Below are 71,763 nucleotides of genomic sequence, written 5' to 3' on the forward strand. Positions count from 1 at the left end.
GAGGAGTAGTAGCGACCATCATAAATCAAATCACTCCTTCTTCTCGGGGCTCTCTATTACCCCCCCCCTCCTCCTCCCATACTGGTGCTACTAGATCAGGCTGTCTTTTGGCTTGAGACGAAATGCACCTACATTAAATTTCTGTTTTTGTTTTCTATCCTCTTTTGTAAAACTTAAATATGTTCTGCAAAAACAAAAACAGTCCCCTCCCTTCCCCCCACCCCCACCTTCTTTTTTCTTTTTGTCATTCCACCCCTACTTCCCTACTGATTCCCTAAATTAAAAATACCAACCAAAATGATAAAAACAATCAAGCTAAAATCCATAAATAAATATTTAAAGAAAACAATTGGAAATAAAAAAAATTTTCAAATCGATCAAAATTCCACTAGACCCTGAATATACCGACTGCCCCCCTGCAGAGAGTAGAAGTTCCTTAATGGAGCTACCTGTTGGTTGTGGGTAGCGACCCGTAATGCCATTAGGTCGGGATCCTCCTAACACACCACTTTGGCCCTTACTGCGCTAGACGGGCGGTCGGATGGGCCAGATCTGATCAATCAGCTGGTCACACTAGCGCACCACTTATGCACATATAACCTACACAAAACCTAAATACTATACAACATTCTCCCATCAACACAGATCCATAAGTGGTGAAAGCGGTGGCTAAGGGTCGGTTGTATATAATGAATAAAAACTAGACATGGCTGTTTTCCTCTAATATTTCCCATTTTCTACTTGGATGAGAAAAATTAAGAAACACAAATGCTCAAAGTCTACATTATATGCAAGTATACCATTCCTATAACCCAGTTGTAGCCAGGGCGAATGGGTTTCCCCCCCCTGTGCACATCCCACATAGGGCTCCGAGGTGGGTGGGGAGCAGGAATCCTAATGAGTTACAAAACACCAAGTAAAAAAAGACTGCTAGATACTTTGGATAGTGACTCGACTGAGTAACAAGATAAATATCCAAATTTTACAATAATGGAATCCACTGAAGAAACACCATTAACCAAACTTTCCCCCTTTAAGATAGAGAAAATATTATCTAAAAATATAAAACCCAAAATGGTTAAAAAATTAAATTGGCACTCTGCTCATAGAAATCCTCACAAAACCACAAGCGGATGAACTCCTAAAATGGAAACATTTTGATAATATAAAAATAAAAACTTTTCGATAATATAAAAATAAAAACATACCCCCACAAAACTCTAAACACATGCAAAGGAGTGGTAAAAAGCCGTGAACTTTCACTTTGTCTTATTGACGAACTACGTTCATATCTGAAAGAACAGAACGTAACAGATATTAGACGAATTCAAATTAAAAAAAAAAAAATGGAGAAATGATAAACACACACACGCACATACTAACCTTTTACCAACAAAAAATCCCACCAGAAATAAAAATAGCCTATGAGAAACTGAAAGTCGAAACTTACATCCCCAACCCACTGCGTTGCTTCAAATGTCAAAAATTTGGCCACCATCAGAATCAATGCACACGCCACCCAGTGTGTGGAAGGTGCGGAGAAAATGACAACCATACCAACTGTCAAAAAATTCCCAAATGTGCCAACTGTAAAGAAAATTACAGTACCTACTCTAGACTGAAATTTGGAAAAAAGAAAAAGAAATTAAGAAAATTAAATACACGTTAAACGTCACCTACCCAGAAGCAAGAAAACAAAAGTTGAAACAATCAAATATTCAGAAATAACAAAAAAGAATACTCCTAATACTAATAAGCACAACAACAATTATCACACAACAAACTTAGACATTAAAATCCAAGACCTCACCGACCAAATCAAAATATTAATAAACACAAAGAAATGAAAAAAAAAAATATAAACAAAACCTCACTGGAACCGAAAACCCAAACACCGCACCCAATAGAAACAACCCCTTTAGCTGAAAAAGAAAACAAAAAAAAAGCAAACACCAAAAAACATAACTGAGGAAAAAAGAAACAAAATAGCAGAAAAAAAAAATTCAACGGACAGGTCACATTCACTCTCCTGGTCAAAAGACACTCTCCTGGGTGTTCAGAAAGAGGTAGACATGCCGAAGGATCCCCCGGAAAGAAGGGGCCGGCGGAACAGCGAAACAACCTCTTCAGCACATGAACCTAAACTCCCCAACACACCACAACCACGACCGCGCTCACAATCCAAAAATAGAGATAAACAAAAAAACACTATGTCTCTAGGACTCGAAAACCAATAAGTCATGGAGACTGAGGAATCAAGATATTCCTCTTACCCTATGAACCTATAAATGACGATAAATAAGAAAAAAAATAAAATAAAAATAAATAAAAACAATACTCAAAACCTTACAAATCATAACAAAACAACATTTCTACAATGGAACTGCAGAGGACTAAAACCTAATCATGAAGAAATACTAGAAATCATCAACAAACAAAACCCAGCAGCAATATATGTCTACAAGAAATACTACTCAAAGAAAATCACAACTAAAAATTCAAAGAATATAACATGTACGACAATATATGTCTACAAGAAATACTACTCAAAGAAAATCACAACTAAAAATTCAAAGAATATAACATGTATGACAAAACCCATATATCCACAACAAATAGAGCAATCGGAGGAGTGTCCATACTAATCAAAAATACTATACATCACACAATCGTCCAATTAAACACTGAACTACAAGCAATAGCACTAACGGCTAACCTACACCACAAAATCACAATTTGCTCCATATACATTCCACCAAATCAGCCAATAAAAAAAAAAAGAAATAGACATGCTAATTAACTAACTCCCACCCCCATTTATAATAATGGAAGATTTTAATGCGCACAGCAACAATTGGGGAAGTAATCAAAACAACAACAAAGGCAATATAATAAATGAAATTTTAAATACGACAAACCTATGTATACTAAACAATGGTAAAAATACCTACATGCACCCAGCCAATGAATCCATGTCTGCAATAGACTTAACAATATGCACTCCATCCATTTATATGGACTTCCATTGGAATGTACTAGAAGACCAACACGGAAGTGATCACTATCCCATCATACTTAAAAGTAATCAAAAAATACCAGAAGAAAAAGTCCCAAAATAGAAATTACATAAAGCCAACTGGGAAACATTTACCAATCAATGCAGAACAGAATTAGACATGAACATTCTAAATAAAGAAGAACCACTAAAACATTTTATACAAACCTTAAACAATATTGCCACCAAAACAATACCCAAAACTTCAAAAAAATCAAACCTTTGGTTTAATGAAACCGGCAAAAAAGCAGCCAAAGAAAGACAGAAAAAAAAAAAACTCTTAAAAAATTCAAACAAAACCCTACAACAATTAATTTACAAAAATATAGAGAGATGCATGCCAAAGCAGGATACACCATAAAACAAAGCAAAAAAACATCCAGGAAAAACTATTTCACAACCAAACACCAACTAAAAAAAACATGGAATATAATAAAGAAAATAGCTGGAAAAGAAACACAAAATACCATAAACTATTTAATTAAAAGTGATGGAACAAAATGCATAAACAAAAGAAATAACTAATTTACTAGCTGAAGAATTCTACAAAAATTCATCAAACAAACAGTATTCAACATCATTCCAAATTCATAAAGAAACAGCAGAAAGAGAAAAAATTAATTTTACAACTAATAACAAAGAAACATACAACATACCATTCAACATAAAAGAACTAAAAAGAGCAATAAACAAAAGTACAACTCCAGGCCCAGACGATATACATTATCAATTCCTAAAACTACCAGGGTCATCTTTGAAACTGTTACTTGTCATATATAACAAAATATGGAACACAGGAGAAATACCAAAATCCTGGTTTGAATCAACCATCATACCAATTGCCAAACCAAATAAAAATGCAAATAACCCAACCAGTTACAGACCCATAGCCCTAACCAGCTGCCTCTCGAAAACTATGGAAAGGATGATAAACAACCGCTTAATGTGGTACCTGGAAAAAAACAACCTCTTATCAAAATATCAGAGTGGATATAGACAAAAACAAAGCACAAACAACCAAATAGTATGACTAGAATCATTTATTAGAGACAGTTTCGTACATGGACACCACGTGGTGGCAGTCTTTTTTGACATCCAAAAGGCCTAGGATACAACCTGGAGATATGGAATTCTAAGAGACGTACACAATATGGGAATAAGAGGAAATATGGCAATATTTATACAAAACTCCCTGTCTCAAAGATACTACAAAGTACGACAAGGAAACCTATCAGATCAATATGAGTAAGAAGCAGGAGTACCACAAGGTAGTATATTATCCACCACCTTTTTCTTAATTAAAATAAATGAAATTACACACAATTTGAAAGGTCATTATTTGTAGATGACTTTTCAATTGCATATTCTGCATTAAATACAACAATTGAAAGAAAGATGCAGCAATGCTTAAACAAAATAGAAAACTGGATCGATAAAAATGGATTCAAGTTGGCACAAAACAAAATTGTCTGTATTCATTTCTGCAGAAAACAAAAATATCATCTGGACCCACAACTAGAAATACAAGGAAACCCAATCCCAATAGCATAACACAAAATTTCTAGGTATCACACTGGGCAATAAATTTAATTTCAATAAGCATATCACTAACTTAAAACAAAAATGCCAAAAAGCAATGAAAATTTTAAAAGTAATATCAAAAACAGACTGGGGAGCAGACCAAGACACAATGTTAAAAATATACCAGGCACACATAAGATTAAAATTAGATTCTGGATGCATCACATATACAGTGATGATCATATTTATTGGCATGGTAAAATAAAAGTTAAATTTTGTCTAATAAATTCTAAAAAAGGGATTAAAGAAAATAACAAAGTATATTATGTATTTTTAACTGGCCTTTCCGATGCAGCAATCGGATTTTAGAAAAAATAAATAACAAAGGAACAACAAACATAATTGCAAAAAACCCTTGTTCAAAATTATTGGCACGGCTTTGTTTTTCTTTTAGTATCAGTATAATATCAATCAATTTCCGGGTTTACATGCTTTCTGAACTTTTTTATAGCCATATTATGCTTGTTTAACGCTAATTCAGTGAATAATTTTTTTCAGATAATTTTTAGATAGCGATTTATTTAAGCTATTATAAGTGACTAAATTATAATTTTCAATCGCCATGGTTAAAACTAAGGAACACAGCGAAGACGTCAGGAAGCTTGTTGTAGCATGCCATACCAATGGGGAGGGCTATGATAAGATTTCAAAGAAGCTAAACCTTCCCAAATCCACTGTTAGAGCCATAATAAACAAGTTCAAATCGCAAGGCCACGTTATGAGTTTAGAGGGTAGAGGGAGAAAAAGGATTCTTTCCCCAAGAGATGAACGGAAAATTGTTCGACAAGTAAAACAAAACCCAAGGATCTCTGTTGGGGAGATTGTTGATGAACAGAGCACCTCTGGAGTGAATGTATCTCGACATACAGTTGGTAGAGTTTTGAAGAGAGCTGGTTTAAAAGCATGTCGTCCAAGAAAGACTCCCTTATTGAAGCCTATGCACTTGAAAGCAAGGCTAGCCTTTGCAAAACGTCATATTGATAAAGATGTTGCATTCTGGAAACGTGTTCTATGGACTGACGAAACGAAAATAGTTATTTGGCCATAATAAAGTGTCTTATATTTACAGAAAATCTGGCGAAGCTTTCCTGCCTAAGAACACCATACCCACAGTGAAACACGGTGGAGGCAGTTTGATGTTTTGGGGATCCTTTGCTGCCTCTGGACCAGGGCGACTTGTTTAGGTCACAGGTAGCATAAAAAAGGAAGATTATGTTAAAATATTGGATGAAAACCTGAAAGACTCTGCTAAAGAGCTCTCACTTGGTCGTCGTTGGTGGTTCATGCAAGATAATGACCCAAAGCATTCGGCTAAACTAAGAAATGGCTTGAGGACAATCATATTAATGTTTTGGAGTGGCCATCACAAAGCCCAGACCTTAATCCAATTGAAAATTTATGGAGAACATTAAAATTGAGGGTAATGCAAAGGAAGCCTAAGAATCTTATTCAATTGGAGGATTATTGTCAGGAAGAGTGGGCTAAAATTACTACTGAAGAGTGCAACAACTTGGTTGTAAACTATGAAAAGCGACTGAGGAAGGTAATCAAGGCCAAAGGCTATACAATTGATTATTAAATAAATCGTGCCAATAATTTTGAACAAGAGTTTTTTGCAATTATGTTTGTTGTTCCTTTGTTATTTATTTTTTCTAAAATCCGATTGCTGCATCGGAAAGGCCAGTTAAAAATACATAATATACTTTGTTATTTTCTTTAATTTAATCCCTTTTTTAGAATTTATTAGACAAAATTTAACTTTTATTTTACCATGCCAATAAATATGATCATCACTGTAGCTCCACCCTTAAATCTTATCTCCAAAAATTATTAACCATACAAAATCCAGGATTAAGACTTAGTCTGGGAGCATATTAAACATCACCCATACATAGAAGCCAATGAACCCCCTCTACATTTAAGAAGGCAGAAATTAATAACACAATACGCAATAAAACTACAAAGTGATCCAAACAACAAAAATGATCTCAGCTAAATACATAGCTTGGCATTAAATGACCCACAGTGGTTGATATGCCGTGAAACCCCAATAAACCAACCAACCAACCAACCCTCCTCCCATAGTGATAATTTAAAATTAGGCCAGCTAAGCCCCCCCCCCCCAAAATGGACAAAATGGCAGCCATCTTGGTCAGAAATTAAAACCCATAAAGTCAATATTTAAAATGAAATAAAAAGCATTTAGAACTACTTAAAAACACAAAAATATGATGCAGGTAGGTTGCAAAGTAACTTTTATTGGCTACTAGCGGGGGGGGGGGGGGTCATTGCCTGAGTGTTTTGGAGGTGAAAGAGAAAAATAAAAATAAAAATTTTTGGTAGGAAGGTAGGCTCGAACCCAAAGCCTTTAGGCGAAGGTAGAGAAAAAAAAAGGGGGGGGGGACCCTGACATCTTGCCCACGACATGAGAGGAAGTGAAAACTGTTTTAATTCAATGATTCAAAAGGAAAATGATTGGTGCGTGAATTTAATGAGGTCAAACATCATGCAACTTAACTTTTGCGATGCAAGCCAGTTTCTGCGTATTTGTTTTTTCCCCCCGCCAAAATATTGGGGAAAACAAGCTCCCCTAAAAAAAGGGGAGTGTTCAAATGAATAGCAATTGTCTGATATGATGGGGGGGATTCCAGCATTATTTCTTTCTAGATGTCTTTGCACGAAAGGCCGAGAACAGACTTCAATTTTCAGTTTCGCTTTTTTTATACTGAAAACCCAAAGAAACATGCGGCGAGTGAAAAAAAAAAAAAAAATCTCAAAAATAGCGTGTAAAAGTCGCCAGAATTCAAGATAAATGCGAGCTCGTTTCGTAAATCTCGGATATTATAATCTACAGAGCATATAAAGTTTTAAGGATGAGTGAACCCACCAAGCGCTCCCCTGAAAAAAGCCTTTGCTGGACCTATTCAAAAAATGCACACACACACACACACACACATTTTGCCTTTTATATATATACTGGGGGGGGGGTACCCAGCGTTGCCCGAGTGTTTGGAGGTGTGTGTGGGTAGGTGGGGGTTGTTAATGAAAACCTAAGAATAAGCGAAGTAAAAAAAAAAAAAAAAAAAAAAAAAAAAAAAGCAAAAAAGAAAACAGAAAAACGAACGTTAAAACTTATCTGAAAAATAAAGCAGGGGGGGGGGTAATCAAAACATAAGAATAAAACACAAAAAAAAAACTAACGTAAGGCAAACAAACGATATTAAATGTAAAAATCGAAAAAAGAAAACAGAAAAACAAATGTTAAAACTACTTTAAAAAATCTGAAAAAAACAAAACAAAAAAAAACACATAAAAAATGGTTTAAATAAGCCTGTTTCAATATTAAAATTTAAAAAATCGGTGGGTACCCGGGTGTTTTTGGGTGTGTGTTTGTACGGTCAGGGGTGGGGGTGTTAATGAAAACCTAAGAATAAGCGAAGTAAAAAAAAAAAAAAAAAAAAAAAAACAGAAAAACGGACATTACGTGAAAAATGGCTTAAAAAACCCTGCTTCAATATTTAAATTTAAAAAATCGAAAAAAAAAAAAAAAAGACATCTCACACCACGATTCAAACCCAAAACGTTTAGATAATGACCCAATGCTCTAACCAACTGAGCTAACACGACGTACATGAAATTGTGTCAGTTCTTCAGATATTTAAACTAAATCAGGTTATGACGTCATCTGACACATGCGTAGAACCGATCTCGTCATGAGAGGACGGTTTTTGTTAACCCCACCCTGTAGAAAAGTGTTGATTTCAGGATGAAAAAAATTAACGTTTTTGGCCAATTTTTCAATATTTGTCGGGCGAAGGATGGGACTTTCATATGAGACCAAGTTTGTGAATTTTTGTTCTGTCTGTCGAAAGTATTTAGCAGACAAACAAACAAACAAACAAACATACATACATACATACAGTTTTGCTTTTATATATATAGATAGATGGTAACATTTGTTATATATTTAATTTTTTATCACTTTTTCGAATCGCTATGAAAACAAACCCCAAATTTTGTTTTGAAAACTTGAATTTTGTCTAGAGAAGGTCTTGAAGAACTTTGAAAAGTCCTTGAGAATGAACATTGAAAATCTGTACGAACCATGTATTCATAACGTCTATGTCTAATGTGTAGCATGGTTCAACAATCTTAAGGTCTTTAAACCATGCTACACGTTAGACCTTGCAAAATATTTTCTCCTAAAATTATGACAAGTTTTTCAACTTTTTTCTAATTTTCAAAATTTTTTCTTTCCTGATGAAATTAATAATGATCAAAACAGTCTGCACATTGCAGCAAGATATGATTGTATTTACTTAAAGGAAATAAAATATATATATTCCAGGTTAAAAATATCCAAAAGTAAAAACCATTTACTTTAATGAGGTTGTTGATGGTGCTCAATAAAAAGAGCAAGATATTACTTTATTTGATTTAGGCAAACAAAATTACCATTGGTCGCAAGAATAAATCTATTGTTTCAATTTAAAATGATCTCATCAGGTGACCAAAGCCTCAAATCTTCATTGAGGCCAGTCTTTTTAAAACAAAAGCCTTCCAATTTTTTTTTTTTTTTTTAAAGAGATTGGCCTTGATGAAGACCTGAGGCTTCAGTCACCTGATGACTGATGAGATCTTTTTAGATTGAAACAATAGATTTATTGTCGTGACAAATCTTAATTTTGTTTACCTAAATTGAATAAAATAATATATATGCCTGTGTGTTGGTCTTTATTATAGAGTGGGTAATAAGATATACACAAACTATTAACTTGATTAACTATTTTTTTATTCTATAAATGTAAGTTAATTTTTAAAAAGTCAATTATTTACCTCCCCTTAAATTCGAAATTCCTATTTAAAAACAATTTCTTAGTTATTAAATGGAAATAACCAAAATGCATTTTGCTTTCATATATTTTGAATCATTTTTCCACCCAGGTAATGCCGGTATAGATAGCTACTTACTGTTAAAGTTTATTAATTGAAAAAGGATAATAAAAATGACCAATCTATGCGTAATGTAAGAGACTTATATATAAGATACTATACTTGTAGGCAGCTATTTTATGATGTCGAATGTTTTAGATGTGTCGTTCACACATTTCAGATGTTGTGTTCATTCTTGTATTTAATAAAAAAAATGTTTTTAATTCTTTTCACGCTGTTTAAATATCATATTGTATGAGAATTGGTGTGTATTTAACATTCTACTTGAATAGCAGCCAAGCCCATAAATTCTTGGTCGCCTGTAACAATTGCTGCAGTTATCTCAACTAGTGAAACACGTGGAAATTCCACGGCTAATTAAAATAGGTTTTGATTATAGGCATAGGGTGGAACCTTAAACAAAACAGCATTATAGTTTTATTTTAAAACATTTATTGAAAAAATCAATTCGGGTAACTTGATTACATAGAGCTACATCAATGTAGTCGCCTTCAGCCTCAATCAATGCCCCCATGCAGATCCGGAACTGGAAATTACAGTGATCAGGCTGGGTTTGGTGTTGTGGGAGGTCATGTTGATGATATACTCAATCTATGACCAAATGAAGTAGTTCAGTGGGTTCAGGTCAGGGAAGAAGGAAGGCCAGTCAGAAAAGGGTTCAAAGCCGTAGCCAAGACTGGGTCTCTTTGGACTTGTTGGCCGGAACCAAGTCCAGCTGTCATACCTGGGGTCTACCAGCAGCCACTCGATTGCACCCAGGGATCACCACACTCTTCAACACATTCAGATACTTTGGCATTTACTTTCAAGCTAATTTTGAAGATGTGAAGTGGCATGATGTGACCCTCAGTTGAAACCACACCAAAGACCATGATCGTGGCCGGAAACTTCATTGAGCTGTGCCCTCAAGCATTGAACCATCCGGATTTGCATTTTGAGGGTGCTGGTAATGGTCCTGTTGTCATAACTTGGATCAGTACAGAGTATGAATTGTACAGCAGCATATCTCTGATCTCGCTCGTTGAACGTTGTGTCACTTTCATATATGATAGAAAGCTCCTATCACTCTTGGGATTTGTACACAACTGACCAATTTATAGATGGTCTGCAACAAAAACTGGTTTTCATCAAACAGAATCATATCATCTTTTCTTGGGTAACAATTTTATTGTTCTGTCCTGTACTTTTGCAGAATAAGAACTGCACTTTCGGCAAAATGTTCTGGGCAGTTTACATATAACATTGAAAAGTGCCAAAATGCTGAGTTAGTGAAATTGTAGCAGCCAACATCATTTAAGAAAACATTTATACCAGACAAGTGTGAAATTGTTTTTAATAAATATTGCTACTTATTCAAAATAAAATTGAATTTTTTTTTTTTTTCTTTCAAATTTTTTGCTTTTAACTTTTTCTTATTTGCCAATCCCCCTCCCCCCACTCCAACAGTGAATTCCTGTTTTTCCTTTTTATTACACACCCGTTTGACAGACACCAAAAACTGTAATCGGACATATAAAACATCATTTTGACTTAACTCAAAACATCTCAAGTCACGCCAGGACTTACCACCACCATAACTAAATTTTATCAAGTACTTGGTGAGAATAGTAATCCAAATAATACAAATTATCAATCCTCATCTAAAAAATTTGGAAATATTACGTTTTTATTTTGATAATTAATAGTAAATAAAAAAAAAATTTAATATGTAATTATCAAAGTTAGATTGATGTAAGAAACACGCACGTATACATGAAGTCATCTTGTTAATTTATTAAGCTATTTGAAGTTAATGAAGCCCGACTATTTTTAGATCGCTCAGTTTCTTTGTTAAAAGTACACTTAAAGTAATTACGTTATTTGTTTTCAAGTGTGTGGAAATGTGTTTACTAAAGTTTTGTTTTTCTTTTTTCTTTCTTCCTGGCAGTCTCTTAGCATGGCCACTATTTGTGCTGTTTTGTAGGTGGAGTGAACTGCACTTGCGTTATGATAGTCTAGACTGAATAAGCGTAGTCCTGCGATTTGTGAAACTTTCTTTTTTTTTTAAATTAGATGACTATCAGTGGACAAAAAGTTTCTGATTGATGAGAAATATTTGCTTTCTAAAATTAAACTCCTTCACACTCTTCAAAAGAGGATGTTTTTAACTTTGTCTTTTTTAGTTTTTTTTTTTTTTTTTTTTTTTTTTCCTGGTGTATTTCATTTTAGTCAACAACGTAACTGGAATTGTATCGTCATTATGTTAAGTGTATTGACATTGTGTTTAACCAGTGGTACCTAATCACTGCTGCCCAGAATTCGGAACAGAATTGGTAATTGTATTGGGATCAGAAAAAAATATTGGTATTCTTCCATCACTAATAGTTAGAAGCCAAGCAATTGAAAATAAGTAAAATATAAAAAAAATAACTTTTATATTTAATTTTCTCTCAACCTGAATAATTTTAAAAATTTTGAAACTAAATTTTCTTATTACAGTTCTGAATTTGGGGTGAAGGCTGATTGAGTTTATTATTTGTTTTGATCAGACTATTATTTTCATCTTGAGTGTTATTTGTGCAACGTTTTGATCGGTTTGGCCTTTGATTATCTTTAGGCATGTTGGTTGCTGTTTGGAAAAGAAAGGAGAAAAGTTACTGGCTCCGTAAATATTTTTGTATTCTTCGAGTTGGTCTGTTTCATGTTTTTCTTCTTTTTTTTTTTTTTTTTTCTTTTTTTCTTTTTTTTCTTTCTTTTTTTTCTTCTTTTTTTCTTTTTTTTTTTTTTTTTTTTTTTTTTCTTTCTTTCTTTTTTTTTCTTTCTTTTTTCTTTCTTTCTTTTTTTCTTTCTTTTTTCTTTCTTTCTTTTTTCTTTCTTTTTTCTCTCTTTTTTTCTTTTTTCTTTTCTTTTCTCTTTTTTTTTCTTTTTTTTCTTTTCTTTTTTCTTTTCTTTTCTCTTTTTTTTCTTTTTTTCTTTTTTTTTTTCACATACGAAACTGCACAGAGACTAACTCCAAGAATACAAAAATATCTACGGAATCAGTAACTTTTCTCCTTTCTTTTCCAAGACAACCACCAACATGCCCGAAGACAGTCAAAGGCCAAACTAATTGTTGCATAAATAACACTCAAGATGAGGATAGTTTGATCAAAATAAGTAATATAAATTTTAACTTTTCACTTTTATAGATATAGAGATTATTCTTTTACTGACTAGGAGTTTCCACACAAGTCATTAATTATCCGTGATTGCTCACTACCAAAACCAATGGTGTTCCCTGGGGTCTGACAAGTCTAAGATTTTTCAGCATTTGGTATTTTAGCTTTTTTCGCAAATGATTTTTTATTATCGCAACAGGCGTTTATTGTGATCATATTAAAAAGACTACATAGAAGAAAGTAAGAAGGGGAGATAATAATCCAACAAATTCGGAATTTTGTAGGTTTCCGATTACTTGTTGATTGTATTTGAAAGATTAAAGCCTAAAGTTAATTTCCAACAGGAGGAGAAAAATATTTGTACATGTGAAAAGAAAAAGTTATAATGAAAAATGTCACGGCAAAATTCGGAAGCTGACAAATTCAGTTAAATTTTGAAGTTAAATAAATTCATTGTAAAAATCCTTTTGAAGATAAATATTAGTTTTCTGGGTCTGTTGCAAAGATAATTAGTAAATCCTAAGATATTGAAAGTACTAAAAAAACACGTTATTTGTACAACAAATAGCTTAATTAATCCCCCAAAAGCAGGAGATTCTAGCTTCGCTTAAGCAAAAGCAAACAAAAGTCGTCTGTGTGGATTTTACAGAAGCCCAAAATGTCAGTCAAAACGCTGTATGAAAATGACGTTGGGTAGTTGGAGGGAGGTAGGAATGCTGGGTTTTTTTTTTTTTTTTTTTTTTTTTCCCATACATTCCTATTGTGAACGTTTGTATAATTTTTATCATTTTTAATTCAATTATTTTTCTGCATTTCTGATTTTAAATTTAAAAATAATTTTTTATTTTTCAAGATTATATAAAAATTGTTATGCCAAAAGTTTCACATTCATTCAAGCAAGGAAACTATTAGAATCTTACATATAAAAATTATGTGAAACATGTAATTAAAAAAAAAATGGAAATATTTTTTGCAATTTTTGTATGTAAAAATATTGAATAAACAATGCTTAAAAATATTGAATAAACAATGCTTAATTCAATGATAATATTAGTAGTTTGAGAAATTAATTTTTCTTCGAGTTATATTGATTTCATTAATATGGACTTTAGGGGTTTTTTTTGTAATGCTCTTGAAAAAGTTAATTTTTCTTTTTTTTTATTGTTACAATTTATAATGCTTTATTTTCATTAAAAAAAAAATTCATTAATTTTTTTTTTTACTACTGAAAAGCATAACTTAAGGTAATTTTTGTTTAAACAAAATAATACATTTCTACTAAGATTCAAATAAAAATAATGTGTTCATTATATTCAGTGATCTTTATTTGATAAATACTGAAACTTTCATTAAAATTGGTTAATTTCTTGATTTTTGAATTTTTAAGTAAAGAAACGGCTCAAAATGTTCATACATTTTGAGCATCGGCATTCATTTTGCACGTACCTATTGTCTGTCTATTTATCTAACTTGAACATTGCAGGCATGCGTTTTCATACACATTTACTCTGTGTGCGTCTTTTGTGGGTTTGTTTTCATGTTCATCTGTTTTAAATATAGATTGGAAGTGTTTCTTCTTATGCAATGTTCCTTCACGGGCTGCTGAAGTCGGAGAGGGGGTGGCAAAAACTTGTCTATTATTAAGAAAAATGTCAGTTTAAGTGGCCACTGTTGACCACTTATATAATTTTTATTTATTTTTTTATTTTTGGTAGTGGGTGGGTCTTGTCACCATTGACAACAACACTTAACCAATGGTCACAATTGTTTGTGGTTAAAGAGCTATCCTCTCTCTCTTTAGAAGGAAAACCCAGGCAAGTTTTTTTTTTTTTTTTTTTTTTTCTCTTAACCGTATTAATCCTTACCAAGTTTAGGCTCATGTGTAATTAAGGTTTTTATTTTTTGTTTTTGTGTTGTTTTTTTCTCTTTAAAAAAACAAAAGAGTAAAAATAAAAACAGTCTGTTAGTTTAAACTAAATCATGTTGCATGCCAATCTATTCTGGTGAGTTTGATTTTCATTTTATCTTTTTTCACTTAGAATATTTAGTTTTCTGGTTTTTCATGGCATATCAATCCTTTTTGTTGGATTATTTCATACCAAAACTTTTCTCACATATAATTAAATATATAAATATCATAAAAAACTGTGGAAATTCCACGGTAGTTGAAAATTTTAAAAACATAAATAAAATAATTAAAACAAAAAAAAACCCGACAAATTTTAAACAATTTTTTAGCAATTTTTTTTAACCTTTTAAAGCTAAAAAGAATTGATTTAAAAAAAATGTAGATTTTTCAATGAAAATTTAACACTACACTTTTTTTTTTTAAAATAAAGCAACAGATGACAATTCACTTGCACATTTTTTTTATTTTAAAGAGAAACTCTAATCATAAAAAAAAACTTAGTCTTCTCAAGATGACTCCCGTTTTCTTTTTAATTATAAAATATCCGATTTGAAACCGTAAACAGCCATATTTTTTTTGTTTTTTTAAAAATTTTTTGAGAGGAAATGGTTTTAATGATTTTTAAATGATAAAGAGCGACTATAAAGGAAGGTAATTCGTTTTTCATTAATTAATGTTTGCAATGATATATTTTTTTTTTTTTTTGTGACACTGGATGTACGGACAAGTAAATTAATATTTAGATATATATTTTTATATCTACTATTTTACTCTTGTGCGTGTGTGTGTGTGTGTGTGTGTGTGTGTGTGTGTGTATAAATTAGATCTAGTTTGCTCAATAATTGTTATGAATTGTTATGCAATCCCTCTTATAACTGTTGCTATTTATCCAGCTCCCCACAAGGGCCGGATATGATGCAAAGTTCATGTTTAATGTACGGTAATGTCCAAAGCTGATAAAGTAAACAACCTGTATTGGACCTGTCTACATTCCTGATAGGGATGCCTCAGGACAGCAGTGATGAGGAATATAGGGATGGAGTGGGCTAATTCTTTTGCTGTCTATCCAAAGAGGAAGTAATACCTGGAAGTAATACCCGTGGAGCCCTGGGCAAAACTAGTAACTCAAATTGAGGATCAGGAACCAGAGTTGTTGAATGTTTTATCTTGTTTCTGAATTCTTGAGATGAGGATTGTGTTATTCGGACTACTGTTTTCATCTTGAGTGTTATTTTCACAATGTTTCGGTCGATGTAACCTCCGACCTTCTTCAGGTGTATCTTATCCAACACAAGGAATCCGTACAGAATTTTGAACGGAATCCTTTATTTAATACATGGAGGTAGCATGTTTTCGTTCCGTCAGCTATGACTGTTTCTACTCAGTCATAGATAAAATAATTGCAATTGTATTTTTTTTTTTAGTATCGTCCTTCAACTTCTAGAAAAGTGTAACTTTATACTGAATTTTACCAAGTACTTAATCCTCTATGCCATGGGTCCTTGTTATTGTTAAAAATAAGGTAAGATAATAATTTCAGTAAAATGTGCGTGTGTGATAACTTTTATTCTAGAAACAAATCCTATACGTTTGTGGATTATTTATTTAAAATCACAAATGTATAGGATTTTAAAAAATTTTTTATTAAAGTTTCTCATAATTTCTGCAAACAAAAATTAAAATATGATCATTTTACTTTTTTTTATGAACAACTGTGACTTTCAAATAAAAATGAAAAAAAAGAAGCTAATTTTCTTAACAAGTATTTCATTTAAATATAGCATTTTAAAAAGAATTGGTTTCGAATGACACAGTACCTGATGCCATTCAGTGTAATACTTTCTCAAACATAAAACAAAGAACATTTTTTTTTTAATTGTCTTTGAATAATTTATTTTTTAATAGAAAACGTAAATAATAAATTACTCTATACTTATATATAGAGTGAGGATTGAGGACATGCATTGCATGGAGAGAAATAATATAAGAATGATGGAAGTGTGATGGGAATCTTAGACAGGCTTAGATCTGTCGATCTCAGTGGAAGATTCAACATGGGCAGTATAAGGAGACTTTGTTGGTTTTGTCCCATTGAGAGAATGAGTTTCTGGGTTAGTAGATGCTGAGGAAAATATGGGAGAAAAACGATGAGACTGAATTGAGAGAAAAAGCGATAAAGACCTGGCCAGAGATAGGTTAGTTTGGAAGTTAATTTCTAAAAGCCATCCAACACATGTCAGCATATAAAATGGAGGTTAAAGAAGTAATGTTGACTTGGTATCTTCACTATTATATAAAAGTCACTTTGTGTGTGTGAGTGTGAGAGTTCCTTCCTCATAGACTCAGCCGTTTCGGAACCTATCTTTTGCAAATTTCACACAAGGCTAATTTATGTCTGGCAGTATTCTTAGATATGTTTTGTACAGAAATTCATTCGATAAGTATTGAAAATCAAAAATATCTGTTCCTAAAAATAGTCTTTCTTTAAAATAATTTTTACGGGGGAATATTTTACGTTACACTGGAAAAAGAGAAAATAAAATTTCAGCAAATCATTTATTCTTAAAAAAAAACAGTTATTATAATCTGGAGATATAGCTTAGTGTTAGAGTATGCAACTACAGATCGCATGATCCCGTGTTCAAGCCCGGGTGTACCTCACCATTTTATTTCAATTTTCTCTTATTAATGAGTTCAATTTATGATAAAAGAAGAGGTATTATTTAAAATCGTCACAAATCATTTTTTCATTTGCATAAAAAAACTAAATATTAATCAGAAGTGACTTTTCTAGAGCATTCATCGTCAAGCCCAAATATCAGCTGACATGATATTGTAAACAAACACAGACGGAATTTGATGAAAAACATTATTTTTTACAATTAGGTCCATCTTCACAATTTTCCTTAAAATGATGATTTTTTTTTATAGTTTTTCGACTTTGGCAAATCAGAAAATATCATTTACATTTTGTAAAGACACGTAGTTTTCGAGATATAAAATGCACTGTAATTCACTGGCTGCCATGTTTGTATGCATGTGCGATAAGCAAGCATACTTCTATGCGACTGACACTGCCACCTAACGGAAACAAATCCACTTTTTTTGACAACAGAGAAATTAGTAATGTGCATGTGTGTAAAACAAAACAATTACAACTTTTTTCACTTTCTTGAGTAATTTCATGTTAAGGATGACTTTCGGAATAAACACTCCCAACCTCCCCATGTTAAGAACGGTTTTTGGAATAGACATTCCATTTGGAGGGGTGAAAAAATATTTACCCCAAATTTAACTGATATTCATTGTCAGCATACCCACCTACAAATACTAAAAAAAAAAAAAAATGGGAGGAGGTGGCAGTGTCTGTCACAGAAGTAGATTTGTTTATCGCATATGCGTATGTATGTACAAACATGGTGGCCAATGAATCACAGTGCATAATACAGGTTTTTATATCTAAAAAAAACTACTTATCTCTGCAAAATTTAAATGAGATTTTCTTCTTCAGCATAGTCGAAAACATGAAGTAAAAGTCGTCATTTTAAAGAAAAGTGTGGAGGTGGACCTAATGTAAAAAAATTACCTCTAATTTTTTGTTTTTTTGCGAATTAGTTTGTCAGGCAAATTATTCCTTGTAGCATAATATTCAATAGAGGATTGATTCCCTTGTAATCATGTCACTAATAAGGGTGCTGGAGGTAAATCTTTTACTGGGTTAACATTATCCGCCTGATAGTTAAGGACCTGAACCTTGGATTAACCACTAAGTAGGCCGTTCTATCAGCAGGGGCAAAGTACTGGGGCTGCTGTATTGCCATTTGGTAAATGGATTCTGGACCATGCAGTAGTTTCTGGTGGGGCTTCTTGATGCCATATTAGTGGGTAATTGTTACAGCTTTACCTTATCATGGGCTATAAAAAAAACAAACTTCTTCACTTCTTTTTCTCTCTTACTTTCCTTCTCTGCCCTGTTCTAAAAAAGTCTGTTGACCTATTCCACAAATCCTAAAACTCCATAAAAAGTCTCCAGAAAAAATACACGATTACACCCAGACCCCAAACTTCCAACATAGACCCCCACTACCATGTCTCTTTCTCCAACATCAGGGGTGTCTGTTTCAATCTTCCAGAGGTTGAAATCCAATAACAGGAGACCGAACCAGACCTATTTTTCCTAAGCAAAACTGGAATTGGACAGACTACTATTTCTCTAGAGGAGTTTGTAATTAAAGGATATTCTAATTTAACATCCAAAATCTGCATGGAATATGTACCTACATTAGAAATGGCTTTCCATGTGGTAGGGACATCTCCAGAGAAGACCCTAAATTGCCCTGTGTGTGCTTTCGGATTGCACTTGCTCACACCACTGCATTTATATTTGCCCTCTGTCGTCCCCATAACAGCGGAGTTACTATCTTTAAGAGCATATCTGAGAAAATTGACCATATCCTGTCTGCTTATCCTTTGGCTAACATTCACATATGTGAAGACTTCAATGGTCACAATGTGGAATGGTTAACCCACTCAAACAAAACAGATGGTAAGGGGAGGTTCTGTCACAATTCTTCATTCTTATGACCTAACTCAGATTGTTCACAAATCCACCCGTGTATCTAACACTGATGGTCAGTATGCAAGTCTTCTAGACCTTTTTCTCACAACTTACCCTGGGATCTTCCAATCACTTATTTGTCTCGGTTAAGATAAAAACAAAATGTAATAAGTCCTCAGAGATATCTCTTCATTGTACAGTATATTGATACTCTATGGCTGATTGGGATAGCTTTCATACATTTATATCAGATCTACCTTTGCGTTCCTTGTTTTAAAAGGATGTGTCCTTTATAGTATCAGACCTGACAGAATGGTTAATTGCAGGTATAGACCACTTCATACCCTCCAAAATATTCCAGCAAAAATCTGACAGCTAGACGTGGGTTTCTCTAGAATGTGCTGCTGCCATTGCGCACAGAAATCACTATTTCTATTGCTTCCAACGTAATAGATGTACTGAGACTAAAGCCGCCTTCATGACTGCCAGCAACCACTGTAAAAGAGTAATAAAGAACGCCAGAGAGTTGTATGCTCAGTCTGAAGTCCAGAGTAGATGAACAGAGGTTTGGTTCCCACCAATTTTGGCAAATAACAAACAGGGTCCTGAATAAAAGTGTGTACTCTATCCCAACCATAATCAATGGACCTGAGATATCTCGTCAGCATTGGGCAAAGCCAAACTCTTTGCAGCTAATTTTACCCTATGCGATCAGGTTCTCTGATTCTCTCTCCTCTGATCTGGATCGTGTGGTGCAATGGGGAAAGAGGTGGCTGGTTAATTTTAATTCATCTAAAATAAAGCTTCAATTTTTCCATCATCAACGCCCTGATTTCTGTCTAGTATCAATTGACATGAATGGCTCTCATCTTGGGGAGACTCCATGTTTTGACAAGCTTCTAGGTCTGACCTTTACTCCTGATCTGAGATGGAACACGTACATCAAATCTGTTGTCAAGGCTGCTGGAAAAATGGTGGGATCGTTCTACCACTCGAGTAAATATCTCACTGCTAATACAATTCTCTACCTGTATAAGAGCCAAGGATGGAGTACTGTTGCCACATCTGGGTAGGGGCTGTTAGAAGCAGCTTATCCTGCCTTGACAGAGTTCAAAATAGAGTTTGTAGCCTAGTGGGGGATGCTCTTTTCTTTCCCTGCAGCCTCTTTCCCACAGAAGAAACGTTGCTAGCCTGTCTCTACTTTATTATTATTTTCATGGCAAGTGCTCGTCTGAGCTCCAATCTATGCCTCCTCCCCCGGCTTGACTTTTACAAAAAACACTTTTCTAGCTGAAACCACTATCAACAATTTCCCCTACTCTTTATCTGTGCCTAAACCTAAATGTAGATTCCATGAACAAAGCTTCTATCTTAGAACTGCACACCTGTGGAACTCTGTTCCCTGCTTTCCAACTGACTACAATATGGTTGTCTTCAAGTCCAATGTGAACAAGTTCTTGATGAGTCATCCCCTTAAGTAATCAAATTTACCAAATTTCTGCTACTAACGATGACTGACATGTTCCCTTTAACCACTGTACACTCATTAACCCATATCCTCGAGTGACCTCCAGGCCTTGATAAGTGGGGACTCCTTTGTAAAAAAAAAAAAAAGACCTACGCAATCTGCATAAATTAAAATATTATGCTTCAGTGCATTATATGACTGAGCAACGCCGGGTGTACAGCTAGTGTGTTAAAAAAGTATTTATCAATGCAATGAAAGAATTTTGCAACACATTAGTAGGAATATTATTAAAATTTATTTTAAAAAAATGTCCAACTGTAATCAGCAAATCAATAAAATCTCCATATCAGAAGTTGAAGTTTTGAAATAATTCTTTTAATAATAATTTTATGCAGATATTTAAGATTAAAGAAAAATTAAATTAATAACCTGGCAGTCATCCACTTTTACTACAGAACTATTTATCAGCCTTGACAAAGTTTGTGTAATAATTTAGATAGGGGAGGTGGGGGAGCTTAATGTGAAGTTGATCACTGTTTTAAAAGTGCAGTGAGTATACATGTAGGTATGCCAGGTTATGAGGTTAGTTGATGTCATTGTTTATATGTGGGCAAGTTTCATACAAGTTTGCACCGAATGCTTGGGAACCATTAAGAAATATTGCATATAACACTCTTGTGGCTTTCAGGCCTTGATAAGCGGTGACTTCCTTGTTTATTTTTCTTCTTTCTCCTTTTTCTTGTTCTTTTTCCCCTCTTATTTTTTTCCCACCCCTTATCTTTTCACTACCGATGGGACGATTCCAATATTTATCTGATACAATTACCGATTCCAATTCTTTATGAATCTCTAAATATTTAACTATGAAGTAGTTATTTTTCCCAATCATTGTAAAAATACATGTTTTTAAATGCGTAAAAAAATACGGGTTTGTATTACTGTACACATAGATTCGAAAAAGTTGTCAAAAAACAAATATATAACAAATAAATATTACCAAAGGCAAGATAAGTTACTTTTCTACCTAACTGGATACATTTTTTTTGTTTTTATTCAATGTAACATGTTTATTCAGCTCGAAAAACATGCAGTGTTTACCGATGTATTGGAAAATTCAAAATGGCGCCCGACACTCTCTTTAACATGGTAGGTTTGGGAAAAGGTGTTATAAATAATAAATTAGACAAAATACTATTAAAAAAACACCGAATATATGTCAACTTATGTCACTGTAACATATAATGAGCGAATTTCTAACAGTATTTTGTCTAGTTTATTATTTATAACATCTTTTCCTGAACTTACCGTGTTTAAGAAAGTGTCGGGCGCCATTTTGAATTTTCCAATACATCGTTAAACACTGTATGCTTTTCGAGCTGAATAAGCATGTTACATTGAATAAAAACACGAAAAATATATTCAGTTAGGTAGAAAAATAACTTATCTTGCCTTTGATAACATTTATTTGTTATATATTTGTTTTTTGACAACTTTTTCGAATCTATGTGTACAGTAATACAAACCCAAAAATACACTTGTATTGGATGATCTATAGATTTTAGTTTTACGATTAGTTAAAAATCAATAAATATTTATTTTTTTTATCATTATTACCAGCAGTGGAAGATTTTGCTTTTAACAAAATCAAATAAAAGACAATTAAAAGAATCGTTTTTTGCATCGGAAAATAGGTACAAATGTTTCCGATTTCGATAAAGTCCCGTTTTTTTTTTTTTTTTTTTTTCCCCGATTCTGATCAACACTTTTCATCTATTTTTGTCTTTGTTTTTCTCCAATTTATCTCCCCTTTCTATTCTTTTCATATTTTCTCTTCCATCTAGGTTTTTGGTTCTTGTGCACAATAGATTAACACACAGAAATACATTCTCAACTTTACATATTAGACTAGCTGTATTTATCTGGTGTTACCTGAGTCTTTTTGTTTTACTTTTTTTTTGGGGGGGGGGTTAATCATTACCTTGCCATGTGTTTTTGACCAAATTATACTTGTTAATAGAATTTTGAAAGTTAAATTATAAAACAAAACTTAAATTTATTTTTCATTTAATAAAAAAAAAGTTATACAACATTACTCGGTTTTCTAAAGTTTTCAAATTTAACCTTATAAAATAATACCTTAAAAAATGTGACTTTTAAATTTTAATCAGCTTAAATTTAGTTATACACAAGACACCATTTGATTGTGTCTGACTAAATCCTGCCTTGTGTATGATTATAACGTCCTTGTTAATGTTAAAAAACTTCAACTCCTGTTTCTGGTTTGAAAAAAAAAAGAACTTTATTCCTCATTTTTCTGCCACGTGTGACTTCGCGTTATGGCTGTGATGTCACCCATGTCTCTAACAAAATCATACTCCTTCTTTCTGACCTGTTTTCTCAAACTTCCTCTTTTTATAGTTTTTCCTTTTTTCTTACCATGACATAACTTTGCACACGGCTCAGCATTTGCATACAGCCACCATAAATTTAGACCAATTAAAATGTATGATCAGCTCCTGCTGATTCAAGCAACTTGATCAACAGGAGCTAATAAAATAAATCATAATTGTCAGTTATTATTTAAAAAATTAAACTTGCATAAAAGTAAACAAATATTTTGTTTACAACTTAAGAGCAGTTTCTTTTTTTTTTTTTTTTGTTTATAAGTTTAACTGGGGATTTTTTAATTTTTTTTCACTAAAAAATTTAGACTCGATTTTCTATAATTTTAAAAGCTGAATATTGTGATTAAATCACAAAACAAGTTTTAAAAAACTTTAAAAGGGATTAGCTAACTCCTAGTTGCCTGAGGCATCTCTACCAGGAAATGCCAAACAGCTCAGCCCAGGTATTTTTGTAGGCCAGTGTTCATTCTTTTTATGTTTGATTCATATTTTTAAAATATTTTCCCTAATCTGAAAAGAAAAAGAAAATTTTTTATTTACAAATTTTTAACAAAAAATAAACATTATACTAGTCCATCTAAATCAAAATTGGTTACTTATTTTAGACATAAGAATCCAAGAAAACTGATACTAATTTTATTTTATGCAGATTTATAATTGTATTTAAAAAAATTTTTTTTTTTTTTTTTCAAACTTTAAAAAAAATCTGGTTTATTTTGGAGATTTTTTTTCCAACCATCAATTAAAAACAAATAGTTATTTACTTGCCTCCCCACTAGGGCACTTAGACACAAAGTCGGTTTTAAATATGAGGAAAATTTAACTCTCTCAAAAGTAGCACACTGGATCGGAAAAAAATTGCCTCAGTCTTTGAGGATTGCATATATATATATATATATATATATATATATATTAAATACTTGTTTCTATTTATTTTGCTTATTTTCAGACTTATTTGCCAGAAATAATAGTTGTCATTAAATTCATTTTGTTGTATATTTTATTAAACTAAACAATATTCAGTCGAGAGATAACACTGCAAGATACTTTTACAATATGTTGTGCTGGTGGATTCCAGAGATTTCATGAGTCGAAGTTGCTTGAATAGCAATTCGTTAGCAGCAGCAATTAGTTTTACATATTAAAAGCGACATGCATCATAAAGATTTTTGGTGTGTGTGTATATATATATATATATATATATATATATATATATATAATTTTTTTTTTTTTAATATAAGGGAATTCTAGATAATCACCCTTTTTTGTTCTCACTAAAAAAAAAAAAAAAAAAATGACGTAGATAAAAACCTGACATTCTCTCTGACGTGCATGTGTACATTCATATTATTGAAAGTTGTTGACAATTAATGGACCCACGGTGGTCACCACGACAGCTCACCTGTTATTAATCGTTCTTCTATTGTCAACAATAAAGTTTTACTCTTTTATTGTTTAATGGTGACATAGAAATTTTGATTTTTTTTTTTTTTTTTTTTTCCATTTCAGACAGACCCAATTCTTTCCCAACTGGTTTCTATCTTCTGTTATTTATGTTGTTTGTTCTGAAATGCTAACAAGAAAAGGGTTTGTCATTTTAAATAACCCATACTTTGCTAACCCAAGGTCATATTGCCCTCCCCTCGCGTTAGTGCAAAGTGGTTATTAACCTAATTTCACCCCCCCCCACACACACACACACGCTCAACACCCCCCACATCTTCACACCTCCCCACTACCACCAGTCAAGTAGTCTGAGGAGAGGTTCTTCTATTAATGCAAGAATAAAAAGGGAAAACACAAAATGTAATAAGAATGTAAGGAAAGTTAATGCTTGAAGTCACAACAATTTGTCGGATGTTTGTAAATAACAAAACTTAATTTTGCTAAATGTATATTCATTCATAGCATGACTGGAGTTATATACATATGATAAAAAATCTATATTCCAAATTTCAAGATGTTGACCATCTTACCGTTTATTTCTTTAAGCATGCTGAAATGTTCAATTCTTGAGAGCACCTGTTTCGTACCACAGAATCATTCATGTAATTATCATGCCAATTTTTAAATTTATTCCACCCTTAACTCATCAGGAGAAAAGGAACTCATCAATTTTAAAAGGAAATAAAGGAGTATGGGTAGTGACCAACATTTCAACATACTTAAAGAAATAAACGGTAAGATGGTCAACATCTTGAAATTTGAAATATAGACTCTTTGTCATTTATTTGTATATGCTCTGTAGTTACATTGAGCTTCATAAATTAAAGGATTGGTATAAATAAAAGGTGAAATCTAATTGAATAAGCATATTTTCCCATAAACATATATTTATTTAAATATTTCTCACGTTATATCTTCCCTCTTTTGGAAATAGGGTACGATTATGAATATCTCCACTATAATATAATCCTTATATATTGTGAAATTTTATGTATGAAAACCAAAGAGGGGGGGATATAACATGAGAAATATTTGGAATCAAGTCTAGCCTTGCTGTTATTTCAGATCATTTGAAACCATAGCAGCAAGTTGTAGTCTCCCCTCCATCAAGGCCAGAAGTTCTGGAGAAATATCAGATATTTTATAATTCATATGCAAAACTAGGAAAAATAACTATGATTGAAACATTTTATGGTTGTAAAAAGTGCCAAAAATAGGTTCTGGATGATGGATGATCCCCTTAATGTGTGACCTTAAGGGCAAATGTGACTTTTTGGCAATTATATATATATATATATATATATATATATATATATATATACACACTGGTAGTCAAATTGAATATTGAAATGCTTATATCTTTGGTTCTATGGGATGAAATTACATGAAAATTTGCAGGCTTTTTTAAGATTATAATTCTATTATATGGTTAAAATTTTATGATAATTGGTAACAAAGAGCCTATATTTTCAAACCAATAAAATATGCTCAAATTTGCCTACATTTATGTGTGTGTCCTGGCAAGCCAGCTTCGGTTTTGCTCCTTTGGGATGAATTTTGGTTGGGTTCTTTTTGCTTGATTGTCTCCCCTGACGCCTTGCCAGGCCACTAATATATAGATCAATCATCTAGATCCAGTTTTAATAGAAAATATCTCTTGTACCTTGCCAAATGATTTTTCAAGCATAGGTTGTCTGCCTTGTATTTGACTAGATGATAATAAAACAGGGAAATTCATTAACAACATTGACTCAGTGAACCTTCTCATTTCATAGTAATTCTTCTAGTTGTAAAATTGTTAAATAAATTATTTATATTGCTGATCTCCATAGAATCATTTTCGTCCATTTCTTTCTTCATATTTTTGTTTTACCATCCACATAAAGCACTTCACAACACTTGTTTGCTCCCTGTGCAAACCGGATAGCATTATAAAAGGATAGCGTTGCTCACTTAAACAGGTTGAAGACACAGACGAGATTTTTATGTGATAAATCCTGAAGTAGCAAAAGGATTACATCATTAATCAAGACAAAATAGGAAAAAGAATGGATAATTCTCAGTTTAGCTGTACAGTGATTAATTATAGTGGATATATTTTATATGCATGTTTGTCAGACAAGTTTAAAACTTGTGAGGAAATATTCTCCTTTACAACAGTAATTTATTCAGAAATTTATTTTTTTTTTTGAGTAGAGATAGACAGAAATTTACAATTTATTTCATATTTAAAACTATATTTGTCTTATTTAAAATAAATACATTAGAAAAATACTGTTATTAATTGGGACAGCATATTGCAAGCTACTTCCCGTTCTCATTATCAATACCCAAGATCAGCAGTCTCCAAACTATGGTCCGCAGGTCAGATCCGGGCTGCCACAGTCTTTAATCCGGCCTGCAGAACTCTGATGGAAAACATAAAAATAAAATATGTGAAAATCGCGTTGTTTTGTTTTTTGTTTTTTTTTTTTTGTTCAGAAAGTGATGAAAAGATGAAGGTTTTGGAGAACCAGTTTTGACTAAAAATCAAACCTAATGAGCAAAATTGTATTAAACATGTCCAGGTCATTTAAAAAAATTTTTTTTTGCTTGCGTAGCTTTAGAAAGTCCACAATATGGCTCTCGTTCAAAAACTTTGGAGACTGCAGCCCTAGATAGTGATGTGTCGAACCCCATTTACACTATTAGTACCAATTCTCCTTTTAAGATTTCATGCAAACCTGTTGCACTCTATGCCATTTTGTCACATATTATCCAATTTGTTTCTCTTCAGTCTATTATTTGTCTATTTTAATTTATTTAGATCTTATTTTAAAAAAAAATAAATAAATAAATAAAACCGAATACAATAACGTCAAAATTTAAATATGTCCTTTTCTGTTTCTGAATTTGTTTTAGATGAAGATTGATTATTCATATTATTTGGAGTCTTCAGACTACTGTTCTCCTATTGAATGTTATTTTCACAATGTTTCAGTCGATATAACCTCTGACCTTCTTCAGGTGTATCTTGTTGAATTCTGGAATCTTTTTGTCAAACTCCGGAATCTGCACAGAATTTCAAACAAAACCCTTTATTTAATCCACGGGGGTAGCATGCTCTTTTTCTGTCAGCCATGACTGGATAAAAATCCTAAGTAATTTACAATTGTATTTTGAGTGTTGGCCACACTGAAGATTGAACATTTAACCTCCATAAAAATGTAACTTACAACTGAAGGTTGTTGATTGGTTAGATTAAGTCATGTGACATTGGGAAATATATTAATTTAGATTGGCTGCTGTCAAAATTTTGGCTTTCCTAAACACAATATATACTCTTCATAACGGAAATGTTTTGCTAGGAAATCAGGAATATTCTTGGCTCGTAAAAAACGGATACTATAACATTTGTACTTGTTAGGGTTGATGAAATATTTTTACTGGTGATAATTTCTTTTGGTTATCATTTTAAATATTCTTGTTTTGTATATCGTTAAAATTAAAATGTACTCTATTCAATACACCATGGGTTTTTGCGATTCTCCTGAAAAAAATTTGAGGTTACATTAACTAAAAGGTTTAAAAATAGCATGCAAAATGAGAACAGTAGTCTGAAGAATACAAATGATTCATACTGTCCCCCTCTTAGAATTTTAGTTGCCTGAAACCTTTTCACATTGGATCATATGCATTGCATCATATCTTTGATTTTAAAGATATTGTGATTAAAAATAATAAGCAATGTTTGGTTGTTTAAAATGTTGAAGTTTTCATAAATACCTATCACTGTCAGCAAAGAGGTACATATTTAACCAAATGGATACGATTGTGGATTAAGTGATCTGCAATGCAAACTGAAATCAATTCACAGAGATCATGAACATTTTGATAGTAAAATAAATCGAAAACATTGTTTGAAGCAAAAATCTTACAATTTATCTATATTCTATTGGAGATATTTTTTTTTAACTTTCTAATAAGTTTTAAATTTATTTCGCTGTTTGTATAAAGAAAAAGCAATTAATCAAAATGTTATTTTCTTAAATTGGCTTTGAAACAATTGTAAAAGAAGTTTTGCTACAAATTTCCTTTGAAATTAGCTAACAAGAAAGCTATCGTTTTACATTTTTGTAAAATGTTTTTCCAATTATATTTCACTCTTTGTGTATATCAATCTTTTTTGTTTAGAAACTCAATGTATGAATGTATACTGAAGAGTATATGCACTGAAAAGAGATGGTATTGACATAATAATAACCGTTTGTTTCTGCATAAGGGAACGGATCTGTAAAAAATGTACTGAAATTTTAAGATGCTGGAGGAGCTGTTTTGCATGAAAAGTAAATATTTGAATTTTGTAATGTAACTATACTGTTATTTTATATATATATATATATATATATATGTGTGTGTGTCTGTGTACGGCACAATCACGTTGACACACCGGTTCTCACCAGATCACCGAAGTTAAGCAACGTTTAACCTTGCTAGTACCAGATGGGTGACCATTTGGGAAGGCTAGGTGCTGTATGTACTTTCTGGGAAGGTTGGGTGTGGGGCCAGCACCCTCACCCTGTAAAAAGAACTCCTCACTACAAAAGCATCTACAAAAAGTTGTAAATGGCCTATGCCTCTCCAGAGGCTCAAAGGCTATGAATGGATGGATAGATGGATGGAGATATATATATATATATTCCAGGTAGAAAGATATCCAAAAATTAAGAATAATTGAATTTTAACAAGGGTCGTTAATAGTGCTCAATCAAAGAAAGGAAATTATATTCTTTTTTATTATTCTTTATTTAAATACAGGCATATCTTGCTATGATGTGCAGACCGTTTCAATCATAATTGATCTTATCAGTCAAGACTTTTTAAAAATCCAAAAATTGAAAAGGGGTTCAAGACCATTTTCAATTTAAGAGATCTTAAGATCATTAACCTTTCTTCATGCCAGTCATGGCAAAATATATTTTCTCTCCTCTTAAATTGAAAATGGTCTTGAACCCATGACCATTTTCAATTTTTTGGATTTTTAAATCTTCTTGCCTGATGAGATCAATTATGGTTGAAGCAGTCTGCACATGACTGTATTTACATAAAGAATAATAAAAAAGAAATATATATATATATATATATATATATATATGATGAAAATGATGGAAATAGTATTCCGACAAAATAGAGAAAAAATAAAAAGGAACAAACCGTATTATGTGTTCATCGTTTTGTCTTTATTTCATCCAGAGGAAATCTCGAAATAAAGACGAAACGTTGATGAACACATAAAACGGTTTGTTCCTTTTTATTTTTTTTTTCTCTCTCTATCTATCTATCTATCTATCTATCTATCTATATATATATATATATATATATATATATATATATATATAAAATTAGGTATGTGTATGCATTATATTTGTATGATCAAAATTAGAATAAAGATTCTAGACATAAGGTTTAATATCATTATATCGTGACTAATCTTAAAATTCGTGAAATCCAGTTCTTGCTAGTTTGTTTTTTATTATTAATGCACATCCTTACACGAGGTCATGTGAGGTTATGATGACTTTCCTGTTGAGAGAAAATAAAAGGTTTCAATTGTTGTAAATATTTATCTTTTAACCTTGACTGCATGTTTAGTGTTTGCCATACGCTGAGTTTCCTCTTGTGTGAAAGCATTTGTCATGCTCTCATCACATCCATCTAATGAATCCAATCCTACAATAAAACATGAACCTCTTCACAAAAATATATCGTTGAAGAGGAGAGAGAGAAAGCTAAAGATTAAAAAAATTAAAAATAAACTTTGATAACAGAATATAGAGCAAGGTTGATTGATTTCAAGTAAACTTCATTTGGCTTTTACTAACCGCATTGAACCCAAGTTTTTTTTATTTTTCCACCCAAACGATTCAGGATCATGTCTGTTAAGGACTATGTTGGAGATGAGCAAGATGTCTGTTCACATTACATTTAAACTCTTACATGTTAGTACAATCAGGAAAGCAGGAAATAGTGACGGAATTATGTGTAGCAGTTCAACTCAAGAAGCATTTTTTTTTTTTTTTAAACTCATATTCATCTCAAACAAGGCATATTGGCACTTGAAATGTAAGCAGATACTATTTGGGATCGTATTTAACAGGGTACTGTAGATAGTTGAGAAGTAAGACGTCTGTTCACATTACATTTAAACTTCTGCAGGTTAGTAGAGTTAGGGAAGCAAGAAACAGGGTGGGAATACCAAAGTCTAGCTGTCCAAGGAAAGAAGTTATTGGAATAGAAGACTTTCCGGCATCTAGAGACCTCAACAGTAAAGGGGGATTTGCTACTTAGCAGGTTAGTTGGGAGTATTTCCATCGTTGAGGCACATGTGCTATGAGTTTGTCAGATCATATTCTATTAAAGTACTTGTAAAACAGACACACGGATGCAACATTGCAGCGATCGGACAGAGGTTGGAGCTTGGCTAATAAAGCAGGATCTACTTGATTTGAGACTTTTTTTTTTTTGATCCCCGACAAAAGGAGGGTAGACCTATAAATTCACCCTTGTTTGTTCGTCCGCACTTTCCTCAATAACTACGCATTGGAATTTTTTGAAATTTTGCACAAACATTAAACGTGATATGAGTAAAAAAAAAAGTAACAGAACGGATTTTCCAGAAAAACTCCGGTTGCTGTATTGTTGTTAACCTGCTTAGCCACTGTAAAAGTCTCCCGTGAAAGTCTCGCAAATATTTATTATATTTATATGTTATTTATCAATTGTATATATACTATTAAATTGAAATGTACAGATAGTTATCTATGTGCACTTGTTTATCATCTGGAACTCCATAGGAAGGCCGTTGATTGGTTAGATTAAGTCGTATGACATTGGAAAAGATATTTAGATTGGTTGCTGCCAGAATTTTAGCTTACCTAAACACTTAACGTATACTCCTGATAACGAACATGTTTTACTAGGAAATTGGAAACTTCTTCATTTTTGGCTCGTAAAAAAACGGACACTATAATATTTGTACTTGTTAAGGCTGATCAAATTTACTAGTGATAAGTTCTTTTGGTTATCATTTTAAATATTCTTGTTTTGTACATTGTCAAAGTTAAAAATGTACACCTGTTTAACCATTTGTCCGTCTTTCTTGCAGGTGTGCATCTGACTTCACTGGTCTCAAGGATCAATCAACCACCAACAACATAGTGCACAAGTTCATTATTCATTATAATGATCTTTTTGCTGACGAGAACGAACCAGGAGTATCTGCTTGGACTGCTGAAGTAAGTAACTTCATAACACCCCTCTCCTACACATACACAATTGTATTATTCAAACTAACTATTCTTCCCTTGATTATTGATCCCCCTGCAAAGGAGGGATTGGACCTAATAATTCACTTATGTCCGTTCATTTGTTCACATTTTCTCAGTAACCACTCCTTGAATTTTTTTTAATTTTGCACAAACATTAGTTATGGTGAAAGTAAATTTTTGCTAAAATGGATTTTCCAAGATAACTCTGATGGCCCCCTAGGGAATATTAAAGGAGTAAAATTGTCTTGAAATCGTTCATGTGTTTATTTGTTTGCACTTTTTTCAATAACCATAACTTTTAAATTTTTTCACAAATATTAGTCATGGTGAAAGTAAATTTTTCACTCGTGGAAGGGGACCTTGCATGCTCGGTTTGTGTGTGTGTGTTTTTTTTTTTTACAATAACTTTCTCTCTCCAGATGCATTTTTGTTGCACTCTGGAACCTGGGTAGAATATTGAACTGATTCCTTTATGTAATCTACACAGGATTGGGTGGGTGGGTGGGGGATAAATTGTTTTCGTTCCACCAGCCATGAACGGGTAGAAGTGTTAAGTTTTATTTTATTTTTACCTAATATCACGTGTAGTGAGGATTGAATATTCAACCTCCAGATGAATCTCTTTCCGCTGCATCACATCTGGTGCTACCAGATCAGGCTGTCTGAAAATACCGGCCTCCTGACCAAAAATGCGCCAAACATTGATTTTTATTTATTTGCAGACTGCTATCCTCCTCTTCATTGTTGTTGTTGTTTCACCACGTTTCGGTCAATCTCTGGCCATCATCAGTTGGTTAACTGCGATGAGATTGAAAGGCTTAATCTCTTAACTGTATCTTCAGTAATTACTGCTTTCCATAGTTGCTGTTATCTCCTCACGTTTGACCAACTAATCCTCTAGCCTGCTTTTAATAGGATTGAAACCGCTATCTTCAGAGAATGTTCACCTGGAACCATAGACTCAACGCCTTTATCCACTGTGCCATTGGCTCTTAAAAAAAAAATATATATATATATATATATATATATAATAAACATTGATATTCTTTCTTTCTTTTCCAATTGCAAAACTCATTTATGTTCTGCAAAGCCAAAAATTAAAACAATTTACGCCTACAAAACTACCAAACTAAACAACATGATCCAATATTTTGAAGATATAAAGCACTTAAAGCATAAAACTTTTTTCTCTAAAATTACTGGATTTGGCATTAAATAACCTGCCAATGGTTGATATGCCATAAAACAAAAATATTTCAAGATATAAAGAACTTGACGCATAGTTACTTTTTCCAAAATTACTGAATTCAGCATTAAATAATCTAAAATTGGTTGATATGTCGTTAAACAAAATGACCAGACCAAACTGTTGCATTATCGGTCCATGGTTAAACACAGTAATTAAAGAAAAAAAAATTACCTTGCAAATTATAAAGTAATTTTAGTATATGAATCGCTTTTGAAAGGAAAAAGTGTTCTTCTAACGATGACTATACGGATCAAGCATTGTATTCATCCTGCGGATCAGGAGTTATTATTAGGAGTCTATTAGAAAAACTTCTTTTTAATTTTAATTTTTTTTCTACAGAGTGGAACGATAAAGTTGTTGCCCTAAAGAAAACTACACTGCAGCTTTATTTTAAAACTTTTATTGAAAAAATAGATTCAGGTAACTTATGTAGTAGAGCTGACATCTATTCAATGTAACCGCCTTCAGCCTCAATTACCACCTCTATACAAGTCTGGAACTAGGAGCATGCCTTTTCCATAAATGCCGCAGGAGCTTGGTAAATGGCAGCAATGAGATTAGTTTTGGTGTTGTGGGAGGTCATGTTGGTGATGTTCTTGACATATGAGCAAGTGAAGTAGTTGAATGGGTTGAGGTAGGAGGGGGGCAGTTAGAGAAGGGTACAAAGTCATAGCACTACTTCTGAAGCCAAGCCTGGGTCTCTTTAGACTTGTGGGCTGGCGCTGAGTTCTGCTGCCATATCCAGGGTCTTCCAGTGGCCACCTAATTGCACCAAGAGATAACCACATTCTTCAGCACATCCAAGTGGACCTTGGTGTTGACTTTGAAGCCGATTTCGAAGATGTGAGGTTGCATGATGCGGTCCTCACTTGAAACCGCACCAAAGACCTTAACCGTGGCTGGAAACTTTGTTTTTATCATCCCGGGCATATCCCTGTTATTGGTGGCAATCCAGCAATGCATTTTGAGAGTGCTGACAATGGTTCTGTTGTCATAACTTGGACTGGTAGAGCATGAATTGTACAGCGGCATCTCTGATCTCACTTGTTGAACATTGTGTCGCTTTCAGACATGATAGACGGCTCCCATTACTCTTGGGATTTGTACACAACTGGCCAACTAGTAGATGGTCTGCAACAAAATTAAGAAAACCGGTTTTCATCAAATGGAAATGGAAGTGTGTTGTCTTTTCTAGAGCGACAATTTTATCGTTCCACCCTATACTCCAGCAAAAAATCACAACTGACTTTAAAATGAGTTAGGTTTTTTTTTTTTTTTTTTTTACATAGGCATCACCACATTATCAAGGCCAAGAGGCCACTCAAGGATAAGGGTTAAAGAGTGTACAGTAGAAATTGGACAATATAGTAATCATTAGTAATGAAAATTTGGTAAATTTGATAACTTATATGGAACGGCTCATCAAGAACTTATTTACGTTAGACTTGAAGACAACCATATTGTAGTCAGCCGGAAAGCAGGAAAACGGAAGACAATTCCACAGGCGTGCAGTTCTAAGAAAGAAGCTTTGTTCATGGAATCTACGTTTAGGTTTAGGCACAGATAAAGAGTGGGGGGAATTATTGATAGTGTTTACAGCTAGACGAGTGTTTCTTGTGAAAGTTTGGCGAGGGGGGACCATAGATTGAAGCTCAGTCAAACACTTTCCATGAAAATAACGATACATCAGAGACAAACTCGCAACATCTCTTCTGTGAGATAGAGGTTGCAAGGAGGAGAAAAGGACATCTCCTACGAGGCTACGAAGTCTATTTTGAACTCTATCACGGCAAGACAAGTCGTTTCTAGCAGCTCCTGCCCAGATGTGGCAACAGTATTCCATCCTTGGACGTACCTGGCTCTTATATAGAGAATAGCATCAGCAGTGAGATATTTACCGGATCGATAGAAAGATCCCACCATTTTTCCAGCGGCCTTGGCAACAGATTTGATGTACGTGTTCCATTTAAGATCAGGAGTAATGGTCAAGCCCAGAAGCTTGTCAAAACTTGAGGCCTCCTGAAGACGAGAGCCATTCATTTCAATTGATGCCAGATGTGGATCAGAATGTTGATGATGTAAAGAGAGAAGCTTGGTTTTAGATGCATTAAAAGTAATCAGCCACTCCTTTCCCCATTGTACTACATGCTCAAGATCAGAGGAGAGAGAATTGGAGAGAACTTGGTCGTTTACTGACTTAGATGTGCTACCATAAATGGTAGTGTCGTCAGCATAAATGTCTACAAATGATGTAAGGATGTGATTTGGAAGATCATTAATGTAGATCAGGAAAAGAGTTGGGCCCAGGATGGACCCCTGAGGGACACCGGCATTAATACTGTGAGCTTCTGATTTTTGCCCTTCAACTACTACTCTTATGAACCTATCAGACAGAAATGATTTAATAATTAAGAAGACTTTTCTAGCTATACCATAGCTAGCGATCTTATGAAGTAAACCTTTATGCCATACCCTATCAAAGGCTTAAGATATGTCAAGAGCAATTGCCCTAGAAAGATTGCCACCGTCGAGAGATTTGCTAATCCTATGCGATATAACTGTAAGCACATCTGCTGTAGATCTAGCAGAACGGAAACCATATTGAGTGTCACTAAGAAGGTTATTTTTGTTGAGATGGTTGATTACTTCTGTATTTAACACAGATTCTAGCAACTTACTCATGACGCACAGGAGACTTATTGGCCTGTACTGAGAGGGGGATGAGCGATCACCTGAATTCTTAAATACAGGGCATACTGATGAAATTTTCCAGGGAGATGGGAAACTATTCTCCTTAAGACAACATTTAAACAGTTTTGTAAGTATGGGCGCTAGTTCAGGTTGAAGTTTTTTGAGTACTATAATTGGAATACCGTCAGGGCCAGTTGCTTTACTGGAATCAAGGTTTTTGATTAGCTTGGCAACATCACGTACAGATATACGTATATCACATAGCGTGTTTTCTGATACAGGAGGAAATATTGGGGGTTGGCGGCCTTGGTCGCAAAGGGTAGAATTAGCTGCAAAGTTCTTGACAAAGAGTTTGGCTTTGTCTGATGCTGATGAGATTACCTCAGGTCCATTGATAATAGTTGGGATGGAGCACACGCTTCTGTTCAGGATTCTGTTTGCTATTTGCCAAAACTGGTGGGAACCAAGCCGCTGCTCAGCTACTTTGGACTTGACGGACTGAGCATACAACTCTCTTGCGTTCTTTATTACTTTCTTACAATGGTTGCTGGCAGTCCTGAAAGTGGCTTTAGTTTCCATACATCTATTACGTTTGAAGCAGTGGAAAAAGTGATTTCTGTGCGCAATGGCAGCAGCACATTCTGGAGAGAACCATGGCTGGCTGTTAGGTTTTTGCTGAAACTTTTTAGAGGGTATGAAACGGTCAATACCTACAATTAACCATTCCGTCAGGTCTAATACTATAGAGGACCACATCCTTTTTAAACATGGAATGCAGAGGTAGATCAGATATAAATGTACGGAAGCTATCCCAGTCAGCCTTAGTGTATCGATATACTGTACGATGGAGAGGTACGTCTGGGGACTTATTACATTTCATTTTTATCTTAATTGATACAACAGAGTGATCGGAAGATCTAAGAGGTGACAGAACAGAAACTGAACATAGTTCAGGGCAAGTTGTGAGAAAAAGGTCTAGTAGGCTCGCATACTGGCCGTCATTGTCGGGCACACGCGTGAGTTCCTGAACAATCTGAGTGAGGTCATAGGCAATGGAGAAATCATGACGGAACCTCCCCTCATCATCGGTCTTGTTTGAGTGGGTCAACCATTCGGCGTTGTGAACATTGAAGTCTCCACATACGTGAATGTTAGCTGAAGGATTAGCAGATAGGACTTGGTCAATTTTCTCAGATATGCTTTGAAAGATAGTAACTCCGCTGTTGTGGGGGCGATAGAGAGTAAATATAAATGCAGTAGTGTGAGCTAAAGCAACCCGGAAGCACATATAGGGTAAGTTAGGATCTTCCCTGGAGATGTCCCTACCACATGGAAAGCTATCTTTAATATAGGCACATATTCCATGCCCATGGCGATCTTGGGGGTCAGATTTAGAAGTTAAGTTAGAGTATCCTGTAATTGCAAACTCTTCTAGGGAAATAGCCTGTCTAATGCCAGTTTCACTTAAAAATAAAAGGTCTGGTTTAGTCTCCTGTAATTGGGTTTCAACCTCTGGAAAGTTAGAACGTAGACCCCTGATGTTGGTGAAGGAGACATGGTAGTAGGGGTCTACGTTGGAAGTTGGAGAACCGGGTTTAATTGTGTATTTTTTCTTGAAACTTGTCATGATGAAATTTTGGAATTTGTGGACTAGGTCGTCAGATTTACTTAGAACAGGACAGAGAGGGGAAACTAAGAGAGAAAAAGAAACAAAGAATTTTTTTTTTTTTTTGTAGCTAATGATAAGGTAAAGCCGTAACAATTACCGACTAGTATGGCATCGAGAGGCCCCACCAGAAGCTACTGCATGGTCCAGAATCCATTCACCAAATGGCAATACAGCAGCCTCAGTACTTTGCACCTGCTGATAGGACAGCCTCCTTAGTGGTTAATCTAAGGTTCAGGTCCCTGACTATCAGGCGGATTACGTCAGCCCAGACAAAACGTTTACCTCCAGCACCCTTATTAGTGACATGGCTACAAGGATAGACATAGAAACAGAAAATTTCCGCCATCTCTGCCAACTGTTCGCGCAAAATACTGCCAACCTAGAAAACAGCTTTTTCTTCTCCCTTTGTCAGAAAAATCACTCATTAAAAAATGAGGACTGAGGGACAAATAAGAAGAAGCGAGAGTAACAGGAGCTGGCGATAACGCATCCACAATGCGTTTTCTATTCTCCATTAAAAAAAAAAAAAAAAATTATTAAGTATTGTACTTAATAAAAATCCAACAGACGTGTTTAAGGGAAAGTATGGTGATAGATTCCCCTCTCACGAACTAAGAATGAGTACAAATTCGTAATCTATTTTTGCAATCAACTTGGTAGATAAACATTTATGGACGAGAAAAAAAGCTAGCATTTAATACAACAGAAACACATAAATTAAATACTGAAATAAAATGTAGTTATTAATATTTGAATCTAAAAATAAAAAGTGCGAATTAATATTGAAATCACTTATCTCAAAAACACTTCCGTCTCCAAAATGCAAACTAGTGAAGAATTTAACTTTTAATAGCGTTCAGAAGATTTTTTTTTTAAATTAACCGTTAAAAGAAAAGCGTGATTTTATTCTGAACTTTAGCTAGTCACGTTTTAAGAAACTTACGATATAAAAGAAAAGCGGATCAGGGGGGGTTCTTCCGAAGTTAGTTGGTGACGTTATAAGTAATTGCGAGATAAGATGGAAGCCAGAATTTAGGGGTGGGGACTGAAAAGGATAATATAATGGATTGATTATACAATATTTAAGATCAACTCGGTAGATAAATAAACATTTATGGACGAGAAAAAAAGCTAGCATTTAATACAACAGAAATACATAAATTAAATACTGAAATAAAATGTAGTTATTAATATTTGAATCTAAAAATAAAAAGTGCGAATTAATATTGAAATCACTTATCTCAAAAACACTTCCGTCTCCAAAATGCAAACTAGTGAAGAATTTAACTTTTAATAGCGTTCAGAAGATTTTTTTTTTTTAAATTAACCGTTAAAAGAAAAGCGTGATTTCATTCTGAACTTTAGCTTGGATATTTTTAAATTCTAGGCAGTCACACCTCATACCTTCTGACTTCGTAATGCTAATTTAGAGATCAATACTTTTTTTTTATGCTATTAACGTGCTAATGTTTTAGTGTAATTGTAGATTTGGTAAGCTCTATACTGTGGCAAAAGCCAAGCAGTACAATCTAAAATGAAGTTGGAATTATGTGCACATGTATTGTCAAAAACAGAATGGCAACGAAGGGAAAAAAAAAACCTTTCATATGCAAATCTTGGGGGGCAATTAGTTAAATCCGGGTTTTTTTTCATAGCAAGCTATTACTTTTTTTTTTTTTTTTTTTTTTTTTTTTTTACAATTTTATTTGAGTGTTTGTTGGCAAAAAAATATTCCCACTTTTTTTATATGAACTTCATAAATTGAAATTTTGCCTCAGATTTTTCTTCCCCAAATCTTTTAGTTTTTGGGATCTTTAAAAAAATTTGTTGAAAGAATCCATGTTTTTGCAAAGGTATTCCTATGAAAGATTTTTTTCTAGTTACAAAAGTGTTGTCCACTAAAGTGATTTTTTTTTTTTTTTTTTTTTTACTTCAAAAATTATATCAATGATTTAAAAAAAAAAAAAAAAAAACTTCCCTTATTCTTCCATTCAAACCAACAACAAAAAAATAATCGGTTGCCAAGTGTGGATCCTATTTCTATTAAATTTCATCTTTCGTGTTTGGTTTGAATCAAGTAGCCATGTGTCAGACAAATTACTATTTAGGTCTGATTTTCAAAATCTGATACAATAAATTTATCTTAAATACTTGTTTACAAATGTCACCCCTGCCCAATTCCTTGATTTTTTTTTTTTTTTTTTCCCTTCTCACCTTTTGTATTTGCAAATGGAAGAAACCTGGAATGTTATCTCAAAAGATATCGCTTAAAAAATAAGATCAAATTCACACAGAGTTCAGAAAGAAGTGAAAGTTTAAACATTCTAATGAACTTTTAATCTTGTCAACTTAAGAAGGCGATAGCTTCTTTGCATATTTGATAACGTAATTTACTTTTGTTTCTAAATTTATTTTTAAAATAATTTTTGATTTACAAAAGAAAATGTATGTCATGATTGTATCAGCTAATCTGTTTCATAAAATATGCAATTGCCTTATAGAATTTCTATCTTAATAAAGTTAGATGTGGTTATGTAGTTGTGTGGTTTTTAGATGACTCCTAGCTTTTCATGGAGAAAAAATACTCTACTACTTATTGTCATAGACTAACCAGGAACTAAATTAGTAAGAGAAAGGTAAGAAAAAAAAAATTTTCATTCTCGTTCCAACAAGACTAAAATTAGATTAAACAATCAGTCAGCTGCTGATGACATTTCTTCTTTTTTTTTTTTTTTTTTTTTTTTTTAATCTATTGAACAAGTTGCTAGAAGGGGGGAGGTTTCTTAAAATGTAATGTGACTGAGGATGTCTATATAAAGATGAGAAAGAAAGATGCTATGTCCTTCTTTTTAACCACTGTATTTTATCTGTGTTCCCAGCCAGTGCCAAGTATTCTTGCTTAGTATACAGGATGGAATTGTTAATTCTCATTGAGGTTGTGTTTAGTTTAATGGGTATTCTTGATAAAATCGTCTACAGTGAGTTTCAATCCAATTGAACCTTATTGCGATTCTCTAAGCAATGAAGAAATGTTGAAATATCATCTGGGTAGGAGTACAAAACAGACTTTGTGGCTTAGTGGGGGATGCCCTTTTCTCTTCCTTGCAACCTTTCTCCCACAGAAGAGATGTTGCGAGCATATCTTTGTTTATCGTTATTTCCATGGCAAGTGCTTGTCTGAGCTCCAATCTCTGGTCCTCCCTCGCCAATCTTTCTCGAAAAACACCCGTCTAACTGAAACCACTGTCAATAATTTTCCCCATTCTTTATCTGTGCCTAAATCAAAACATAGATTCCATGAACAAAGCTTCTTTCTTAGAACTGCACACCTGTGGAACTCTCTGCCACGTGCCTGTTTCCTTCCTGACATCAACTTGGAGGTCTTCAAGTCCAACATAAACAAATTCCTGATGAACCGCCCCCTTAAGTAATGACACTTTATCAAATCTCTGATACTAACTATTATTACGATACTATCCCATTGATTACTGTACACACAATAACCCTTATCCCTGAGTGGCTTCTGGGTCTTGATAAGTGGTGACCTCCATGTAAAAAAAAAAAAATTATTTAAAATGCAGAAAAAAACTATTCATTTTTAGATATTTTGTGCAATTCTAGTCTTTGTATAAAAGAATTGATAAAGTTTTGAAAGATTTCCTTTATCCTTTCATATTTTTATTCAAAATATTTATTCTGTAAAAATGCTGAACGAAAAACAAAATTTCAAATTCCATTTGAACATTTTTTTACCCTCACTTTTTTCTTTTAAACATTGATTCATGTAACTTTAAGTTAAGATTCTTTTTAAAATCTCAGCAGGAAAGCTCCAAATATTATTGCCGGAATTGCATTTTTAAGACTTGGAGTCCCAGATCCTGTCACAACTATGTGATTAATTAATGGTTGATTAAGCCATATGAACACTCATATAAAAGTTGTGACTTAAAAGTCCACGTCTGCTTCTTTTTTTTTTTTTAATTTCAACATTTGTTTTTCTACTCCTCACATATTTGCTAAGTGCCCCTTTTAGGAAGATTGACATGTTTGCATATTTTGGCATATTACTTGAAAGCATGAATGTGACCCAACCTCCTATGGTGATCAAATTTTCCATTAATAACGGTTATAATAGTTAAATTAGAACTTTTCTTATATGAACAATCCCGGGCAACACTCAATTGCCCTGTTGACTCCATTTATTTGTTTGATGATGCAACTAGACTAAGGAAAAGTAGCTTCAATTAACAGATTTGGGATGGATAATATTTAATAATGATATTGTTTTGCAAAGAAAACAATTACTTTCGAGAGGATAGTATGAAAAGTATTTTAAATTTTGGGAACAGTATCTGGCCCTGAGGTCAACTAAGAATGATCAGCGTGGGAACAAATTCAGTGGAAATTTACTTTGATACGCGATTATGCATATATGGAGCCAATCAGAAGAGAAGGGGAGATGTCGTAACGACCCCTGATTGGCTAGTTTGGGTTGGGAGAAGCACCCCCCCTCTCCCCAATATATATATAAGCTTATCCACAAGTGATTTTTAGGGAGTTGAGCAGTAGAATCAAGGCGAATTGAACAAACAGCCACTGACTGCTGGGAAAATATGCCAAATTGGAATACTGCTGACAATCTCTCTCTCTCTCTCTCTCTCTCTCTCCCTCCCTCTCACTCTCTCCCCCTCTCCCTCTCTTTCACTCTTTCTCCCTCTCCCTCTGAATAATATTTTCATCACATATCGTATTTTGCACAAACTAAAATAGATTTGTGTTGGTGAAAATGCTCACTGCCCATACTCTTGCTTAATATCACAGCAACAAAGACTCCTGCCCTATCCCTGCATTTGCAGACTGCTGGTGACAACATAGGAAGAAAAGAAAGTCAGATTCACATAATTGTGGCTAGAAGTTTTCCACCTATCGGCTTTACGATAGGCAAAAATTGAATTCAGTATTATGGGTGAATGGTTCTCCAAGTGAGAGCACTGTCGGTTGCAGATGATGCTACACTTGTTGAACTGTGGACTCTGAAGTGATTTAATTCCAACTGCCTATACAATTATCTCCTACAGTGGTGTTATATTAGTATAAGTGCTACCGGTCGCAGAAGAAGCGACATGTGTTAACTGAACTCTGAAGTGATTTAATTTCAACTGCCTATACCTTTATCTTGGTACAGTGGTATTATATTAGAATTTTGTAGTCATAGTTTTTGTTAATATTATTTGCTATAAAAAATAAAACCAACGACTGGAATTTTTACTTCTTGTTTCTGTGAAGGAGTTTGCATTGCTACCAGACCAGACGGTCAACTTTAGATGGTTCCAGAAAAATAACTATCAGGAGAGGAGTGCCTACCTCCTCACCAGAAAGAGGCCTGTTGCCTGCGAATCAACAACAATCACAACGTGGCGTGGGCCGCACGTGTCTCCCTAGATCAACGGACATTTCTTGTTGAAACAGAATAACCAGAATCCCTCATCAAATGTGTAGATGATCAGGCCAAACTGACGTCTTAGAAAAGTTATTCTGAGTGATCAGAATAACTTTTTGGGGGCATTCTGTGATTGGAAAGGCCTAACACGAACTCAGATACTGGGGTTAATCTCGGTTATCAGTGCCAGACCTGATATAATCTTTTTGTTATAACCATCTTTTCAGGTTATATGAATAAATCCTGTTTATATATATATATATATATATATACATACAAAGTATTGTGCGTGTTTGTATAAAACTCTTACAGCCCAAACCACTGGAACGATCATGACCAAACCTGGCATGATGATTGTCCCCCTCCCAGGGATGATGCACACCATTTTTCAAGGTTAAGGTCAAACGTTGTCATAGCTTATGTTTGAATACTCTCCTACAGCTCACATCACTGAACCAATCATGATCAAACCTGGCATGTTGATGGTCCCCCTCCCAGGGATGGTGCACGCCATTTTTCAAGGTCAAGATTAAATGTTATGGCCGGGACTTTGTTAGTATTTTATAATTCAGCTTTTAGTTGTATTTTGCGTGTCTTTTTTGTTTCCATGTAAAAATAAACTGATAATACTTCTATATTATCTGTGCAATATGTTCTTTATATGCTAATCATAAATGAAATGAATATCATTTTAAAATACATGAATTACGTTTATCAACAAATTGTTTGATTATTTTCTCTTTTGGTAAAGAAATCTTGTTTATTTGCGTGAATCCTCAAATTGCATGCTATCTTTCAAATATTTATATTCTTTTTAATTATTTATGGTTGCTTCTATCCAATTTAAGTTTTAAAATGGGATTAATTAAACCCAGAGGCATACTAAAAGTCTTAAAGTAAATTTGTATGCATCAATGTGGTATTGTTTTCGAACTTGGCATGTCGAGGTCCTCAATCTGCCTTTTTAGCCACTTCATCACCGCCACCTCTCTTAAGTGTTGTAACCAATTTTCCCCCCATCTATTTTCATAGCTTAAATAGCTCATGTCTTCATTAATGTCTTTGTAAAATTTCTCTTCCTTTCCTATATCTTTATATATCTATAGAGTTGAGTTTTTCTCACTCTGGCATTGATATTGAAAACCTACTTTTTTTTATTAAAAAATTGTTAAAATGAACTTAATATACTCGGCCATGAATATGCAAACGACTTCATGAAGGTTAACTAATTTGCATATTCCTGTGAAAAACGAGTGTTCATTAATTATTCATTTTTATTTCTTATTAGATTGGTTTTTATTTAATAATTACGCTTAATTCTTTTTATACGTAGTTTCTACATTGTGCATAATTGCATCAAATTTTGGGTGGTAATGTTCTAGCACATGAACCTGTTATATATATATATATATATATATCACCTTTTCTGTGTGTGTACATGAAGCTTCTTTACCAAACTCCTTTGAATATTTGGTTTACAGTGTTGAAACTGGATATATAGGGTATTTGGACCCCAGGAATGCTTTCGATTTGGTTTTTAGCTGTTAAGGAGTCAAAATTGAAAAAAACAAATAGTCAGCCTTGGCAGGAGTAAATCAACTAACTTATATACATTTTTAGCTTGAAGTCGCTTAATTTTTAGCCTTTTTTATCCATCTGGCAACAGCTCAGATGAAAGCTTTAGTGCTTGATAGCAGCTAAATCTGGAGCGCTGAAAATTTTGATTTCGATTCCAGCTGATGGCACCCAAGTTATTTATATTTTCACTTATGAAATCATTACTATTGGGTATAATAGAAATATCAATAGAGAACTACTGATGCAATTCTCTATCTGTATAAAAGCCAAGTACGTCCAAGGATGGAGTACTGCTGCCACATCTGGGCAGGAGCTGCTAAAAACAGCCTATCCTGCCTTGACAGAGTACAAAATAGACTTCGTGGCTTAGTGGGGGATGCCTTTTTCTCTTTCTTGCAACCTCTCTTCCACAGAAGAGATGTTGCGAGCATATCTTTGCTTTATCGTTATTTCCAGGGCAAGTGCTCGTCTGAGCTCCAATCCCTCGTCCCCCCTCGCCAATCTTTCACCAGAAACACCCGTCTGGCTGAAACTACTGTCAATAATTTTCCCCACTCTTTATCTGTGCCTAAATCAAAATGTAGATTTCATGAGCAAAGCTTCTTTCTTAGAACTGCACGCCAGTGGAACTCTCTGCCGCTTGCCTGTTTCCCACCTGACAACAACTTGGACGTCTTCAAGTCCAGCATAAATAACCTCCTGACAACCCCCCCCCCCTTAAGTAAGACACTATCAAAACCCCCAATACTAATGATTACTACGATACTATCTCATTGATTACTGTACACACAATAACTCTTATCCCTGAGTGGCCTTCGGGCCTTGATAAGTGGTGACCCCCATGTAAAAAAAAAAAAAAAAAAAAACTTGCTCTATAATAATAAATATGAGATCTCTATGAATTAAAATATCATATTTAAGAATATTTTACAATCAGCCGACACTAGGCGGCCTACTAGTGTGTGTGTGTATATATATATATATATATATATATATATATAAAGCCTGAGGAGTTCTAGAGTGGATGAAATGCCGAATATTCAGTGTAGCTTAATCGCCATATATATTTTATAAATTACTAACTAGCTCTACATACGTATTGAGCACTTTTGAAGTAAATAAGTTTATGCATAAATCTATACTTTCGTATATTAATTTTATGTGAGTAAATTAAGTAGTTATATATATATATATATATATATATATAAAAATATACTTATTTAATCTGAATAGATTAACAAAAGTATAGTATCCGTGCAGGCTAATAATAATCACGACAAATACGATGGTATAGTTAACAAAAAAGTGTACAGGGTGTAACGATAAATTTGTCACCCTAAATTAAACAACACTACAGTTTTATTTTAAATCTTTTATTGAAAAAATCAATTCAGGTAACTTGATTATGTAGTAGAGCTGACATTTATTCAATGTAACCACCTTCAGCCTCAATCACTGCCTTGATACAAGTCTGAAACTGGGAGCATGCCTTCTCCACAAGCATCGGCAGAAGCTCAGCGAGTACTTGGTGAATGGCAGCGATCAGGCTGGTTTTAGTGTTGTGGGAGGTTATGTTGGTGATGTTCTTGACATATGACCAAACGACGTAGGCCAGCGGGTTCAGGTCGAGGCAGGAGAGGAGTCCAGTGAGAGAAGGGTACAAAATCATACCACTCCTTCTGAAGCCAAGCCTGGGTTTCTTTGTAATTGTTGGCCGGCACATTCCTGCTGCCATACTTAGGGTCTTCCATTGGCCACCTGATTGCACCAGGAGATAACCACACTCTTCAGCACATCTAGGTACACTCTGGTGTTGACCTTCAAGCCAGCTTCAAAGATGTGAGGCGGCATGATGTGGTCTTTACTTGAAACCACACCAAAAACCATAACTGTTGCCAGAAACTTTGTTTTCATTACCTTGGGCACGTCCCTATTATTCATGGCAATCCAGTGATGCATTTTGAATGTGCCGGAAATGGTTCTATTGTCATAACTTGGATTGGTAGAGAGCATGAGTTGTACAGTGCTGCATCTCTGATCTCGCTCGTTGAACATTGTGGCACTTTCAAACGTGATAGAAGGCTCCTATTACTCATAGGATTTGTACACAACTGACCAACTATTAGATGTGGTCTGCAATAAAAAAAAAAAATTAAAAAAAACTGGTTTTCATCAAACAAATTGATTCATGTCTTTTTCTTTTTTTTTTTTTTTTGCAACAATTTTATAATTCCACTTCGTACTAAAAGTTAGTTTTATACTGCAGTTCTCATTTCGGATAATAGTTTGTAGAATCTGAACAATATGAATAATCGATCCTCATCTCAAAGAACCAGGATTATTTTATTTTGAATTTTTGAGATGAGGATTGATTGTTCAGATTGGATTCTTCAGACTACTGTTCTCATACAGAGTGCAGATTCCAGAGGTCAACAAGATACACCTGAAGAAGGTCATAGGTTACACTGACAAAAGCATGAAAATAACACTCAAGATGAGAACAGTAGTCTTAAAAATCTAAATACTAAAAAGGATTTTATCTTTTATTTTGTATTTTGGCAACGTGAACTCGAATGTTTGTATCGACAAGACGTAGATTGATGCATTTATTTTTGATCTTGACTACCGAAATATTTTCTGTATCTCTAGTGAGATTACGTTTAAAAACAAAACTCAAGTCCTTGCCGATCTTGATTGAAGGTGAATGCATTTAAACTTTCATTTACTCGTGGAAAAGAAGTGCTAATGTGTTTTTGAGGTGATTTTTCTCTTTTTCTTTTTGCTAATCAAAATTGTTTCTAGTTTATTCTTAAGGGGATCTTTTTATATATTATTACACTTTTTGGTGGGGGTGGGGATTACACCACAACCTTTGGGCCGGGGGGGGGGATAACTTCCTTATATATCGAACTGGATATTCCTATTACATTTTTCTAAACAGAAATGAATGTGTCTATACAAAAAATTCCTATTTACTTGCCTCCCCACGAGGGCAAAGTAAGATCTTCAGTTGGATTTATCCAGCTCATCAAAATGAGGCATTCTGAATTGGCACTAAAGTTACACTTTTGTTTTTGTTGTTCTTTTTTATTTCATCCCGAACAAGGCACTGAGCCACTTAGCTTAGTCATGAGGGGCTACTATTTGGGACCATATTTGCAGGGATATTATTTAGGGAATTGGGCAGTGAGATGTCTGTTTATATTACACTTGAATTTCTGCATGCCAGTACGGTCAAAGAAGCAGGGACCCGGGAGGTAATTCCATTGTCGTCGAGGGGATACTAGTGCTTTAAGTTCATCAGAGCACTTGCAATTAAAATACTTGTAAAATGGATACAATGATGCTACGTTTCAGCAATAGGACAGAGGTTGTCTCAGCCTAGGAATTTTTTATACACTGACTTTGAATTATTTATTTTCAAAAATTATAAAAAAGTATGGGAAATGGATGTTGTTGGTAATCCTCTGTTTATCCTACTTTGTCTCGTTTACTCTTAGCTAAAATCATTGCAGTCACCACAATACCACATTTACTCTTGGAGCCATCCTTCTCAAAATATCTCCAATATGTTAAAATTTAAGGTTTTGTTCAGAATTCATTCTATATTAAAGAACAAAAAAATTTGACAAGTGACAAAATGAAAACGTCATATTCCAAAAATTACTTAAATAATTAATCAAGTAGTTTTATTTTTATCAAGAAAATTATTTTTAAGCAATTAATGGGAATTTGTAGGCATTTCAACATAGATCTAGTAAATAGGAGTAATTATTGAGTTATCTCTTTTTTCTTTTTCAAAATGGCAAGATCGTCACTCTTCAGATACTTTCAAATCTAATTTTCTGTAAAAATAAACTACTTGATTAATTTACATCATTTTGGGCATATACTTTCACTTCATCAATACACCATATAAATTTTATTTTTTTAATACATAGGAAATTCTGCACAAGAAGCAAATCTAATTTTTTTAATATATTTATATTGAAATTCATTGTAAGATGTTATACTTTAGCTATAAATTCGGTTTCTACTTTTTTTTTTTTTCACTAAGAATGTAGAAATAAAATAAAATTCCAATAGAGCTTTAACCGGCTTCCTTCAAAGGAAGAAGTTTCATGGGACTATGAAATTCACAAGCGGTCCCCAATCGCATGTTTATCCCTGTTAGGGAAGATGACAATGGTAGGTTTTTGTAGCTCTTGCAGGGAGGTGTCGTTGTCCATCTACATATAGCGCCTGGTATTTACAAATTGGTCACCCATCCGATACTGATCAGGCTTAATGTTGCTTAACTTTGGTGATCTAGCGAGAACCGGTGTGTTAACGTGATTATGCCACATAGAGTTACTTCTGATTATAGATTATGAAAAGACAAAAATCATGTATTAGGTGTGGAATATACTCTGTTATCACAAGCCACATTTTTAAAAAAAAGTTTGTAATCGATTTAATGTCATTTAAAGGAATCATTTTGTACGAAATTAAAGTCATTTAAGCAGAGTAGTGAGTGGATCTTGAATTTTACTTTCAGCATAACTTTTCTTTTATTTTTAGTCCTTATATTTCATTAACAAAGTTTCTGACAAAGGGGGAAGAATTGCTGTGTTCTGGGTCGGAATGTACCCATCTCACACTTATTGTCTAGTTTTTGACCTTGAAGTGTTTTTTTTTTTTTTTTTTTTTTTTTTTTTTTTTTTTTTAACTCCTTACATCAAATGGCTTCATGCTTTGTTTGGAGTGATGTCTATTAAAAAAAAAAAAATTGCCCATCATTTTATAAGATACTTTTTAAAATTCACGAAGAAAAAGATTTTGCAATATATTTGAATAAAAAATCTTTTTAGTAAAGAAAACTGGTATATTGTTCAGGAGCAAAACTTTCAAATTTGAAAGTTTAGAACAATTTAATAATTTTTTTTTTTTTTTCTAATCATCTAAAATCACATCATGAAGATATTTAAATATCATTTTGTGACATGTTTATTTTCCTAATTAAAACTTTCGTCCATCATAGGCTTGTCATCAAATTGAGGCTGATCTGGATGGGTCTTTCAAATTTTACATCCGTTTTACATTTTTGCATTTTATAAAAACTTCTTAGCATATCACCCTTTCTTATGTGATTTAGCTTTGAATTTTTTGTTGACCTTCAAACCTTAAAGGTTGATTTAGTTCAACTTTAGATAACCTATCTGCATGCCAAGTTTGGTTGAAATCTATACAGTACTTTCTGGGTTTAGTCAGCCAAACAGATGGTTACTTTTATGTATAAATAGATTTTATTTATGAATGAATAGATTTTTTTTATTTATGAATGAATAGATATTTTTATTTATGAATGAATAGATATTTTTATTTATGAATGAATAGATTTTTTTTATTTATGTATGAATAGATTCTGATTCCCATCTGGCATCAATTGAAATGAATGGCGCTCGTCTTGGGGAGGCCTCATGTTTTGATAAGCTTCTGGGCTTGACCTTTACTCCTGATCTGAAATGGAACACGTACATTAAATCTGTTGCCAAGGCCGCTGGAAAAGTGGTGGGATCCTTCTATCGATTCAGTAGATATCTCACTGCTGATGCAATTCTCTATTTATATAAGAGCCAGGTATGTCCAAGGATGGAGTACTGTTGCCACATTTGGGCAGGAGCTGCTAGAAAGAACTTGTCCCGCCTTGATAGAGTTCATAGCCTCGTAAGAGATGTCCTTTTCTCTTCCCTGCAACCTTTTTCTCACAGAAGAGATATTGCGAGTTGTCTCTGCTTTATCGTTATTTTCATGGCAAGTGTTTGATTGAGCTTCAATCTATGGTCCCCCCTCGCCAAACTTTCACAAGAAACACTCGTCTAGCTGTAAACACTATCAATAATTCCCCCTACACTTTATCTGTGCCTAAACCTAAACGTAGATTCCATGGAAAAAGCTTCTTTCTTAGAACTGCACGTCTGTGGAACTGTCTTCCGTTCTCCTGCTTTCCAGCTGACTACAATCTGGTTGTCTTCAAGTCCAACGTAAACAAGTTCTTGATAAGCTGTTCCACTTAGTTACCAAATTTACCTAATTTCTATTACTAACAATTACTATATTGTTCAATTGACTACTGTACACTCTTAACCCTTATTCCTCGAGTGGTCTCTGGGCCTTGATAAGTGGTGATGCCTATGTAAAAAAAAAAAAAAAAAATTTATTTATGTATGAACAGATTTTATTAAATGAAGACATCGAGAATTTTGTGGATCTTTTTATAAAGAGTGAATGTTTTTCACCTTCCAGAGAAGGCCCAAATCAAGCAGTAGTGCACCACCCTCTCGCCCTCCACCACCTAAAGGAGAAGAGAAGAAAACCATGACATCTCCAAGAAAGGTAAGAATGGCAATTAGCATTTTTTTTTTTTTTTTTTTTTTTTTTTTTTGCTGTTGTTTGTAAACAAAATAAAAAATTCCATGCATAATGCCTGGAATTTCTGCCCTTTAAACATTTCCATGCCCCCCCCCCCACACTTAAAAAAACTTAACTCATTTTACATTTTCCTTGACCAAAAGCTATACCCCACCGTTAGTTTTTTTTCTATTAATTCTGCCAGTAATGAAAACGTTGGATTTATCAAATGGCCCAAGCAGTAAGACCATTAACTGCATTTTGCATGAATATTTGCTTGATCATAAGCATTTCAGTCAAGCAACTCTTTTATTTCTCAAGAGCAATGATTCTCAACCAGATGTAAATTTCAAAATTGATCCCAGGGGTAAAAACTGACATAACATACAGGTAAATCGGTTCTGGACTTGATTATTCAATAGTTATTCTATAAAGTGCAACAACTGACGTATTTCTCTTGTACAAGAAACGGACATAAGTTTTCTGTCTCTTTTATGATGCTAAATATTTTATATAGACATGTAATTAAAATAGTTGATGTGGAAGAGAGGTTAAAAATAGCTGGTGCAGGGAGAGCGCGGTTAAAAATAGCTGGTGCGGGGAGAGCGCGGTTAAAAATAGCTGGTGCGGGGAGAGCGCGGTTAAAAATAGCCGGTGCGGGGAGAGCGCGGTTAAAAATAGCCGGTGCGGGGAGAGCGCGGTTAAAAATAGCCGGTGCGGGGAGAGCGCGGTTAAAAATAGCCAGTGCGGGGAGAGCGCGGTTAAAAATAGCCGGTGCGGGGAGAGCGCGGTTAAAAATAGCCGGTGCGGGGAGAGCGCGGTTAAAAATAGCCGGTGCGGGGAGAGCGCGGTTAAAAATAGCCGGTGCGGGGAGAGCGTGCCGTTAAATACATCTGTATCAATAGTATTAGTAGTAAATGGATTATGAATTAAGTTTTTCTTCCAGAAAATGCCTATAACATAGGATAATTTGTTATTATTATTATTAACTGCTATGCATAGTGATGTCATTAAGAACTGTTTGCTGCGACGATGTTATCCACTTTTCTAGAGCTACTGTTTAAGCTGTTTTGTTTTGGTCCTTTTTATTTTTTTTCTGAAAGAAAACAACTCTTTAAACTTTATATTTTATTTACTTAATGAAGATGAATTTTCTTACCAATGAATTTTTTCTGCATGATCTAAGAGTCATGAGAGGATCAAGGATATTATATCATGACTATCTTCACTAAAATTCAAGGCTACAGTTGAAATTCAACTTCAACGCTTTCCTACATGAAAAACCAACAAACCCACTTGCTATTGATTTCCCCGTACGCGATTCTAGCCAATATTCTACTAATACAATAAATCATATATATCGTATTGTAATATGCAAACCATATCCATACTTTATCTCAAAAGAATATTCCTGTCAAATCATTATCAACAGTATTTAGGTGTCAACCACGTAACATTTATCATCTAATGCTTGACTCATGAGAAAATTAAAATTTAAATGAGGGTAAAAAATTGCTGCTAAGTAATTGTTTTTTTTTTTGTTGGTTTATTTTTAATTTCTCTGTATTTTCGGTTTACAAATTTTTTTAAGAAGGCTGCCTCTTTAATCTTGGGATTTATTACTCATTTTTGGAATTAAAAAAACAAACTTTTTGATAACTGATTCCCGAAATCTGATCTGTTTTGATTTGATTAACCTACTTTTATTGTAAACAACGGAGAGAGAGGAACACTTGAGCTGAGATTAAGGGGAAAGGGATTAAGAGTTGAAGTAACAAAATCTTTCTTTCTTGGGTAATAATCAGATTGGACCATCAGATAAGTGAAAACGGACCAGAGATTTCCATTTTCTGCACGTAAACTTGTGGTTGTTTTCCAGGCTTTCTAGAGGGTGAAACAATAAAATTGTCACTTTAAAAAAAACATTACAGCTTTATTTTAAAACTTTTATTGAAAAAATAAATTTAGGTAACTTGATTATGTAGTAGAGCTGACATCTATTCAACGTAGCTGCCTTCACCCTCAATCACTGCCGTGATACAGCTTGGTGAATACTCGGTTGATGGCAGTAATTAAGGCTGGCTTTGGTGTTGTGGGAGGTCATGTTGGTGATGTTCTCAACATATGACAAAACGAATTAGTCCAGCAAGTTCAGGTTGATGGAGGAGAAAGACAAAAAGTCGTAGCACTCCTTCTGAAGCCAAGCCTTGGTTTCTTTGAACTTGTGGGCCAGTACCGAGCCATGCTACCATACTCAGAGTCTGCTAGCGGCCACCTGATTGCACCAGAGGATCACTACACTCTTCAGCACACCCATGAACACTTTGGTGTTGACTTTCAAGCCGACTTCAAAGATGTGAGGTGGCATGATGTGGCCCTCACTTAAAACCCCACCAAAAACTATATCTGTGGCTGGAAACTTTGTTTTCATCACCCTAGGCATATCCCTGTTATTCATGGCAATCCCGTGATGCATTTTGAGGGTGATGGCAATGGTTCTGTTGTCATAATTTGGATTGGTAGAGAGCATGAGTTGTACAGCGGTGCATCTCTAATCTCGCTTGTTGGTCATTGTGTCACTTTCAGACATGAAAGAAGGCTTCTATCACTCCTGGGATTTGAATACAACTGGCCAACTAGTAGATGGTCTGCAACAAAAACGAAAACTGGTTTTCATCAAACGCAAATTGAATCGCGTCTTTTCTAGTGTGACAATTTTTATCGTTCTGTCCTATAGTGAATTTTTTGAACTGCTCCTTATTTCATATAAGTTCCAAAAAAATGCTTTTAAAAAATGTTATTTTAATAGAAATCACTCCAAACCACTTGATGTAAGGAGCTAAAACTATGCCAAGGTCAATAAATGGATAAATTCTTACCTAAAAACCAGCAATTCTTCCTCCTTTGTCAGAAACATCACTCATGGAATGTGAGGACTAAAGGATAAAATAAAAGGAAGCAAGAGTTATGAGACTGTCGAAAGTAAACTCAAGGTTCACTTTCTACTGTTCTTATCTGCGTTATAGAGTAATAAAAAAAATATATTAGATGTAGTCGACAAGAAAAAGATAAGTAAAACAAAGTTTTCTTTAGGTGTAGATGTTATTTTTTATTTTATTAAAAGAACTCTTCAAAATTATTGATACTAAACTACAGAGCAGGGCTTTACATTGCGACTGAAACAATCGCATTTGCGATTGATTTTTTTTTTTTTTTTTCTAAAGTGGTGACTAGAAATAAGAAAACGCTTACTTTTTCGTAACTGTTTCTTCACCAACAATCTTCCAAAATTCATTTCTGAGTGAAAAATGTCTTTTTAATCCTTGTTTTTTTTATTTATTTTTTTTATTTATTTTTTTAATAAAATGATCAAAGTAAAATTATTTAAACAATAAAAAACTTTTTTAATGAAGACTGTTTAAAAAAACATCTGGAGAAATTCAAAGGTTTATATTTTCAAATATCAACATAAAATTTGGTGCATATTTAGAATTGCACTTAATTTTTTTTTTTTTTTTTTTTTTTTTTTTAAATTTTTAAAAATCTTTATGATGTATGTACTTGGCACGGAACGAAGATGTCATATTCCAAAAATCACATGATTTTGGCTAGTAATTTTTACGGTTGGCTAGTAAACGAAAATATTTAGTTGTCAAAGGTCAACTAAAGATAAATTTGTCTATAGAGCCCTGCAAAGTGACTGTCATTTAGTTTGGAAGGTTTATTGGGAGGAGAGGAGGGAAGATAACAAACTATTTGTGCATTTATCTCTTTCTCAGATCTATCCTTATTTCATCCCATCTATTTTTTTTCTTTACCAACTAGCTTCGCTACCTCTATAGTTCTATTTGTACTAACCTAATAATTTTTATCCCTTCTTTCAATGTGATCAGGCTAACAAAATAATCTTTTTTGCATGTATCTTCCTATGCTGTCCAGATTTAATTTTCCTCTGAGGTCATTAGATCTATGCCTATCTTTAAGACTCTCATCTATTATGTCATTCTCATATCGTTTCTTTCTCCATGCAACACATATCTTCAACCCTCAACATCATCATACTGCACACACATCTCTTATAAACTCATCCATAGTATAAAAGTTTAAATAATATAGGCATCTAAAATATTTATATGGGATTAAGGCCTGAAGGCCACTCAAGGATAAGGATCAATAAATGTCAGGTGGTTGGTGAGACAACACTGTAATGATCAGTAGTGGTGAAATTTAATTATTTAAGAGGATGGTGCAAAAAGAACTTGTTTACATTGGACTTGAAAAGCATCAACTGGAAAGCAGTCCTGTTGTATGAAGTTCCAGAAGTGAACAGTTTAGGAAAGAAGCTTTGTTCATGAAATTTGTGTTTAGACACAGGTAGAGAGTAGGGGAAATTGTTGACAGTGATTGTAGTTAGATGAGTGTTTGATCAGATTGGGGGAGGGGCATAAATTGAAGCTCAGTTGAGCAATTTTTTCTATTGCAAAAGCATAAAATCAATTTTTGTTTTGCCTTAGTTGTTTCCATTTTTAGTCTCCCCCCCTTTTTTTTTTTTTTTTTTGAAGGGTATTTCAGTCATTTGTTTCAAAAATCAACTCTAAAATAAGCACTCAAATACCGGCATAGTCCGATTGGCATTCCTTCACAGATAGAGGGAGCTCCAGTTGATAAGGAGTAAATCCATCCCCCACAGTAAAATATAAAAGTATATAGAAAATAAGATTGAACAAGTGAAGCATGCATGGTCCCCCAGGAGTGCATAGTGAGCGGGGCATAAAAAAGACCCCCCCCCCACATTTAGCCCCAAAAGTCCCCTAAGCGCCTCAAATCCTGGTGAAAATGAACAAACTGTGCAGTTTTAGGCCTTAACATATGACAATTTGAGTTCTGCACCATGCAAAAAAAAAAAGAAATGATCAAGTCCATCATTTGTTCCCACCCCCATTTAGCCCCAAATATCCCCAGGACCTTAACATATTTAAATTTGAGTTCAGCACCATGCAAAACTGCTAAATAGACATACACAGAAAATTTTGAACAAATATGGTAAAATAGTTCTAAAAATGGAGTGTTTTTATTCGTCTTAAAAGAGCCCCTAGGGTACACCTAAGAGTTATCGCGACGTATAGACAAACAAAATTATATAGAAATCAGTTAGTTACAACTTTTCAGAAAGTTTTATAAAAATCCAAGGCAACTTTAGTCATTTTAACCCGAAAGGCACCCATGAGGGGGGTGGGAGTGGTGCAATCGGAGTTTTCCCAGAAAATCCGTTCTATTACTTTTTTACTCATATCATGTTTAATGTTTGTACAAAATTTAAAAAAATTTATTAGGCATAGTTATTGAGAAAAGTGCGGACGGACGAACGGACAAGAGTGAATTTACAGGTCAACCCTCTTTTTTTTGGGGGGGGACCAATAATGTTTTTATTAATTAACCATGAAATTTTCTACTTAATCTTTTATATTATTGCCTGTTATACTACATAACAGCGATTCTGGAGTGGTCAGCAACATTGCATGGATCGTCTAGTAAATAATCTCCTCAAATCAAGCTCCAACCTGTTTCTTACCAATGTTGCATTCCTGTGTCTGTTTTATAGGTACTTTAATGGAATCGGTTCTTATGAACTTTTAGCACTTGTTCCCCCTTAGCGTACATATTCCTGACTAACCCGACAAGCAGCAAAATCCCATCGTTGAGGTTCATAAATGTGGAAAAGCCTTCTACCCTCAGTTTCTTCCCATGGACTGATAGGCTTTGGAATTCCCTCCCTGGTTCTTGATACCATGATTGTACTAATATGCAGAAATTTAAATGTAATGTGAATAGACATTTCGCAGCTCAACTCTTTATATAGTCTCTTGTAGACATTATCCTAATTAGTAGCCACTCATGTCCGATTGGCAATATGCCACGTTTGGGGTGAAGAAATTAAAACTATGTGTAAAAAAAAAAAAAAAAAAAAAAATATATATATATATATATATATATATATATATATATATATATATATATATATATATATGGCACCAAAGATGCACTTTTTTTAAGTGCATCTTTGGTGCCATATATATATATATATATATATTTTTTTTTTTTTTTTTTTTTTTTTTTAGCGTTGTTGCATTATTGACAAATTAAAAAAGTTTCAAACGAAAAATACAATGTTTTTTTTTTATTTTTTTTTTTTTTATTACATTTTCACCCCAAACAAGGCAAATTGCCACTTTGGTGTAGGGGGCTACTATCAGGGGCAACAACTACTGGGGTACTATGTAGGGATTTGGGCAGCAAGGTGTCGGTTCACGTTACACTTGAACTTCTGCACGTCAGTACTGTTGGGGAAGCAGGGACCTGGAATGGAATTCCAGAGTCTTGCGGTTCTGGGGAAGAAACTATTGGAGTAAAAAGATCTTTTACATCTAGGGACCTCTACAGTGTGGGGGTGGGATCTAGTAGCCTGTCGGGTTTGTCGAGGGTGCTCGCGTCGTGGGGGCACAAGTGATTGCAGTTCATCAGAGCATTCACCACTAAAATACTTGTAGAACAGGCAGAGGGATGCAACATTTCGTCGATGGGACAGAGGCTGAAGCTTAGATGCCAGTTCAGGGCCTATCAGATTTGCGACTCTCTTTTGAACCTTGTCAAGGAGCGAGAGACTAGTAGCAGATGCACCAGCCCAAATGTGGCAGCAATACTCCATACATGGGCGAATGGTGGCCTTATAGAGGTACAGGATACTTTCGGGTGTTAGTAGTTTTCTAGCACGGTAGAGAGAGCCTACCTTTCTTGCAGCGGCCCTGGCAATGCCTTCAATGTAATTGTTCCAACTCATGTTTCCTGTGAACGTTAGGCCAAGGAGTTTGAAAGATGGACTCTCAGATAAAGAGTCGTTGGCCATTGCTATTGGTGGTAGAGAGGGTTTCTTGTAATTATTGAATGAAACTAGTTTAGTCTTGGCAGCATTGAACGCGACCAACCACTTTTGTCCCCATTCCACTACAGATTGGAGGTCTTCCTCTAGTGTTTCTGCCATTTCTTTAGAAATGTGTTCATTCGTCTTCCTGTCGTGTCTGCCATAGAGTGTAGTGTCATCAGCATATATACCCATCTCAGAGGCAATGTTGTCGGGGAGGTCATTTATGAATATCAGGAACAATAGAGGTCCAAGGATAGAACCCTGGGGCACTCCCGCATTTATATCATATTGTTTAGATGTGCGACCGTCGAGGACTACCTGGATTTTTCTCTTATCTAAGAAGGATTTAATTATGTTAAGTATTCTACCAGTGATACCGTAAGATCTAATCTTCCTGAGGAGACCCTCATGCCATACCCTGTCAAAAGCCTTAGATATATCTAGAGCTACCGCTCTGCCTTCCCCCGCTTTGTCCAGTGATTGGTATATACGTTCAGAGATCACGGTGAGGATGTCTGCTGTGGAACGGGCTTGTCTAAATCCATATTGTTTGTCAGTCAGTAGTTTAGCATCTGTAAGATGATGGACTAGAGCATGGTTAATTATGGTCTCAAATATTTTGGCAAAAAGTGGGAGGAGGCTAATGGGGCGATAATTTGATGGGTCTGTCCTTTCGCCAGAATTCTTGAATACTGGTACAACAGAAGCAGTTTTCCAACAGCCCGGAAAGCAAGCTTCATTAAGACATTTGTTGTAGAGTTTGGAGAGAACTGGAGCTACTTCGGCTGAGCACTTTTTTAATAGCACAGCTGGGATAAGATCGGGTCCACATGCTTTTGAGGTGTCAAGGTTTTTTATGATAGCATGCACCTGAGCAGGGGTTGTTTTCAGATCGTCTAGTGTGGCGTCTGTCCGCATAGGAAAGTCAGGTAGGGGGTGGTTGGAAGGGTCCAGTGTGGAGTTTGAGGCAAACCGACTAGCAAGCATGTTAGCCTTGTCGGTTGCTGAATTGTGAATTCTTACTGCTACTTTACATTTCGAGGCTGACTATAACATGGTCGCTTTCAAATCTTATGTAAATAAGTTCTTAAAGTTCTGAATTTTTTAGATGAGGGCTGATTGTTTGTGTTACTTTCCTAGTTAACTAATTTAGATTTGAAATCTGCATATCTGATTCCATAGTCTACAATCGTATCCATTAGGCCCACCCCTTATTAATCTTGATAGAATTCAACTTTGATAAAAAAAACACTGGATGTTTCCATTCTCTCAGTTAAGTACTTGTTAAAAAAATAGCTTTGGCACAGACGATATTAATAACCGTTTGGAATGAAATATTTCTCTTCAGTGACTTGGTGCTAGATTGTTGGTTGATTTTCAAGTTCCAAAAAAATAATACAAAGTTTTATTTGCAAATAAAACGTCACATTTTTAGATGAAGACATTTGTAAGGAAGTTGAGTTGATTTTTCAAAACATTAATGTTAGTGGATGAGTGAAGGGAGTGTGTGGTCTGATTTCAATTTCTCTCTCTCTCTCTCTCTCTCTCTCTCTCTCTCTCTCTCTCTCTCTCTCTCTCTCTCTGATCATTTCCCCTTCTCTTTCTATCTCTCATTTTCTCTTTCTGTCTCAGTTTCTCTCTCTGTCTCTCCGTTCGTTTCTCTCTCTGTCTCTCCGTTCGTTTCTCTCTCTGTCTCTCCGTTCGTTTCTCTCTCTGTCTCTCCGTTCGTTTCTCTCTCTGTCTCTCCGTTCGTTTCTCTCTCTGTCTCTCCGTTCGTTTCTCTCTCTGTCTCTCCGTTCGTTTCTCTCTCTGTCTCTCCGTTTCTCTCTCTGTCTCTCCGTTCGTTTCTCGCTCTGTCTCTCCGTTCGTTTCTCGCTCTGTCTCTCCGTTCGTTTCTCGCTCTGTCTCTCCGTTCGTTTCTCGCTCTGTCTCTCCGTTCGTTTCTCGCTCCGTCTCTCCGTTCGTTTCTCGCTCCGTCTCTCCGTTCGTTTCTCGCTCCGTCTCTCCGTTCGTTTCTCGCTCCGTCTCTCCGTTCGTTTCTCTCTCCGTTCGTTTCTCGCTCCGTCTCTCCGTTCGTTTCTCGCTCCGTCTCTCCGTTCGTTTCTCGCTCCGTCTCTCCGTTCGTTTCTCGCTCCGTCTCTCCGTTCGTTTCTCGCTCCGTCTCTCCGTTCGTTTCTCGCTCCGTCTCTCCGTTCGTTTCTCGCTCCGTCTCCCCGTTCGTTTCTCGCTCCGTCTCCCCGTTCGTTTCTCGCTCCGTCTCCCCGTTCGTTTCTCTCTCTCTGTTTGTTTGTTTGCTCTCTGTCTGTTTGTTCTCTTTCTCTCTCTGTTTATTCTCTTTTTCTTTCTTTGTTCTTTCCTCTCCAATTTTTTTCATTTTTTCTATTCCATTATTTTCTCTCTCTCTTACTCTTTCCATTCTTCTCTCTCGTTTTTTTACATTTTTTTCTTTTTCCTTCTCTCTCTCTCTCTCTCTCTCTCTCTCTCTCTAGCACTTTATTGTTTGGGATAATGGCCTACAAGTCACCGTTACCCATATTTGTTAAAATTTCCTTATTAAATATATTAGATACAAACTTTACATAGCTGCTTCCATAGTCTAAACTGGTATCCATTAGGTCAACCTCATTCCCTATTAATCTCAATAAAAATTCAACTTTGATATTAGCACTGGATGTTTTCCATTCTCTCAGTTGAATACTTACCCAAAATAAGCTTTGGTGCAGACGACATAATCATTCGGAATTAAATATTTCTCCCAAGTGACTCGGTGCGAGATATTCTTTCAAGTTCAAATAAATAATAGAAAGTTTAATTTCAAAACAAAATAATTGTGATACTTAAGATGAAACTAAGCTGAAGACATTTTTGAGGAATCCATAGTTTGGAGTCAGTTTTCAAAACAAATGTTGGTGGGTGATAGGTGTGTGTTGTTTAGTTCGCTTGTGAATGTCGATATGTTTTAAATTCTAGATAAAACATGTGCGCCTTTATGATAAGAGAAGGCCATTCTGTAAACATAGTTTGAATATTTATGCACGTTGATGATAATAGTTGTGTGTATCATGTGTATCTATCAAGGTTGTTCAAAAATAAAAATTGTTTATCTTCTATTAAATAAATCTCAAAAGTCTGTATGCGTTTGTATGTCCGCTAAAAACTTTTCTCATTCGTATCGTACACGCACGAACACGGCATCATAAAAATGAGCGATCTCTCGGACAAAAAATATTAAAAAATTGGAAAAAAATCGTTGATTATTTCGTGTAGAAATATCGTTTTGTGTAAAGGAGGCGTCAGGTAAAAATCTTGCATTCGCCACGGTTTGCAAACCGCACATGCGCTAATCATTATGTTCTTCCATTTTAAAAAAGCTAAATTTGTCGTGTGTTCTCGTGGGCTTATTGATAAAAGCGTTCACTTACTAACTTATGTGAGTTCGTGCCCAGCACGCATCAATTTTGTTTTTGCTTATAAAATTTTGCTTTTGGTTTTGCTTCTGGCTGATACCACTCAAGTCCAGTTTTGTCTTTTTTTTTTTTTTTTTTTTTTTTTTTTTTTTTTTTACACGACCAGGCAACGCTGGTCACCCCCACCTTTGCTAGTCTTGTATAAGAGACAGTTGTGTGTGTGTATATATGCATGTCCAGTTAAAAGTCAAAAACTATGAAATGAAGTCGTGCAAAGAAATTTCACAGTGAACTTTTATATGTAATATATTGATGTTGGCATTCTGTGGATGTTCAGCGTAAATGTAGATGCCCTGATATTATTTTAGCTCCTTGGTGTATTTATCTTGCTCAAGTTACTGACATGTGTTGGATGGCTTTTAGATATTGACTTCCAAGCTAACCTATCTCTGTCCAGGTCTTTATTTATCCCTCTTTCTGTTAAGTTCATCCTTATCACTTTCTCATGTATTTTCCTTGACCTTCCTCTCTGAACGGAGCTTACTACCATAACTGTTACATCAACTAACCTACACACTCTCATCCATTCTAACATGGCCATACCAACAAAATCTCCTGTTCTGCACACATCTCCCTATAATGCCCAGATTTAATATTCTATCCGATGTAACCCTGTCTTTAATATTCACACTACATACCTATTGAGTCATTCACATATCATTTCTCTCCATGCAACGCGTGTCTTCAACTCCCACTGGCCAGGTTTCACTTCCCAACATCATCACACTATGTATATATGCCTTATACACTCTTCCTTTGGTCAATAATGGTAACGCTTGGATACCTATATTTCATACTGATCAAAAGGAACACACTATTATCATAGGCTTCACACATAAAATCCATAAAAAGTTTTTATTTATGAATTAATGATAGAATTGTGGTAGATTAGAAATTCATGTCAGAGGCAAACAACTTTTCTTTCTTTCTTTGTTCCCGTGGCTTACTCTTTCCTTTTCTTTTCCTTTTTACTGCTTTATGGTAGTCTGGCATAGGATGCTTACATTGAGATGCTAAAAAGCAAATAGCTTTATTTGCTACCCATTTTCTTTTTTTTATTTTGTTTAGATTCGCTCTCTTCATCACTTCAAAAGCAAGTTTTCACAGAAACGTGTGGATTCAAAATGTTTTCCAACCAATAAAAATCGTTTCAAACCCCAAAAATAACAATCGTGTGTGAAATTAACCAAGCCTATACAACAGTGGCTTGGTCAACTAAAATCAGGGTTCTTCCAGAGGAAATCTGTGATGCAATGTGCCTTGACTCTCAACACCAACAAAGCCCATCTTAGAAGACTGGAATTAGTAAGCAGAACAAACAATGAAAGAATATAATGAAAGTTATAACCGCTATATTCTTTATAAAATAATAGTTAACTTGCAGGACCTGTGGAAATTCCACAGCAGACTCTTTCGTATATAATATATTGATGTTTGCATTTTGTGGATGTTTAATGTAAATGGACATTCCATGATATTATTGTAGCTCTTTTGTTAAAACTGCAAAGTATTTATCTAAGCTAGCAGGGACGCCTGGCATAAAATGCTTAAATATGATATTTTAATTCCTATAGATTTCATATATATTATTATAGCCCATTTTCTACCGATTCTTATATATTATAAACTTGTGATTTTAAAAGTGAAAAAAATATCCATGACTTGACTTCCTTCAGCTATAACCGAAATTGAAACCAAAACTTATGAAGAATTCTTGGTAAAATTATTTATTAAAAAAATAGATGACTTATATGCCATCAGCTATAATCGAAACCAAAACTTATGGAAAATTCGGAGTAAAATTACTTATTAGAAGAAATAGGGCATAGCAATTAAACGACAGTCACTTGCAAGAAAAATTTTTTTAAAATTGTGCATAACACTCGTCTTTGTAGTTTTTTTTTTTGTTTTTTTTGTATTCACATGTTATCACTGATACAAAAAAAATATAAAAAGAGAGGCAAAACAGCCACTTGTATTTTTGTATGTCCAACAAAGGCTTTTTCCGCCAGGGTTCTCTGGCGGGGGAGGGTCTATTTTGGAGAATTTTTTATATACTCCCTTATATACTCCCTAGATTATTTGCGAATGAAGGTCGTCTCTACATTTATTTTGAGTGAGTTTTAAAAAAACAAAAAACCTGGTTTCCAGTGTTTGTTTGTCTTTCTCGTAAAAATAAAGTGAAACTGAATCGAAACAAAGCGATTCGCTGGCCTTCGTGGCCGGCACATCTTGAAGGCAATCAGCTTTGATCACTGTGGGGAATAACCTTTATATCAGACAATTGCTATTCATTCAGACACTGCCAGAGCTCTGCCTCTTGGTGGGGCAGCTGGTTTTTTCCAACATCGTGGTGAAGTAAATACTGCTGAAAGCTTAACGGGTTGTAGGCCAGTTTAGCTTTCAGCTTTCTGTCGTATGGGTGACATTGCTTAATTTCAATGCTTCACACTTCCGCTCCTGTCTTAGCGTAGCAGTAACATGCCACGTTTTCTTTCACATTCTTTTCCGCCTTCACATCGCGTGTTTGGGTTCGAGCCTCCCTGCCTACTAACAAATTTTTTTTTTTTTTTTTTTCAAACACCCGGGCACCCTCGCTAGTAAAATATAAATCACCGATTTCCATAAATGATTATAGGATTGCCATTTTTTTTTATATATATGCGTGTGCATGGGAGATAGTTATATATATAACTTAATTTTTACCTTTTTATTCAATAAAAATAATTTTTTTCAAAATGAAATGGAAAGTCTTGTAAATACCCATCTTATTCATTTGCTTTAATTCTCAGCTGATTATATTTTTGATTTGTTTATAATCCTGTCTCAACTTAAACATGTGCACTTTTCTTTCTTTACTCTATTAATAGCAACACTGTAGATAATCCTTCTTTAATCTCTGGATCAAGGTGTTTAATTCAATGCTGATTATGTCAAAATCTGCACTCTTTCCCTATCCCCTCTTGTTGATGAGTTAATTATAATGTGCTTGAAGCACTTAAGTGATTTGTAAGAGAAAGCAAAGTGCGTGCTGCATTAGTGTTGCCTTCATGGAGAATGTTAACGTCATTTGTGTTACCCTGTAGGTGACTTAATTATACTCGGATTTCATTTAGGGTAAGTTTAAAAATCAAAAGAAATTTTAGATTTCAAATTTCTTTTTCATTTTCTTAGGAACATTTTGTTTTCTCAGATTTTTATTCCAAATTTTTGGATTAACTTGTTAACTGAATATTTTTAGATGCATTCCATCAGTTGGTCTGTAATTCTCAAGTTTTTTTTTTTTTTTTTTTGTGTGTGTGTGTGTGTGTGATGCTCGCGTTTAGAAATAGCTATTTCTTTATTGTGTAAGTCTCACGTTTGAAATAGCTTTTTCATCACAAATTATGCAGATGCTACGAACGCATTTTATGAAAATTAATTTTGTTTCTTTGAAATTGAAATGCTGTCCAAAAAATGGTCACACTATTTAAGGAATTTTCAAATTTTTTGATAAAATGTTTTACAGTATTTTTTTGCCGTTTTCTCGAGGTCAACAGTTATAAAAATAAATTATTGTTAAAATTTTTTAAATCTGAGTTTTTTTTTTTGTTGTTTTTTTTTTACATTATTTTTTTAGATGTTTCAATCTGTCTCCTCTTCATTATTTTAACAATATTTTCACTATTGTATTCTTAAATGTAAGGATAACAAACTCACATATGTAAATCACCACCACCATCTCCATTTTACATGCGTTGACGAGTTGGATGCATTTAAGAAATTGACTTCCAAACTAACCTATCTCTGTCCAGGTTTTTCTTTATCCCTCTTTCTCTTATGTTCATTTTTATCACTTCCTCTTATGTTCTTCTTGGCTTTCTCCTCCCAACTGATGCTGCTATCTCAACTGTACTGCATCTACTAACTATAGTACTCTCATCCATTCTTTCAATGTGGCCATACCATCAAAGTCTCCTGCTTTTCTCTCATCTCCCTTATACTGTTTAGATTCAATTTACCTCTAAGGTCATCAGATCTAAGTATGTCTTTAAGATTTGCATTACACATCCATCGCACCATTTTCAGCTTGTTTCTCTCTTTCTCTCTCCCTCTCCCTCCCTCCCTCCAGCACATATTCTCAACTCTCACTGAACAGGTTTCACTGACATTACATGTCACCAAATTCTCTATTGATGATTGTACAGTTAAAACAAGCTAAACTTTCAAATAGACTTTAATGTATTTAGCATGACTGTGATCTGCTTTTTATTAGTCATTCTTTTATTAAAACATTGTTTTGGTTAATTCGTACACGAAATTGTAGATAATTAATAAAAATTGCGGTCATCAAATATGCTAGATTTTACCTGTAAATCTTTTTCTCTCTTTTTTTAATGAAGTTTCTGTAGAACAGATTGCATTAAAATTGTTTTCTTTCTTCATTTTACTCTTGTTCACCCCAAACAAACAATATTACCACTTGGACATAAGCGGCTACTATTTTGGACCATGTCTTCTGGGAACTATGTGAGGAAATGGGTGAGGTGTCTGTTCATTTAAACTTCTGCATGTTAGTATGGTCAGGGAAACAGATGGAATTCCAAAGTTGAAGCAGTCCAATAGAAGAAACTATCAGAGTAGAATCCTTTCCAGCATCTAGGGACCTTTACATTGAAAAGGTGGGAGTTTGCTGCTTGTCAGGTTTTGTCAGGTGTATATACGTCGAAGCAGTACAAGTGCAATGAGTTCGTCAGTGCATATTTCATTAAAGTACTTGTAAAACCGACACAGGGATGCAACATTTCGGCGATGGGACAGGGGTTGGAGCTTGGTTGACAGTGTGGGACTTATTAGATTTTGGACTTTTTTTTTTTTTTTTTTTTTTTGAAAAAATGGTAAAATTATTTATTAGAAGAAATGGAAGGTCATAACAATTAAACGACAGTCACTCGCAAGAAAAATAGTGTGGGACCTGTCTAAGAGGGAGAGACTAATGGCAGATGCACTAGCCGAGATGTGACAACAATACTTCCCGCATGGGTGAATGGTGGCTTTGTAGAGGTACAGGATACTCTCTGGTGCGAGTAATTTTCTAGTGTACTTTTTATATTATTCAAATTACTATTCTCATATTGGTATTATTTTCACAATTTAATTAATATTACCTGTAATAAAAATTGGACTATCAACCTCCATAAGACTGATTGTTAGTTGGTACCTCTTATCTGTTGCATCATAGATCCATGCATTTTTATATAGACAGTTCTTTTATGTTGATTTTGTGAGATCAATAAGAAATAGGAATTCTTCTTTATCAAACACTAGCAGATATACCTGGCGATGCTCGGTATTAAACGTAACGTTAAATTCCTTTTAAAAGTGAAAAAAAAAAAAAAACGGAATGAAACTGAGATGTGTGTGTATGTGAGTATTAAGTTTTTTTTCTAAACAGTTCACTTGTAAGTAAAAAAAAAAAAACTTGAGCTGACATTGAAACCAAACTCTAAAGACAGTGAGTCAAGTATGATAACCATTACATCAGCTTGACACGGCCTTTTACAAAGTGTTTTCAAACCAACTTATTCTTAACATAAAAAAGCTGTCATGTTTCATGGCCGTGCATGCACATTGATGAAACAGTTGACCAACAGATAAAAATCTGATGACTCTTAAGTACCAATTTTTCAATTTTGACCCCTTAGTGGCCTTTTTTCTGGATGAAAATCGAATAAAAAGTTTTCACATGTCTGAATACCCTATATATCAAATTTCAAGTCTGCAGATTAAAAATTCGTTTAGTATATAGGTTGAGAAGTGTCCTCACACACACATTCTCACTTTTATAGATATATAGATTGGACTTTTTTTTCTTTTTTTTTTTTTTTTGTTTTAACAGAAAGTTTGATATTTTTGTTTCCTTTTTTTCATGTAGCAAACTCCACCTCCATCACTAAGATGTAAAGTTAATCAGTTATTTTTATTTTTTGTCAATGACTTCTGTAGTCTGATTTCTTTCAGCCATTACCCCACCTGGGGTTATCGCAGATAAAAATAAATCATAATTCTGAAACAATTTTTGATTTCTCTGCATTTTCTTTTTTCTTGTCCCGTCATAAAAATGAATTTCATTTAGGTAAATGCATTCTCAACTTTCAATCAATTTCTTTCTTGAATAATTTTTAGTTGGAATCAATTTTGTCTGATTTGTCTTTGAAAATTTGTTTCAATTTTCTTTCTCTGATCAATAAACAAGCAAGATAACAATTGGAGAAAAGTTTTTATTTTTGTAAAATAATTTTTTTTTTTTTTTTTTTTTTTTTTGTGAATCATGCAATCTAATATATAAAAGATTATATGTCTGTCTCCATATTTTCAAACTCTATCTCCTCCAAAACTAAAAGTTGCAGTGTGGCACTATGGGCCTCAAATGATTGTTTTTTATGGACCGTTTTTTTAATGAGTCTTTAGCCAGTAAAAATAGTTTTTAAGGCGTCAAAAATGGGTCAAAATCATTCATCTTGATTTGTTTTTAATTTTTAATCAGTTCATATGTGTGTCACGTTGGTACAGTGGTAATGTCACCAGCTTTGAATGTTAGTTTTGTTTTTGGTTTCGATTTTAGCTGATGGCACCCAAATGTTTTTTTTTTTTTTTTTTTTTTTACTTTTGAAATCACAACTCTATAATATATACGAAATCTGGACAAATTAAAATATCATATTTAACCTTTTTTTACGACCGGGCAAAGCGGAGTCCTCACCACCTTCTGCTAGTTTTATTAATATAGAAACAACAAAACAAAATTATTATAGAAAACAAATATCCACAAAAATATTTTTTTTTTTTTTTCATTATTTGCACTATTGTTATCTTTAATGTTATTTTCACATTTCAATTGATGGCTTTTTGCCATCAGCCGTGATTTTATTTTTTTCCTCTGCACCAAAGTCAAGTGTCTCTGACATTGTTGACTGAGGTATGACTCTTGTCCTGTGCAGTTGTAAGAGGACCATCCTTTCATACATTGCCTTCTCCCTTTTATAAAGAGTTTATTGGCAATCACCTGAGACGTCCCTATCAGACAATGCCAATGGGGCTGCCCAAGTATTTTTTTGCAGTCCACAATGCTCTTCCTCTAGGACATTAGCTTTTCAAATCCCACTTTCCGACCCTTGTGTCACATCATCCTGTGCCGTTGGAGGGAAATTGCTAACTTCAAAGCATTTTGAAAGTTTGTATCATGATAAAGAAGGAATGCAAAACATTTTCATCACTTTTGTTTTTTTTCATCTGCACTTAAAAATCGTCGATGATAGAGATTATTCATATTTCGATTCCACAAACTACGCTTCTTATCTTGAGTGTCATTTTCACAACATTTCAGCTGATGTAATCTTTGACCATCTCTAGGTGCATCTTGTTAAATTTGGGAATCTTTCTGTCAAAACTCAGGAATTTGAACTGAATTTTGAATGCAACCCTATATTTAATCAATGGAGGTAGCATTTTCTCGTTCCATCAACCATGACTGCATATAGGTCCTAAATAATTCACAAATCCTATTTTGAGTGTTGCCGGAGGATGGGACCTTTAACCTCCAGAACAGCAACTTTACAACTGAATTTTATCAAGTACTTTATCCACTACGCCATGGATCTTGTGAACAATTCTAGTATGAATTTTAGGAGCCTTAAACATTGACTAAAACGTGAAAGTAACACTAAATGAGAACAGTAGTTTGCAGAATTTAAATAATATTGAATAGCAGAACCTGTCGAAATTCCACGATAGTTGAATATTTTTACAACATAATGAATAAAAAAGTAAAATAAAATAACTACGAATTTAAAACAATTTTTTAGCAAACTCTTTTAACCTTTTAAAGCTAAAAAGAATTTAGATTTTCGTTTTTTTTTTTGTTTTTCTTCAATGAAATTTCAACATGCAACACATTTTGTCTTGGAGTTTTTTTTTTTTTCTGAATATTTTTTTAATATAAATTATAAAGGAACAGATGTCAATTCACTTGCACATTTTTAAAAAATTTTAAAAAGCAATTATAATGAAAAACTTAGTCACCTCTCAACATGACTTTTTTTAAATTATAAAATGAAATAGCCAATTTGAAACCGTAAACAGACAGCCATGTTTTTTTTTTTTATAAATTTTGGAGGAGGAAATGGTTTTAATGATTTTTAACTGATAAAGGAAGGCAATTCATTTCTCATTAATTACTGTTTGCAATGATGATTTTTATTTATTTATTTTTTTTGTGACACTGGACGTATTGACAAATAAATCAATAATATGAATAATCAGTTTTTATCTAAAAAATTCAGAAACGTGTTAGAAAGATGCAATGAAACATCTTAGCAGTCTCCCGTGTGGTCTTTGCACAAATGGTAACAGTATTGATTTTTTTTTATGCAAAAAATGGATTCCAAAGTAAGACGTATAAGTTCTTGCAATATTTCCTTATAGATATCTGCCCTCTGAAAAAAAAAAAAAAAAAAATGATGAAAATAATTATAGCTTTAATAATTGGCATAGTTAAGTAATGATTTTCAGTTAAGTGTCGCTTTTAACTGCTTGCTATAATTGATGACTTAGCAGCGATTGTCAATTAGCAATGTTATCTCAACAAATCAATTGTGTGAAAAAAAATTGCTACACATTTGTTCACTATTCAAAATTCAGTTTAACGTCGGTTTTGCATTCTGGCATGTGTTGGACGACTTTTCTAAATTGATTTCCAAATTAATATATCACTAACCAAGTTTTTATTTCTCTTTCTTAGATTTATCTTTGATTTCATCCCATGTTTTCCTTGCTTTTTTTTTCTCTGGCAACTGGCTCCACTACTTCAATAGTTATATATCTACTAATCTAAGAATTTTCATCCCTTCTTTCAATGTGACCAGACTAACAAAGTCTTCTGTTTTGCACATATCTTTATATACTGTCGAGATTTAATTTTCCTTTAAGATCATCAATCAATATAACTATAAAAGTGAGAATGTGTGTGAGGACACTTCTCATCCTATATATTCAACGAGTTTTTTATCTACAGATTTAAAATTTAGTATATAGGGTATTCAGACATGTTGAAAACTTTTTGATCAGTTTTTATCGAAGAGAAAAAAGGGTTACTTAGGAGTCATTGGATTTTTATCTGTTTGTCAAATCTTTAACGAATGTGCATGCACAGCCATGAAACATGACAACTTTATAAGTATGGTAAAAACACCTTTTAAAGATTGTGTAAAGCTGGTCTAATAGTTATTATGCTTGACTCACTGTTTTTTAGGTCTTAGTTTCGATCTCAGCTCGAGTATTTTTTTTATTATTTACAAGAAGTGAGCTGTTCAGAAAAAAACAATACTTGCATGCACATGTCTCAGTTTCTTTCTGTTTTTCTTTTGTTTTTGTTTTTTTTGTTTTTTTTTACTTCATTTTATTAAAAGGAATTTAACGTTTACATTTCGGTTTATAATATCGGAATTCTGCTTTAATTAAAATATAATATTTATGCATATTTTACAACCAGGTAACACCGAGCGACCTGCTAGTCAGATTTAAAGCTGCCTTTAAGCAACCATAGTATCGTTTTCATATTTCTCTCCATGCAATGCATATCCCCCAACCCTCACATGGCCAAGTTTCACTTGCAAAGACCATTCTTTCAACATGACCAAACAAAGTCTCCTGTTCTGCACAAATCTTCCTATATTGTCCAGATTTAATTTTCGTCTGAGGTCATCAGATCTAAGCCTGACTTTCAGATTCATCTATTCTATTGTTTATCATTTCTCTCTCCATGCAACACATATCCTCAATCCTTTCCAGTCAAGGTTTACTTCCATACATCATTACACAACTGCAGACACACATCTGTGATAAACTCTTCCCTGGTTCAATTCAAAATCTTTCCTAAACTCCAACCACCGTTGGCACAAATAAACTTCAATGTATACTTGTTCACCAAGCTCCAACACTTTTTGTTTTATTGTCATTTAATATTACACAGAGGCACTTTGGTGATCTTCTCATCAGTAGGGGTTCTCCTGAATGGCTTCACACTTATCGAATGGTGAGAAAGAAAAAAGATTGGACATTCATGATTGCAACTTTGTGGATAAATCAGACATCGACTAAAATATATTTGTACCAAATATGGATAAAATGTAGAAAAAGATTGTTCATTTTTTTTTTAACGATACCATGAGTGACATTAAATAATCCTGCACCTTTCACTCTTCAATTAAAAGATGCATAACAAAGTTATGATTGTTTGACAAATTGCAATACGAAAGCAAACATTGAGCAATAAATATTGAATGGAATCTTCGTCTCCTCACCTTGTACTTCGTTATTGCTTTTGACATTGAATTATTTTGAATTGTGTCGACTTTTTGGGTCATTGTGTTGCTCACGTATCAATGTCCGTCCTTTTCTTTCTCGTCATTTTTCTCTCTCTCTCTGTCTCTTCATCCTTTTCTTTTCGCATTGTCTCTTTGTCATTTCCTCCCTCACCCTGTCTCTCCGTCCTATTTGTC

General features: G+C 34.0%; 1 long non-coding RNA gene across 1 annotated transcript; it reads left to right on the forward strand.

Moving 5' to 3' along the window:
- Positions 1–14,678: 14,678 nt before the first annotated feature.
- On the forward strand, positions 14,679–50,821 carry LOC145273808 (uncharacterized; the record flags this gene model as incomplete). The annotated part of the gene is made up of 3 exons (XR_013866527.1): positions 14,679–14,729; positions 31,657–31,786; positions 50,732–50,821. It is a non-coding gene; the product is annotated as an uncharacterized LOC145273808 (long non-coding RNA).
- Between the last annotated feature and the right edge of the window lie 20,942 nt (positions 50,822–71,763).

This window comes from Euprymna scolopes, unplaced genomic scaffold (assembly GCF_053919585.1).
Source record: "Euprymna scolopes isolate OS-2025 unplaced genomic scaffold, ASM5391958v1 sca190, whole genome shotgun sequence".
In the NCBI taxonomy this organism is placed as follows: Eukaryota; Metazoa; Mollusca; class Cephalopoda; order Sepiida; family Sepiolidae; genus Euprymna; species Euprymna scolopes.